The 71,386-nt window shown below is 45.7% G+C and overlaps 1 protein-coding gene across 6 annotated transcripts; it reads left to right on the forward strand.

Annotated features, from left to right (window-relative positions):
* Window positions 1-16,440: 16,440 nt before the first annotated feature.
* On the forward strand, window positions 16,441-47,831 carry CTCFL (CCCTC-binding factor like). 6 transcript variants are annotated; one of them, XM_050806947.1, is made up of 11 exons: window positions 16,441-16,631; window positions 16,685-16,753; window positions 18,055-18,608; window positions 19,000-19,222; window positions 26,078-26,248; window positions 26,565-26,698; window positions 29,599-29,719; window positions 30,682-30,831; window positions 32,692-32,852; window positions 36,652-36,834; window positions 37,610-38,695. In XM_050806947.1, exons 3-11 carry the CDS (start codon window positions 18,066-18,068, stop codon window positions 37,655-37,657), a joined length of 1,734 nt encoding a protein of 577 aa, XP_050662904.1. In that variant the 5' UTR covers window positions 16,441-16,631; window positions 16,685-16,753; window positions 18,055-18,065; the 3' UTR covers window positions 37,658-38,695. The 6 variants fall into 6 exon arrangements, with proteins under 6 accessions (XP_050662904.1, XP_050662905.1, XP_050662902.1 ...); XM_050806948.1 differs by having other exon boundaries at window positions 37,661-38,695; XM_050806945.1 differs by lacking the exons at window positions 16,441-16,631; window positions 16,685-16,753; window positions 37,610-38,695 and adding exons at window positions 17,006-17,181; window positions 41,446-41,611; window positions 46,293-47,831.
* The last annotated feature ends 23,555 nt before the right edge of the window (window positions 47,832-71,386 follow it).

Consider the following 71,386-nt stretch of genomic DNA (forward strand, 5'->3'; position numbering starts at 1 on the left):
AAGTTTGACATTTCTGCAGACAGCAACTGAAAGGAAAACTTTCACTTACAGATTAAAGTTCCTGTGAAAAAATGTCCCAGTGATATCTTTAGGCATTATTATCTAGAATAGGCGTCAATAGCTATTACATCTTTAACGTTTGTACTGACAATTCAGACTCAGAAGTGTTCCATCAAATGAAGATGAACATTTTGATATTGCTAAGAATGCAGACGTCCTTGAAGCGTGTTCCTTTCATCAGTTCTGCTAGCTTAACTTCCGCAGCTGGCCCTGTTTGAACTCCATTCTCAAGCAGCCAAACTCTTCCCAGCACTGTCCCCACATTAGCAAAAGAAGCAGAAAGTTAATTGGTTTTTAAGCTGCTTGTCTCCCTGCATTCATCACCAAGGCACAGGACCAGCTCCTGCTGTAGCGAGAACTCATTTCTGCCCAGGCAAAGACTCGGCAGTCTTTTGTCTCAGTTTATTTGACAACTGCTAGTAATTAGAAAATTACCTCTAAATTCATCTTTCAAAAACAACTAAAGTCCAGTCTAATTGCCGAAGGGTAGCTTAGTCTATAACTCCCTGACAGACTGCTGGAAAGAGGCCAGGTTTCGGAAAGTCTTAGGAAGAAAGCAGGCCTAGGGTGGCAAAGTCAGCTATAGATAAAAGGTGCGTTGGTACACATTAACCACGGAGCCCAGAGCCCTCCGCCTCATGCCTGTGCCATGGAGTCCATTTGCAAGAGCCGAACGCTCGCATGGGGCTGATGACTGAGGAGACTGAGGTTAGGGAGTTACGTGTGCTGTGTCTGTGGTTGTCAAGGTCAGAAACACCAGCAGTGCCCTGCCTCTGGTTCACAGCAGGAACTCAAGACTCAAACGTGTGGGTGGCATTTGGACTTTCTACGTCCATGCAGCAGATGAGTGCCAGACACTGCTCAAAGCTCTGTAGGAAAATGGAGAGCAAGACAGACAGGGCCCTGCTTTCCCGGGGTCTGCATGCTAAGGGAAACAAACAACCAACAGCCAAACACATCAACAAGAAAGCAGATAGGAAAGATCCAGAACATGGGATTGTGATAGAAATCGTGTCTGGTGAAGGGGAATATTTTAGAAAGCAGTTACTTTGGAGAAAGTGCAGTTTGGATAAGAAGGAACGGGCCACGTTTACATCTCAGGGAAGATCTCCTCCTCAAGTGGGCCTGAGCTGGGTGTTCACAAGGAAAGCTGAGGCTGGGGAGGCTGCAGCTCAGGGAGCGGTGTCACAGGAAGGGAAGGAGGCACCAGGCCAAAGGAGCCACTGGCAAGCTGGTGCACACGACCGACGTGGTGAGCCGAGGTAAAATGATGCTACCTGAGAAGAAGAAGCCAGCACCTCATCCTCCTTCTAGATCAAATTTTCAAGGTCACCAAACCAAAGGCTAATTCCCTCATGCTTCAGCCCAGACTATTTAAAACAATAAAGACTAAACAAGTCCCAAGTGGGCATCTCCATTAAGAATAACCTGATAAGAAAAATGTTTCAGTCATAACAATGTTTGTGTCATTCAGGCCTCGAGCTGGGGATCAATTCATTCATGTTTCTGATCTTACAGCTGTAAGAAAATAATTACAGCCTCCTGACACAGACGGCGGCCGGCCTGCCCTGTGCTGTCACTGCCGCTCACCGAGTAAAGCACATGCCAGCACCACCCTCAGTACAAGGACACCTTGATCAACTTCTCTTCTGCCCCGACATGAAGATACCACAGACATTCCAGCTGCAAAGATCACAACGATAATGATGAAGTCAAAAGCACCATCCTAGGTACTCTGGAGACAAGATAAGAAAGAACAAGAAAAGAATGTTCTGAAATATAAATGGTTTCAGCCAGGCACAGTGGCTCACGCCTGTAATCCCAGCACTTTGGGAGGCCAAGGCAGGCGGATCCCTTGAGGTCAGGAGTGTGAGACCAGCCTGGCCAACATGGTGAAACCCTGTCTCTACTAAAAATACAAAAATTAGCCGGGCGTGGTGGTGTGCACCTGTAATCCCAGCTACTCAGGAGGCTGAGCCAGGAGAATCGCTTGAACTGGGGATGTGGAGGTTGCAGTGAGCCGAGCTTGTGCCACTGCACTCCAGCCTGGGTGACAGAGTAAGACTCCATCTCAAAAAATAAAAAATAAAAAAAATACATAAATGGTTTATGGCTTCATGTCACTCCCTCATTTAAACCCTCCAAAGACTTCCTGGGGAACATAAATAGAGTCAAACTCCTTACCGGGGTCTGTCTACATAGCTCCACAGGAGCTGGCCTCTGTCTCTTCCCCAGCCTCATCAGGGCTCTGAACACAGGGAGAAGAGAGGAGAAGGTGCTCAGAAGCAGCCAGTGGGACCCAGGGAGACACAGGGGAAGGGAGACTTGAAGGCGTCATGAAGGATGCTTGGATTAGACTCAGATAAAGAGAGGGGCAAGTGAGAAAACAGCTTGGGGAGGAAATGTGTGTCAGTGTGTGTGTGTGTCTCAGTGTGTGTGTTTCTCCTGTGAATGTGTGTGTGTTAGGGGCGGATGTCTATAACAAGGTGTGTTTGAAGGAGGTGAGATAAAATTTCCTATGGGAATTAGGTTCTGAACACAGTCAAAATTACATATGGTCTACATTCTACATGAAAATTCCTCAGAAAGGTGCAATAACCTCTCAGTTTCAACACAAGTTCAGCACAGCCAGCTGCTCCTCTGTGTTGGAAACACACACTATTTCTCTGACTGGCACCACTGAAGTAATCGTCATGTCCCTGGGAGCTCTGGCAAGACCGTCGTAGTGCCCCCACACCCTGCTTTTGTACGTACCTGTGGTGACAGCTCCGTGTGTGTTCAGGCTCCCCAAGCTCCAGTGTGGAGCCCAGAGTATCCTTCTCTGTCTAAGGGCCTTCCTCAGAGTGGGCATCCCTTTTAATCCATGTGCAAACACAGGAAGTGGGGGGACACCCCAAGAGCACCCCTTGACTGCAAGCATGAGAAGGAGTGGTGAACACTCCTTGCCCACAGGCCTTCTGGCAGACAATCTGGGAAACATTCTGGAAGCTTTTCTGGCATTGAAGCATCCATGGACTACAGCAGTGGCCTAATAATTTGCCCTTATGCTGGCTTTCCCTTCTTCCCCGTGCCATTTCTCTGCTCCCTCACTTCCTTCCAGAATCCTCTCCAAGTAAACTACCTGCACCCTAGCCCTGGACTCTTAGCGTTGCTTCTGGGGGAGCTCAAACTAGTACAGGGCTAAGACTTGAGGACAGTGCTGAACCCCTCAGACTGACCCACCCCAAAAAGAACATGGATCTGAAACTGACTGAGAGTGAGCTGCTGGTTCATGTCTTTGACTCCACACTCACTTGGGGGAGTGAGCATAGTTGGTGGGGCTGAATTCTCCAGCTTGGGGCCAGAAGGGTCAGAAATGCCTGGCAAAGAAAACTGAGCTCTGCTATAGGCATACTGGTTTGGAGAGAGGAAGCCAAAAGAAAAGAGGATTGGGTATGGGATTGAAATAGAGCATGGGATCTGAAGTCAGTTTTGGGTTCAAGTCCTGGTTACGCCACCCACCTCCCTGCTTTGAGACCTTAGACAAACTATCCATGCCTTAGACAATCTATCCATTCCTTTCTAGGAGGAAAATCAAGGCAGTGTATTCCAACATGACTTTGGTAAGCCTTACAGCATTATGCAAATATTCATTATTATCATTTCCACAGCTCTCATTTCAGAAAAGCAATGACTTAATAGGTTAGTAAGTGCTTACAAGTACTTTCAGGATGATTTCTTCCTTCTGTGTTTTCTTGTTCTGTGACTTAAAAAAATGAAAGCAAGAAAGAGAGAGAGAGAGATAGGAAGAAAGAAATAAAAAGAAAGAGAAGGAAAGAAAGAAACGAAGAAAGAAAGAGAGAGAGAGAAAGGAAGGAAGGAAGGAAGGAAGGAAGGAAGGAAGGAAGGAAGGAAGGAAGGAAGGGAAGGAAGGGAAGGAAGGGAAGGAAGGGAAGGAAGGGAAGGAAGGGAAGGAAGGGAAGGAAGGGAAGGAAAGGAAGGAAAGGAAGGAAAGGAAGGAAATCAGTGAAGAAATATCCAGGATAAAGGTCACCAGCTGGCAGTGACCAAAACTAGTTCACACATATATTTTGTCTGGTTGATGAGAGAATTTGAAATTTCTATTAATTAATTGCCACTGTTTGAAAATCAGAATGTACCTGGGACAGAGGACACCTGTCCCTCTCCAGTTGCCAAAGTCATTGACTTGCCTGGTTCCTGAAGGCAAATCACTCTGCAACTTTTGTCCTAGGTTTTAAAATATATCATTTATTCATAATGTAGAAACCTGTGATGTCTCATTTATGCAATCAGTGTCACTGCACTGAGTAGAATTTGGGGCTAATGAAAAAGATGAACCCCCCGCCCATGCTCACCACCTCCTTGATGCCTTCTTCTCCCTATCCATGGATACCCCTTATGCTCAAGGACCCAGACTCAGCATGGCTCCTGTACACCATCCTGCCCCTCACCAGAGACCGTCTACCAATGCAGAAAGGGGTTGGGCACCACTGTTTTTGTGAAATGAAAGGACTTTGGAGTATGAGCTATTCAGTATTAAAATCAATAAATGTCCTTTTCAGTATTATCAGCATAGTTTCAGCATTACAGTACAGCAACCCAGATGGCCCTTCATATCCAGATAAGATAGGCATGAACCTCCCATACAAGCCTTGTGGAAAATGCTAATGTCCTTCCCAAGACTTCTGCCAGTTCCCAAAGGGTTAAATTCTTACAGTCATCTTGGTGGGGTGAAGGAAGAGGGTGGATGTGGCTATAAATGGGTAGCTTAAGGGATCCATGTGGTAATTGGCTATTTTGCATCCTGATTATGGTGGTTTCACATGTGATAGACACACACACACACACACACACACGGGCAGGGAAAATTGGTGAAAGTCTAAACAAACTCTGGATTGTGCCAATGTCAGTTTCCTGGCTTTGATATTGTACAATAACACATAAGAAGTGCCCATTAGGAGAAATTGAGGGAAGGATACATGGAATTTCCCTGCATACTTTTTGGTTTTGTTTCGTTTTGTTTTGTTTTTTGTTTTTGCAATATCCTGTGAATCTATAATTATTTTCAAAACAAAACACAACACAAAAGCTTGTGTTTTTTTGAAAAAACACAAGCAAAATCCCAGTTGTAGACATTGTGCCCAAGCTCCCCACTCTGGGTTGATTCTGTGTGCTGATCAGTTTCCCCTTCCCACAATGCTGTCCTGCCCTGCATGCGCTCCATGAACAGGGAACTGTAAGAATCAAAGAAAGAGGAAAGAAACACGAAAGGTAGCTTGACTGTCAAGACAGGATTATTTTAGAGAAAACAAACCTGAGAGGGGCGTCTGGCCACGTTAGGTCAGAGGCACACTTTCTTACAGACTAAGAGTTTTTAAGGATTTAGGGTGGGAGAGTTTATCAGAGGCTTGGACTGCTTCTGTGTCTCTTTGTCGTGCTTATCTGGGAGGGAGAGTTGTGTGTCTGTTCCTATACATCTTTCTGTAGCTGCAGGCACAACCCCCCGAGTCTGCTTTTACATTCCCTATCTTAGTGCACCTGAAGGGAAAGGAATGTGCTTATTAAGGCCACCCCCCACTGTTTTACTGGGGCCCATGGTATGAGGGTAAAGTTTGGCAGTTATCCAAGAGAGTTTCCCCCACCTCCCTTCTGGGCCCGAGCTGTCTTACCCGTGTTTTAATGTCTACTCTTTCTGGCTACTTGTAGTTAGAAGAGAAGTGATTTCCTTGAAATACATGAGGCTAGAAAGGGAGTTGGAACTTAAAGTGGTGGTGTTTGTCTGAGATGACGGTGCTCCTGCTCTGTCAGGAACCAGCCTCTTTGCTACACCACACCACAAACACACACACAAGAAACCACTCCCCAAGGCTTTTGAGAGTGCCGCAGAGCATGCTGACAGCTTGAAGAAGACACGCACAACCAGTCCTTTAGTAAGATACATCTTTAAATGATATTTTGGCCATTTTGCACGATGGTTTGGTCATCCTCTTTCCCCATTTCCTCTCTGCTCTTTTCATGTCCCACCTCTTTGAAATCATACACACAAACAACAAAAAGCAAAAATGAGGAGTTCTCCTTTCCTAACGCGGAGTCCTTTGGCTTTCTTCCTTCATGTCTTGATCAGGGTCTTTCCTTCCACCCTCAAGTAAACTGTCAAGGTGATTTCCTGAATCAGGACAGTTCTGCTGTCAAGAGAAGAATGGGGCAAGCTGCAGCAAACAACGTCCTCTCCCCTGGTCCCTGGCTCCGAGAGCGTGCCTCTCCCCTCGTCCCCGGCTCTGAGAGTGTGTTTCTGGCTGGAGCCGCACCCTTTGGGAGTCCTGCTTTATCTGCCTTCTCCAGCCTCCCTCTGACCCACGGTGGGCTGCTTGTTCACTGCCAACATGCTCTGTCCTTCTTTCCTTCCTTCCCTTTGCAGATACTTGGTCAGCCTCTCCCCAGGGCAGCCCTGAAGACCCAGAATTGAGGAGGAGCCCCTCAGCATATGGAAGACAAAGCAGTCTCTTCCCATGAGTTCTCTTATTGACCTAAATGTAGCCCTTGTTCCAAATGAAAATTGTCCCTTCCCTGTCTAGGTCAATGATTCTGAATTTTAATTCTGGAGAAAATATATTTTGGAACCTGTATCAAGAAGAAGCCAGAGGTAATTTGAGCAGGAAAGGTAAACCATGAATATATTTTCAGCTTCAGTTTGGGGATTCTGTTTTATATTGTTTTATTACAGTAAGCAGCCTTTACAATTTCTACAAATAGAGCTGTTAAAGAAGTGCTAAGGTGCATGTTATGTTAAACTTAAATATAGACAACTAATCTTAGAGATAAACCAAACCCACTGCAAATTTATTTTGAATACACAGCTCTTAGAACCAGGTAAACTTATTGCACAATTATACTTTCATGTTCATTCGTTCAACAGACATCTGTTGATTGACTGGCGTGTGCTGTGCACTGATCTGGTATTGAGGAGAGAATCACAGCAGAAAGAACCCTCGCCTTGTCCTAGGGCAGGCACGTTGTACATTTTAATTACATTTACCCATAGCAGACCACAAGCACCCAATTTTTTTGGAGGAGATATCAGCAACTTTTTTTTTTTTTTGAGACAAGGTCTTACTCTTTCACCCAGGTTGGAATGCAGTGATGTCATCACAGTTCACTGCAGCCTCTGCCTCCCGGGCTCAAGCCATTCTCCCACATCAGCCTCCCGAGTAACTGGAACACAGGCATGTGTCACTACACCCAGATAATTTTTGCTTTTTTTTTTTTTTTTGGTAGAGATGGAGTTTTGCTATGTTGCCCAGGATGGTCAACTCATGGGCTCAAGTGATCTGCCCACCTCAGCCTCCCAAAGTGCTGGGATTACAAAAGTGAGCCACTGTGCCTGGCCCCAGCAACTTTTAATCCTGGGGAAAATAAAGGAGACAAGGAAAACTGGGGTTGCAATTTTTTAATTTTTTTTTTATTTTTTGAGACAAGGTCTCATTCTTTTGCCCGGACCAGAGTTCAGTGACACAATCATAGCTCACTGCAGTCTCGACTTCTTGGGCTCAAGCAATCCTCCTGTGGTTGTAGTTTTTAATAGGGAGGACTGGGAAGACCTCGGAGACAGAGCAGTTGAACAAAGACTTGCAGAAAGTGAAAAAACAAATATTGCTACTGGGGGGAAGAGCATTCCCACAGAAGGAACAACAAATGCAAAGTCCCTGGGGTGACAGCAAGCGTGGGGTGTCTGAGCAACAGCAAGAGGCCACGAAGTGGGAGCAGGTGGAAGACAGGGTAACCCACTGTGATGTCTGAGAGAAGGGCACCGTGGAAGGGTCCTGCCTGGGCGTAGTGGCGTTGGGCGTGGTGGCGTTTGGAGTGGTGGGGTTTGGAGTGATGGCGTGATAGATGGATCGGGGGGGGGCCTGGAGGTAAGGAGAGGTGGCCAGATTCTATAGACACTTTTGAGGTAGATGCATTTGCTGATGGAATAGATTCAGCTGTGAGAGAAAGAGGAACCTCTAAGGTGTTCAGCCAGTGCGTCTAGAAGGATTCCCATTAGCTGCGATGGGAAGACTAGGTAAAACAGCATTCCAGTGGAAGGAGCAAGTGTTCTGCTTTGGACAAGCTACATTTGCCCATTAGACACTTCGACAGGGATGATGGGGGCCAGATGGGTCCCAGGGTCTGGAGTCAGGGAAGCAGTCCCCATTGGAGAGGGGAAGCCACCATGCATACACAGTTCACTGAAAACGTTGAAACTGGATGAGATCCCCAAGGGAGAGTGCAGGGAGACAAAAGATTCATGGGCTGTGCCTGGGTTCCCCCATCTCTTCTTGAGAAGCCAGGAGGAGAAACCAAAAGCAGCACCTAGATGTGGTAGCTGTGAGGAGGGAGAAGCAGAAGTGTGGGGCATGTTGGATGCAGGAAACTCCTGCACCAGTTTCCCCCAGCTGCTCTAATAAATGACCACAGACTGAGTGGCTTAAAGTCCTGGAGGTCAGGAGTCTAAAATGGGTCAGCAGAGTGGTGTCCCTTTTGAAGGCTCTAGGGGAAACGCTCTTTCTTTGCCTTTTCCAGCTTCTAGAGGCCACCACCATCCCTTGGCTTGTGGCCCCTTCCTCCATCTCAAAGCCAGCAGCCTCTGATCTTCCAATCTCTGTCTCTCTGCTTCCTTTTCACATCTCCTTCTGACTTGGATTCTCCTGCCACCCTTTCATCAACCCTTGGAATGACATTAGGCCTACCTGAAGAATCCAGGATAATCTTTCCACCTTAAGATTCTTACCTTTCTCTTTGCACTATTAATGTATATTTTTTAAAGCAATTATGCAAAAGAGAAAAAGTCGTCCTTCACATCAGCCCCTTCACCATCCGCCACCCAAATGACCATTTGTGGGTTAAAATGCGCTTTCCAGATTCTTCTCCCTCAAGATGCTTGCTTTCAGACCTCATTTAATGTGGGCAGGAAGGAGACCTCCAGTTGAGTATACTAAGCACATGACATGAGTTACTTCTCAAATATTCCAGAAAGTCCTATGGGGGGGCAGTATCATAATCCTCTTTTCACGGATAAAGAAATAGAAAGGTTAAGAAGCTTGCTGAAGGCCAGGCAAGGTGACTCACACCTGCAATCCAAGGAGGGAAGGTAGGAAGGTTATAAAGCTTTTATTTGCTTATTTACCAATGCTTCTTCATGAATAAGTAGGAGAAGGAAGAGGTTTTAATGATAAAGTTCTGGAAGGTTCCAGAACACCTGGCACACTTGTACATAACTGTCGAATTCCCATTCTTTACTCTACCCCTTCCTCTTTACAAACATTACAAACAATCTTAAAAATTCTCTCTTGGGCCTCATGTGTCCCAAAACTGCTCACATCTGTGGCCAATTCCATGAGCAAAGCTGAACTGCTTGTTCAATAAGGGTACACCCTCTCTGTGTTCATATCAAAGTTCAAAGTATAGTGCTCTGTATATAAACAACATTTGCCCAACAGGTTAACTGACATGTTCTGAAATGGACACTCCTTTGCCATTCATTGGTTGAAATCAGGTGAAAGAGAGCTAAACTTGTTTATGTACTTTTGTGGTACAAATTATCTTTATAACACTTACAGGAGCCAGACACCACGTAAGCGTGGATGAAATAATAGTTTACATTTGAGCTGCTGGTCAGGCTTCAGAGTGAGTGATAAATAAATACAGAAGAATCAACTGTGCAGAAGAAAAACTTGTTGTCTACCCTCTAGTTCTGCCATTTGACAAGGTAGCAACCCACTTCCAGCTGTTTTTCCTGAGAATTGAGCTGTTTATACTAACACATGCAGTTGAGGCAGTACTAATATATCTTAACACTAAAACCTATTTCCTGGCCTGTTATGTGTTAAATTCTCTTTGCCTTAATGCAGGTCCATAGTATATCTAGGGGAACCGACACACAAAGTGTCAAAGCTGGAAATTTTGGGCACCAGATTACATTTCAGAAAAGACTTCTGGGCCGGGTGCGGTGGCTCATGCCTGTAATTCCAGCACTTTGGGAGGCTGAGGTGGGTGGATCACTTGAGGTCAGGAGTTCAAGACCAGCCTGGCCAAAATGATGAGACCCCCCACGTCTCTACTAAAAATACAAAAATTACCTGGGCATAGTAGCATGCACCTGTAATCCCAGCTACTTGGGAAGCTGAGGCAGGAGAATCACTTGAAACCAGGAGGTGGAGGTTGCAGTAAGCCAAGATCATGCCACTGCACTCCAGCCTGGGCAACAGAGCAAGACTCCATTTCAAAAAAAAAAAAAAGAAAGAAAAGAAAAGAAAAAGAAAAAGAAAAGAAAAGCCTTCTGAGCACTCCGTTTCTCCACAATATAGATATCACAGTTCATTATAAATACCTATGGCATGAATACACAACCGTCGAATGGAGTAAAAAGTTCTTGAAAGGTTTCTTAAAATGAAGAGGCTAGAGACATCATTAAATTGTCCAGGCAAATATCACTGCAGAACAACAAGAGAAAACTCATCATGACATTTACTTGTGTAAGGCGGTGGGATATAAAACCCAGATTCACCCTTCATGTATGCCAGAGAGGCTGTAAAAAAGAGTGGGCAAAGGCCAGTGGACTCCAATACTCAGTTATTCCACAAATTGTTGTCAAGGATCCTGTCCCAGGCACTTTGGATTCAACAGTTAATAAAACTCACAAAGATCCCTACCCATGTTGAGCTTTCTTACCATATATATCACGTAGTACATATATGGGCAACATATGTAGAAACGTGTATTTAATAAATAAGTATATATAATATACATTTAAAAATGTATATATACATATATATAATTTCCCATGTGGAAATTAACAAGAAGCATAATAAATAGCAAATTATAAAGTATTTAAGACAAAGATCTCTGAATCACTGTTTCCACCACTTGAGCAAGCTTTTATTTTTTACTTTTTTTGTTTGTTTTTGTTTTTGTTTTTGTAGAGACAGGGTCTCGCTATGTTGCCCAGGCTGGTCTCAAACTCTTGTCCTCGAGTGATCCTCTGGTCTCAGCCTCTCACAGCACTGGGATTGCAGGTGTGAGCCACCATGCCCGGCCTTAAGCAAGTTTCTTAACCTTTCTATTTCTTTCTCTGTGAAAAGGGTATTATGATGCTGCCCCCTCACAGGGCTTTCTGGAAGATCTGAGAGAGAACTCATGTCACATGCTTGGCATAGTCAGCTGGAGGCCCCCTTCCTACCCAGACTTTAGGGCCATTCCAGCCTTCACTCACCATTTCATTATCGAGCTCTTTTATCCCTTGGGTACTTCAAATACTTATGTGCCTACCAAGTGCCTCATAAAGATTTTACAGTCAACTTAGGGGAGCCAGGGAACAACTAAGTAATAAACCTCATGACACTTACTTTGAAACCAGTGAACATGGAATTTTTTAAAGACAATGACAGTACTCAATGGCCTGTCTCGTCCACTGCTGCCTCAGAGAATTTTTTTCAAAATATTTTTACATTTCTGATTTGTCCATCTCTATTTGAAACTATGGCAGTTCCAAATAATGCTCTAGAGCTCATCTGTCTCCAGGCCCACCCAGTCAGGCACACGCACCGGGGATAATTCTTAGCCCAAAGGGCTGTCTAAGGGGAACATGTTCCAACATTTGCTTTCAGCAGCCACGCAGTAGCACAGCCTCCCATACTCGGTCCCATTTGCGTGGTGTGAGCCTGCATTGGTGCGACCCTGCACGGGCGTGAGCCTGCACTGGTGTAAGTCTATCCTGGTGTGTGCCTGCACTGGTGTGAGCCTATCCTGGTGTGACCCTATCCTGGTGTGTGCCTGCACTGGTGTGAGCCTGCACTGGTGTGAGCCTCTCCTGGTGTGACCCTATCCTGGTGTGAGCCTGCACTGGTGTGAGCCTCTCCTGGTGTGTGCCTGCACTGGTGTGAGCTTATCCTGGTGTGTGCCTGTACCGGTGTGAGCCTATCCTGGTGTGTGCCTGCACTGGTGTGAGCCTGTCCTGGTGTGTGCCTGTCCTGGTGTGCACCTGCATTGGTGTGAGCCTGTCCTGGTGTGTGCCTGCACTGATGTGAGCCTGCATTGGTGTGACCTTGCACTGGTGTGTGCCTGAATTGGTGTGAGCCTGCACTGATGTGAGCCTGTCCTGGTGTGTACCTGCACTGGTGTGCTACAGCTGCTCTAACAAAACACCACAGACTAAATGGCTAAGAAAACAGATGTTTATTTCTCATAGTTCTGGAGGCTGGAAGTACAAGAGCAAGGTGCTGGCAAGTTTAGTTCTCCCGAGGCCCCGTTCTTGACTTGCATAAAGTCATCTTCTTGCTGCTCTCACGCAGCCTTTCCTGTGTGTGTGCACTTCCCTCGTGTCTTTTCTTATAAGGACCTCAGCTAGGTAGCACTGGGGCCCCATCCTCTCGCCATCATTTCAATAATCACCGCTTTGGAGGCCCTAATACAGTTAGGTGGCTTAGTTCTCCCCCACCCCTACGGCCCCCAAAGGCCTTTGTTCAAACTCAATTACCTCTTTAAAGCTCCTACCTCTAAATATTGTGACATTTTGTACCCCCAGGCACTGGGGGTTGGGACTTCATATGAATTTGGGGGGACACAGTAATGTGTGTATAGCCCCTACCTGTGCCACATACTTTGCAAGGCCTTCCTTTCCTTTGAGCACATTGCCTGATAAACTGATAGTGTGGACCCGCCACAAAGCAATACCACCTGCAAAATACATGCGCCACAGCCAGCTGGCAGCTGGGAGAGCAAAGCTCACCTGTCCACTACATGGAAATCCCCAAACATCAGGCACAAAAGGCATAATAAATAGCATTATCACCTGGAGGAGGCAAGTGACCGAGCTCCACAGCAGGCACTGGGGGAAACCATGGCTGGCCTGTCACCACACCTGGGCATCTGTAAGAGACCGAATGGCATTTGCTATGAGAGGGCCTGGGTCTCAGCAGGTTTTAGATGCAAGGAACAAGACACACTCTGTCCCCTTACATCCACTTCCGGCACAGCCCCTGGGGATAAGGAGGAGATGGGTCTGGATGGAACAGAGACAGAACTCTGTAGATGAAAAGGCTGGACAGGTGCACGGCTTTGGTTAAAGGGGGAACTGAAGCCCATCTGAGGAACTGAGACTTGACAAGGAAGGTGTGGGCCCAGGAGTCCACTGTTCTTTTCACGTGAGACTAAATGCAAACACCTTGCCTTGCAGTCTATCTCGATCCCCTAAAAAACAGAGATAGAAGTTTTACCCGGTCGAAACTGCTCCACACACTCAGGGTACAAATAGGATTCTACCTCCTACTTTTCTAAACAGTTTCCTGGGCCACACAGGCCTATGAGCAGGAAATCCAGCAGGTCTGGCTTGGAGTGCCTCCCCGCAAATATTATACAAGAATGCAGGGAAGGAGCAAAGTTTAGCAGCTGCAGACCTGTCTCCCCTGCCTGCTTGGCCCTCTCTCCTCCTCTTCATCCCTCCCCTTCCATCTAAGTCCCTTTGTCCCCTTCAAATCTAACTCAGTTTCCCCTTTCTCTATCCCACCTCCCACTGGCTTTATAGCTCCTTTTAAAAAACGACTTTTAAATTTGTATTTGAAATTTTCTAAACATGATTCTATAATACAAACTCTGAAAAACTTCCTAGCAGCATGAGTGTCACAGCCATCATGCAAAATTACCCAAGAAGGCACTAAATAGGTGCTGATTGCTTAAGCAGAAAAACTAATTGAAATGATTTAAAATAAGTCATTATAGCACACTATTTTCCCAGTGACCTTCAAATATTTATTTTCTTTGTATAGTACATATACTGTGACAGAAACCCCAGACACCATGCAGAAACTAGGGAGCCAAGAAAGTCACTGGCAAATGTATTACCACTGGTACATGGGTGTCTTTCAAAGCTGAATTTAATTCTATCTTTTATACTATTGAAAATAAAAATAATATTTGATTATATATTATTTGCGAATGACAAAGAGGGAGCTGTGGAAAGCGGGCAAACATATAGAAAGCACTTTGATGGATACAGAAAGTTCTCTGGCTATGGATGGGAGGGAAATCCATCCCTGGGATTGGAGGATATGTTTAAACAAAAGAAGGCCAAGAGAAAGTCATTTCTTCATCCAGGTCAATTTTCGTCACTCCAGGAGTTTTGGGGACCAATCTCCAATCTCCTGTTTGCCACACTTTCTCCTTTGAGCTGTTGGTTTTGGATTTGCTTTTTGCAGCATACAAATATTTATTCACAATCTGCAAACAAAATGCCATTAAGATTTTGAAACAAAAGTGAAAACAAGTAAGAACAGTTTCCTGGAACGTTGTAAGCTGTGCCTTAAAAGAAATCAGTGAGGTACAAATTATTTCATTTACTCGTTGGCTCCAAATTTGCATTTTTCAAATCTGGTTGCAGGTGTCAACTCAACTTCTTCTGGAGACCATCGATATGATGAATTTCCATTAAAAGTAATTGATTGAAGTGAAAACACACATAAAAAATGAACCACTTTAGAGTGAACAGTTCAGTGGGCTTCAGCCCGTTCAGTGTTGCCGCCCCTCCACATCCCCCACCCTCCCACCTGCCCTAAGTGAGCTCCTGGGAAGTATGTGTGAATTCCGAAGCACCCCTGCTCCATCTGCTGCCTCCTCTCCCTTTCCAGCCCCCACATTCCTGCCCTTTCTCTGCTCAACCCCGTCTTCTCCCTCGGATGGTCGTCCTCCTCCACACCTGCCTACGTTCTCCCTTTTTTGCCCTCGTCGTCCCCTCTCTTCCTCGTTCCTCGAGCTCCCTCTGCTCCCTCGAGGGTACTCAGGATTCGGCAACTCTGCACACCTCCGTGCCCCGGAGCCCTCGGAGTTCCTCCCCTTTCCCACCACGAAGCCTCTTTTTTTCCATTTATTTCCATCCCCATTTCCCGACCCCCACCTCTGGGGTCCCTGTCAATCTCCATCATCCCTGATGCCCTATCTCCCCCTCCTTCCACGTCTCCTTTCCTGCACATTCCTAGCCCCCACCTAGCCCCTGCTCAGGTCTCCGGGGCTCATAGAAGGCCCTCCTCATCCTCCACTCCTGCCCTGTCCAGCCCACCCCAACCCATCTCTTGGAATCCTTGTAAGGTCTCTCCCGGCCCAGTCTCCTCTACGTCCATTTCCCACCCAAGTCTCTAGGCACCCCCTTCCCCCTCCTCTCCCACTTCCCCTCCTTATCCTCCCCCAACTCCAGATCTGCCAGCGCCCCCTGCAGGGCCCTCCTGCCCTCCTTATCCATTCCCTACCCCCGCCCCGCCCAGGTCTCCCAGCGCCCCCTGCGGGCCCTCCTCCTCTCCGTATCCACGCCCCCCAGGTTCCCCAGCACCCCCTCCAGACCCTCCTCCCTCCTTCTCCATTCCCCCCCACCCCCGCCCAAGTCTCCCAGCGCCCCCTGCAGGCCCTCCTCCCTCCTTATCCATTCCTCTCCAGGTCTCCCAGCGCCCCTTGCAGGCCCCACTCCACTCCTTATCCATTCCCCCCCATCGTCTCCCAGCGCTCCCCAGCAGGCCCCCCGCCCGCGACGGGACTTCCAGGGCCCCCTGCAGACCCTCCTCCCCTGGTCCCCTCCTATTCATCCCTCAGGTCTCCCAAGAACCCCTGCAGGCCCTCCTCCCCTTATTATCCATTTCCCCCTCCTCAGGTCTCCCAGCCCCGCTGCAGGCCCTCCTCCCCTCCTTATCCATTCCTCCACAAGGTCCCCCAGCGCCCCCTGCAGGACTCTCCTCCCCTCCTCATTCCACCCCTCCCCCCAGTATCTCAGGGCCTCCTGCAGGCCTTCCTCCCCTCCTTATCCATTCCCCTCCCCCAGGTCTCCCAGCGCCCCCTGCAGGCCCTCCTCCCCTCCTTATCCTTTCCTCCCCCACCCCCCGCAGGGCTCCCAGGGCCCCCTGCAGACCCTCCTCTTCTCTTTATCCATTACCCCCTCCTCAGGTCTCCCAGCGCCCCCTGCAGGGCTCTCCTCCCCTCTTCATTCCACCCCTCCCCCCAGTATCTCAGTGCCTCCTGCAGGCCTTCCTCCCCTCCTTATCCATTCCCCTCCCCCAGGTCTCCCAGCGCCCCCTGCAAACCCTCCTCCCCTGGTCCCCTCCTATTCATCCCCCAGGTCTCCCAAGAACCCCCGCGGGCCCTCCTCCTTATCCATTACCACCTCCTCAGGTCTCTCAGCACCCCCTGCAGGCCTCTCCTCCCCTCCTCATTTCCACCCCTCCCCCCAGTATCCCAGTGCCTCCTGCTGGCCCTCCTCCCCTCCTTATCCATTCCCCCACAAGGTCTCCCAGCGCCCCCTGCAGGGCTCTCCTCCCCTCCTCATTCCACCCCTCCCCCCAGTATCTCAGTGCCTCCTACTGGCCCTCCTCCCTTCCTTATCCATTACCCCCCAACCAGGTCTCCCAGCCCCACTGCAGGGCTCTCCTCCCCTCCTCATTCTACCCCTCCCCCCGATCTCACCCCGGATCTTAGTGCCTCCTGCTGGCCCTCCTCCCCTCCTTATCCATTCCTCGTCAGGTCTCCCAGGCCCCCTGCAGGCCCTCGTGCCCTCCTTAGCTCCCTACCTGGTCTCCCAGCACCCCCTGCGGGGCCCTCGTGCCCTCCTTAGTTCCCCCCCCAGGTCTCCCAGCACCCCCTGCGGGGCCCTCCTCCCTTCCGCATCCACCTCAACCCCGAGGTATTTCCGTGCCCCCTGCAGGACGCTCCTCCTTAGGCGCCCCCCTCCCAGGTCTTCCAGCACCGCAGGCTCTCCTCCCCTTCTTATCCACCGCCCACCAAGGTCTCCCAGTTCCCCATGTGGGACCCTCCTCCCCTCCTCATCCACCCCCCCAGGTCCATCGGTGCCCCCTGCGGGGTCCTCCCCCTCCCTACTCCCCTCCCCCTCGCAGCTCCGCCTCCCCCCAAAGTACACCACCCCTCCCCCAACCCCGCCTGGCTCCACCCCCTTCGCGCCCCCTCTTTTCCGCTCCGCGCCTGCGCACTGCCACCCTCCACTCTCGCGCCAGCCCTGCGGCGGCGGGCTGTGGGCTGCAGCACGCGGTGCACGAGGCAGAGCCCACAAGCCACAGACTGAGTGGGCCGGGCACTCCGGCCACGCCTTCCGCGGTGAGGGGCCAGTCCTGGGTAGGGTCAAGCCCACCTGTTCTCCTCCAAGAGCATGGGCTGTTCTGGGTGTGGGCGGAGGGAGGGGCTGGACGGAAAGGCCCAAGGGCGGGCGGCAGACGCTGAGGGGCTACCCGGGAGGGTCGGGGCGGGGCGTGTTGGGCAGGGTAAAGCAGGGGCACTGCCAGGCCTCCAAAGGAGTGTGCTTGGCCTCGTCGAGACCTGCTTGGCCAAGTCTGGGTGGGCTCGAGGCCACTAGGCCCAAAGCCCGCCTTCCTCTGAGGGTGCTGTGTCTAGAACCATGCACGAGGGGAATGCCTGCTCGGGGCCCGAACCTCGCTAGGCCCAGCCCGAACCTCGCTAGGCCCAGGAGGTGCACTGGCCCAGGGCCTGCTCGGGCCCAAACCTGGCTAGGCCCAGGTTGTGCACTGGCCCAGTTCCTGCTTGGACCTGAAAGTTGCTAGGCCCAGGATGTGCACTGGCCGAGAGCCTGCTGGGCCCAAACCTTGCTAGGCCCAGGATGTTCACTGACCAGACCTGCTCAGGCCTAACCTTGCTAGGCGCAGGATATGCTATGCACTGGTCCAGAGCCTGCTCAGGTGGGACCTTGCGAGGCACAGGATGTGTGCTGGCCCCAAACCTGTTCGTTTCTAGAGTTTTGTACAAAATCCTGCTTTAGCCTAAATCCTGCTTAGCCTCGACCCCCTCCTAGACCCAGGCCAGATCAGCATTGTTCTGACCCTACTAGGTCCAAAGCCTTTTGAGGCCAGACCTTGTTTCAACTCCAAAGCTTGCTAGGCTCCAGCACCCCCCATCCCTCCTCATATCCTCCCCCCACACTTCTTCCCCTATGAAAATCGCTTATTTCTCAAACAGGCCAAATCATCATGGCAGCTACTGAGATCTCTGTCCTTTCTGAGCAATTCACCAAAATCAAAGAACTCGAGTTGATGCCAGAAAAAGGCCTGAAGGAGGAGGAAAAAGACGGAGTGTGCAAAGAGAAAGACCATGGGAGCCCTAGGGAGTTGGAGGCCGCGTGTACCTCTGGGGCCCTCCAGGACAGCGTCCTGGAGGAAGAAGTGGAGCTGGTGCCGGCCACCTTGGAGGAGAGTGAGAAGCACATGTTGACCCTGCAGACGGTGCACTTCACTTCTGAAGCTGTGGAGTTGCAGGATATGAGCTTGCTGAGCATACAGCAGCAAGAAGGGGTGCAGGTGATGGTGCAACAGGCTGGCCCTGGGTTGCTGTGGCTTGAGGAAGGCCCCCGGCAGAGCCTGCAGCAGTATGTGGCCATTAGTATCCAGCAAGAGCTGTACTCCCTGCAAGAGATGGAGGTGTTGCAGTTCCACGCTCTAGAGGAGAATGTGATGGTGGCCAGTGAAGACAGTAAGTTAGCGGTGAGCCTGGCTGAAAGTGCTGGACTGATTAAGGTAAAGCTGGTTTTAATAAACAACGCCTTACATGAAAAAGAACAAATTGAAGTCGGCTTTTATGCAATATTATGTCTGGACAAGGTATTTTGCAGTTGCAAATTAAAGGCAGTAAAAATACGTCCCAGGAAAATCCTGAGAGTTCTTAGGTTCTTTTTTTAAAAAGTTTTAAAAGTTGTGCTAATTGGAATACTGTAAGGTGCATTAGGTTTTAAAAAAAAAGGTGTTAAGTTTCACTGCCGTAACCCTGATGCTAAATAATTAACATTGTGATGCATAATCTTCAACTTTTGCTTTTCTTTTTGTATTCTGTGGTTCATCCAGGCAAAAATCTAATTATATTGAAATTAATAGTATCATATTTGTTTGAATATTTATTGTTGTTTATTAGCTCCAGGAAGGGCAGGAGAAGAACCAGTTATTGACTGAAAGATTGGCTGAAAGAACAAAGGAACAGCTCTTTTTTGTGGAAACAATGTCAGGAGATGAAAGAAGTGACGAAATTGTTCTCACAATTTCAAATTTAAATGTGGAAGAACAAGAAGATCAACCTACAACTGATCAAGCAGATGTTGAAAAGGCCAAATCTACAAAAAATCAAAGAAAGACAAAGGGTAGGCCAGTTCATCTCATAGAATACACTCCATAAAACTGGGCCGCTGTTTTTCTTTATGGGAAGGTGATGGTAATTGAAGTTTTAAGTGGTCGACTTTTAGTTACTTTCAAATTGTCAGGAAATGGGAGAAATTTTAAACTAATATTCTGAATTGTGAATCAAATCCAGAAGGGTTTTGCACTTTGCACACAAACGTTTTGAAAGCACAGTAAAAATGTTCCCACAAAACCTTGTGCACGTAAGCAAAGAAGGCCAAGCCCTGGTCTCTGCTGTCTAGTTTGCAGCCCCAGAGGGATATGGGGGACAAGTCATTACAGGACAGGTGGTGAGGCCTCGTGTGCTTCAGGGGCAAGAGAAGGAGCAATTCCTCCTTCAGGAAGCAGTGGAGGGTGCCTTCTAAGGGAGGTGATATTTAGGTGAGTCCAGGACAAAGAAGCCATTAAGATGGGGATCAGGATTCCAGGCACTAGGAAGTGGTCTGGGTGTGTAGGTCTGGAAGTATCTACTTTGTATGTGAGGGTGGAGAGCTCTACTGTGTCTATAGAGCTGGGTGGGTGGGAGGTAGGTGCTCAGAGAGGTGGATGGGTTCAGATTAGGAAGACCCTGAAGCAATATTAAAGCCTTATTAAACTGAGATTGCATTCCAGCAGCCCACAGGATGGATGAGTTTGTCCTATGAAAATGATTTGTTTGGCTTTTTTTTTTTTTTTTGAGACGGAGTCTCGCTCTGTCACCCAGGCTGGAGTCCAGTGGCACGATCTCGGCTCACTGCAAACTCCGCCTCCCGGGTTCACGCCATTCTCCTGCCTCAGCCTCCCGAGTAGCTGGGACTATAGGCTCCCACTACCAGGCCCAGCTAATTTTTTTTGAAGTTTTAGTAGAGACGGGGTTTCACCGTATTAGCCAGGATGGTCTCGATCTGCTGACCTTGTGATCCGCCCACCTTGGCCTCCCAAAGTGCTGGGATTACAGGCATGAGCCACTGCGCCCAGCCTTATTTTTTTTAATATTAGTTTCTCACTAATATATTTAAATCAACATATTTCACCCCCAAAATTGCAATTTCTAGCTCTTTTAAATTATATCTGGCAACATTTGGCACAGTTTCCTTCCTCCTGGCAACAGGTGCCTGGGATTGGAAGGTGACTCAGTTTAGAAAAGGAGAATGCCGCCCAAACACACTGCTACCACCACCCCATTCTTACATGTGGTCAGGACCTTTCACTCAGGTTTCTGGCCTCTGCCTTCCATAGGTGGTTGAGTTTGCAGCCTTTTGATATATGGTAGTTTCTCATGTGTTTAAATCAAGAGTTTTACACTCTTAAGTTTTACAATTTTTAGCTCATTTTTAGGTTTTTGATGTATTTACAAATTTGTAGAACCATCACCACTGTCTGAATTCCAGAATATTTGGATCACTCCAATAAGAGGCCTGTACCCATTAGGCAGTCACTTCCTACTCCATTCCTGGCTACCACTAATCTGCTTTTTGTTTCCATAGATTTTCCTGTTCTGCACATTTTCCGGAAGCTGAATCATATATGTATACCATGTGCCTTTCATGTCTAGACTCTTGAGCTTAGCATAATGTTTGGAGGGTTTGTTGGTATTGTAGCATGTGTCAGCGCTTCATTCGTTTTTAATGGCTAATAATCCCTGTATGGGTACAGCACATTTTATTTATCCATTCCTTCATTGATACACACCGCAATTGTGTCCACCTTTCAGCAAGTGTGAATGGTGCTGTTTTGACCATCTGTGTACAAATTTTTTGTTTGAGCACCAGTTTCCAATCCTTTTGAGTATATACTTAGGAGTGGAATTGCTGGATGATGTGGTTACTCTGTGTTTAACTTTTTGAGGAGCTGCCACACTGTTTTCCATAGCAGCCGCACCAGTTTGAATTTGCACCAGCAGTGTGTGTAGCTTCCAGTTTCTCCACATCCTCACCAACTTACTTTCCATTTGTTGTTATCGTTTAATTATAGCCATCCTAGCAGGTGTGAAGAGGTATCTCGTAATTTTGGTTTCCATTTCTCTAATGACTAAGGGTGTTGAGTATCTCTTCATGTGATCATTGGCCTCTTACGTATTTTCTTTGGAAAAAATGGCTATTCAAATCTTTGGCTCATTTTTAACTGGCACTGTATCGGCTTCCCAGGGATGCCATGACAAAGCACCACCAACTGAGTGGCTTCAAACCACAGAAACATACCTCTCACAGTTCTGGAAGCTACGAGTGTGAAATCGAGGTGTTGGCAAAGCCATGCTCTCTTGGAAGGCTGTCGGGGAGAATATATTTCATGCCTTTCTCTTAGCTTCTGGTTGCCAGCATCATGCCATTCATTGGCTTGCAGATGCATTACTCCAGTCTCTGCCTCTGTTATCACATCGAATTATTTCTGTGTGTCCCTGTGTGTATCTCTTTTCCTCTTCTTATAAGTACGCCAGTCACATTGGCTTATGACCCACCTTCATCCAGGATGACCTCAGCTTAACTTGATTACATCTGCAAAGACCCTTTTTGTTCATAAGATCACATTCACAGGTATCTGGCCTGAGGACTTCACGTATTTTTGCAGGGGTCACAACTCAACTTGTAAACCTTCTATTCCAAGTTTGTTGAGTATTTTATCAAGAAAACGGTGTTGGATTATATGAAATGATTTTTCTGCATTTGTTGAGATGATCATGTGTTGTTCTTTTTTTCTTCATTCTGTTAATATGGTATATTACACTGATTGATTCACATATGTTGAACCACCCTTTTATTCCTGCAGAAAATCTCAACTTGGTTATGGTATATAATCCTTTTAATATGCTGCTTGATTTGGTTTGCTAGTGTTCTGCTAAAGATTTTTGCATCTGTATTCACTAGGAATATTGGTCTGTAGTCTTCTTTTGATGTCTTTGTCTGGCTTTAGTATGTAAGTAATACTGGCCTCGTGTAATTCATTGGGAAGAAGTGTTTCCTCCCTTTTTTGAAGATTTAGAGGATTGGCATTAATATTTAAGCATTTGGTAGACTTAATCGGTGAAGCGATTTGGTCCTGGAGTTTTCTTTCTTGGAAGTTTGTTGATTAGTGACTCACTGTCTTTACTGATACAGGTCTATTCCAATTTTCTGTTTCTTCTTATATCATTTTTAGTAGTTTGTGTGTTTCTAGGAATTTTCTATTTCATCTGTATTATTTAATTTGTTGGCATATAATTGTTCATAGTATTCCATTATAAACATTTTTATTTCTGTAAGATTGGTAAGAATGTTCCCACTTTTCTTCCTGATTTTAGCAATTTGAGTATTCTCTTTTTTACCCCCTCAGTCACAAGTCTAGATAAAGGTTTGTCAGTGTCGATCTTTTTGAAGAACCAACTTTTGGTGGTTTTGTTGGTTTTCTCTAATTTTTTTCTCTCTAATCTTAATATTTTCTTTTTCTACTAGCTTTGCATTTAGATTTATCTTCTTTTTCTAGTTCCTCAAAGTGTAAAGTTAGGTTATTTGAAATATTTCTTCTTTTTTAATGTAAGTGTTTATAGCTAAAAATTTTCCTCTGAGCACTGCCTTGGGTACATTCTATAACTCTTGGTATCTCATGTTTTCACTTTCGTTCATCTCAAAGAACTTAATAATTTTCTTGTTATTTCTACTTTGACCCATTTGTCATTTGGGAGTGTGTTTTTGACTTCCATGTTTATGTGAATCTTCTGAATTTCCCTTGGTATTCATTTCTAATTTCATTTTATTATGGTCAGAAAACACAGAACATATTTTGATTTTTTTGGTTGGTTGGTTTGTTTGTTTTAGAGACAGGTTCTTGCTCTGTTGCCCAGGCTGGAGTGCAGTGTTACAAGCATAGCTCACTGTAACCTTGAATCCCTACTTCAGCGTCGCAAGTAGCTAGGACAAGAGGCACACACTACCATACCCAGCTAATTTTTAAAAAATTGTAGAGATGGAGTCTCATTATGTTGCCTGGGCTAGTCTTGAACTTTTGGCCTCAAGCGGTCCTCCCATCTGAGCCTCCCAAAGTGCTGGATTACAGGCGTGAGCCACCATGCCTGGCTCAGTTTGTCTTTTTAAATTTATTAAGATATGTGTGTCTCAATATGTTTGTAACTTCACTTGTGGTCTATCCTAGAGAATCTTCCCTATGCACCTCAGAACAATGTCTATTCCAGTGTTGCTGGGTGGGATGTTCTGTAGATGTCTGTTTTGTCTATTTGGTTTATAGTGTGACTTAAGCCTCTGTTTCCTGACTGACCTTGTCTAGTTCTGTCCATTGTTTAAAGTGAGGTGTTGAGGTCTGCAACTATTATTGAATTACCTGTTCCTACCTTCAATTTTGTTCCATTTGCTTCAAGTATTTTGGGACTGTTATTAGGTGCATCTATTTTTGGCGGGGGGTGGGGGGAGTTTGTTGGCTTGTTTTGAGATGGAGTCTCACTTTGTCGCCAGGCTGGAGTGCAGTGGCACAGTCTTGGCTCACTGCAACCTCTGTCTCCTGGGTTCTGGCAATTCTGCCTCAGCCTCCTGAGTAGCTGGGATTATAGATATGCACAACTACACCCAGCTAATTTTTGTATTTTTAGTAGAGATGAGGTTTCACCATGTTGTCCAGGCTGGTCTTGAACTCTTGACCTCAAATGATCTGCCTGCCTCAGCCTCCCAAGTGCTGGGATTACAGGTTTGAGTCACATATGCGCCTGGCCACATATATGTTTATAATTGTTGTATCTTTATGATAGATTGACCCGTTCATTATTATATAACGTCCTTTTGTCTTTTACAACAATTTTGTCTTAATATAGTCTGATATTTGTATAGCCATTCTAGTACTCTTTTGGTTTGTATGGAATATCTTTCTCTATCTTTTTACTTTCAGCCTATTTGTCTTTGAATCTAAAATGAGTCTTTTGTAGAAGACAAATAATTGCATATTGTTTAGTGTCCTTTCTGCCAGTCCTTACCTTTGCATTGGAGAGTTTAATCTCTTTACTGATAAAAAAGGACTTCCTTATTTCTGTATTTGTTTTTTAAATGTCACATCTTTTATTCTTCAGTTCTTTCATTACTGCTTTCTTTTGTGTTGAATAGCCACTGCCAAGTGTATCATTTTAATTATTTTATTATTTATTTTACTATATATTTTTGAGTTATTTTCTTTAGTTGTCCTTGGTGTTACATTTAACATCTCAATTCATAATAATCTGGTTTAGATTAATGGCAATTTAATTTCAATAGTATGTAAAAAAACTGTGCTTATATAATTCCATTCCCAACTCCACTTTCTGTTGTTATTGCCACAGAGCGTATCTTTATAAATTATATGCCATCAACATAGATTTATAATTATTGCTTTATTCTGTCTTTGAGTCAGATAGGAAAAAAGAGAATTACAAGTAAAAAAAAATGCATGAATATTGTCTTTTATATTTGCATATGTTGTTACTTTTATCATTGTCTTTATATTTTCATATGGATTTGAGTTATTGTTTGGTGTCCTTTCATTTCAGACTGTTGGAGTCTCTCTAGCATTTTTCAGAGGATAGATCTGCCAATGACAGACTTGCTCAGTTTCTGTTTTTCTGGGAATATCTTAATTTCTCCTTCATTTTGAAGGGTGGTTTTGTCAGACATAGAATTCTTGTTTGATGTTTTTTTTCTTACGGCACATTGAATGTCATTCCACTGCTTTCTGGCCTCCATGGTTTCTGATGATAAATCAGCCATTAATCTTATTGACAATCCCATGTATGTGACAAGGCGTGTCTGTCTTTCTTGCTGCTTTCAAGATTCATTTTTTGTCTTTCAGCAGTCTGATTATGATGTGTCTTGATGTGAATCTCTTTGACTTTATCCTACTTGAAATTTATTAAGCTTTTGGATGTGTAGATTTTTTGTCAAATTTGGGGAGTTTTTGGCAATCATTTCTTCTCTTCTCCTGTGTCACCTTGGGTCTCCCATTGTGCATATATCAGTGTGCTTGATCATGTCCCACAGATCTCTTAGGCTGTTTTCATTTTTCTTTGTTCATTTTTTTCTTTCTTTCCCTCAAACTGAACAATCTCAGTTAACCTGTCTTCAGGTTCACTGAGTCTTCCTTCTTTTTGCTCAGCTCTGCTGTTGAGTCCCTCTGTTGAATTTTTCATTTCACTTATTGTATTTTTCAATTCCAGAAGTTCTCATTTTTTTAAAATAAATTTTATCTATTGGTATTCTCAATATGATGAAGCATCATTTTCATGCTTCTTTTTGTTTTTTGAGACAGGGTCTCACTCTGTCACTTAACTGACTAAATGTTTAATTACATTTAATTTTAATTAAAGTCCAAATTTAAGAGTCACACATGACTCATGGCTATGGTTTTGGATGGCACCATTCTAGATGGTTTTTCTCGCAGTGCCCTGGCTGGAGAGAAGGATCCAGGGATGGGACGGGTTGTCTTCAGTTCACCCTACAGAAAATGCAGGGCCACATTTTTATAGGTGAATCTCTTCTTGGGCGCCCCACTTTAGGTAGGTGGTGTGCCTTTTCTCGTGTCTCCTTGGGTCTACAAGACATTCTGAAATGTTCAGGCATGTCCTCCCTAGCATTTTTTTTCTCAGAAAGAAGAATGAGCAGTACCTAGTCCACTCTGCGCCCAGAAACCAGACATTGGTGCATCTTGAAACAGCGAAAATGCATTATCCAGGAACATGGCGTCCTGAATTGCTTCCATCAGCTTATGAATATAAATAGCATGTTCTATTGTTCAGTTCCCATATTAGTTGAAAAGATGATGTGCTGATTTACTTTCAAGTGTTTAAATGGAATTTGAACTTCTAACATACATAAACTATTTCCTGCCTATAGGAGCAAAACGAACCTTCCACTGTGATGTCTGCATGTTCACCTCTTCTAGAATGTCGAGTTTTAATCGTCATATGAAAACTCACACCAATGAGAAGCCTCACCTGTGTCACCTGTGCCTGAAAACCTTCCGTACAGTCACTCTGCTGCGGAACCATGTTAACACCCACACAGGTAAAACTGCCGGGAGGGCTCTTTCTGTGGAATAATGTGTGTTAAGGCTTATGTTAAGAATGTGAATCCACCGATTTCTACAGTAGAATCGTGTAACATTTTATACTGTAGTTTTGTCTTTTTTTTTCTTGAATTTCCATCAAAAATACTGTCACAAAGGTTTTTCTCACATGCATCTGTGGTATTTGTAGTTTAGAGAGCCGCTTCTTAATTTTTAAAGCATTTTTGAGACTGAGTGTAATTAAAAAGCTATGAATTCCTTGGAACTTTTGTGGTTAAGTCTTGTTTTAAAAGTATGAACTATGTGATCCTACAGGAACCAGGCCCTATAAGTGTAATGACTGCAACATGGCGTTTGTTACCAGTGGAGAACTCGTCCGACACAGGCGCTATAAACATACTCATGAGAAGCCCTTTAAATGTTCCATGTGCAAGTATGCCAGTGTGGAGGTAAAGCCACTCTTGGACTTGAAGCTTCATGGCATCTTAGTAGAGGCTGCTGTACAAGTTATGCCAAGTGTAACTAACAGTAGAATCTGTTACAAACAGGCTTTTTATTATTCGTATAAAATTTATGCAGAAAATAATATGCATTCTCTTTTATGAAGTTAAAATAGAAAATTGGATTTCTATGTTTCTTTGATTAATAATTAGTGAAAATAATATGTAAAGGTGTACAAATTACAAATAAACTCCTTGTGGTCAAGAAATAAGTCCCAGATTTGTTTAAAAGTTCTGCATTTTATCTAGTACTCAGGGCCACAGAATCAAAATGTATTTGCTTTAATGTAGAATGCAGATCCAATCTGAATATTGGCTGAAATTTTTTAGCTTGATTGGATACAAAGCAGCTTGCTTGAAGATTTAAGCAGAGCCATTTCTGTTCTGAATTAGAGACTGCCCTTTTCAAACTTCAGGTGTGCCGTAGTCATTTTAATTAATTTGCTTTATTTGTATCTTCTAATGGGTTTAGTGGTACTCACGTGAAACAGGCAGAGTGCTGCTTTTACTAGGCAATGCCAGTTTCCACCAGTTAATTTTCAGGGTCCCACAGTGCGTTGGGAAACAGACTGAGGCCCGGTTTTGAGCCTGATCGGGACTGGGTCAACAGTACACTCAAATGGAACTAAGTTAAAGGGAACAGCTGAAGATTAAATGTAGTAACAGTGCAGCCGGGTTTCACAAATTAGGAAATTTCATGGTTAGGGTCAGAATTTGATTCCAGGAACTTTTTTCTGCTGTTACAATTTTTTAAAAAAATTATTTCTCATCTGAGTTAAAGGTTGTGATTGTAGTATGAGAATGCAAAATGGAGGGTTCAGGGAACAGAGTCACCTGGGGATCCTAAGCCTGGAGTGGACTTTTTGTTGGTGCCCTGCCAGTGCTCAATACAAACTTCCCAGGTCCACGAGACCCTCCCCCAGCGCCAGCGGTCTGCATGCGGCCTGTGGGAGGTGGCCTCAGCACAGGGGTCTCTACTGCTGCCATAGCCCCCCATTTTTGCAGTCTCCTCAAGTCTTCCCATGCTTGTTTGTTCCCTCATCCCATCCCGTGACAAAAATGCCAGCAGGAATGGATCAGAGCTGTGGTGCAGATGTGCCCCTTTTTTTAAAAAAGCTTTTTAATTGGCCAGGTGTGGTGGCTCACGCCTGTAATCTCAGCACTTTGGGAGGCAGAGGCGAGCAGATTGCTTGAGGTCAGGAGTTCAAAACCAGCCTGGCCAACATGGTGAAATCCTGTCTCTACTAAAAATACAAAAAATTAGCCAGGTGTGGTGGCACATGCTTGTAGTCCTAGCTACTCAGGAGGCTGAGGCAGGAAAATGACTTGAACCTGGGAGGCAGAGGTTGCAGTAAGCCAAGATCACACATTCTAGTCTGTATGAGAGTGAGACACCATCTCAAAAAAAAAAAAAAAAAAAAAAAAAAGCTTTTGAACTTTTTGAACTCCCTCGTCCTCCTATCCTACCTTTAAGAGTCATCCATAGTCTTTTTTAATGGCCTTCTTTGCTCATTCACACCACTTATCTTCCTCAAAACTTTCATGCTATACAGTTTTTAAACTCTTTTTGTTTTGCTTTCTAATATACTTGAAGGCATTCACTTTTCTTCTGAAAATCTAAGTGAAATTTTTTGGCTTGGCTATTGTCTTCCATCCTAAGCTGCCTTTTGTTCTTGAGTGTTCCTTAGGCTTCTGTGTGCTCACCACTTACTGGGGAGACAGATGGAGTGTGGCATCCCTGGGTCACCAGCAGGACTGATGCAGCCTCCTGATGTCTGTCGTCCGCCTATAGCTGATGGCCCCATTTCCTGCTAGCAGTAGATAAGGGCCTGTGATACACAAATACAGAATAAGAATAGTTCTAGAAGGCAATAAACCAGTCAGGCAGTGAATGCTCAAATGGGAGGTATTATGTTGTTTGCTATTTAACTGATTGCCTGGGATACATAATTATTCAAATTAGAATTTAATTTCTTCTACTTAAAATTTAATTCTTTATAGGACCCCTCTGTCACACAGCCCCAATGCTGAATAGCCAGGGATGCCTTCCTCCACTCACACTGTTACGCTGGGGCCAGCCAGGGTGGAGTCTGCAGGACTTGTGACCATGAGGCGACACATACAGGTGTTCCTCCATTAAAGAGCTAGGGTTTCGTTTTTATTTTTATTTTTATTTTTGTGAGACGTGGTCTCACTCTGTTACGCTAATTGGAGTGCAGTGGCGTGATCTTGGCTCATTGCAACCTCAGCCTCTCAAGTAGCTGGGACCACAGGCGTGTGCCACCATGCCCAGCTCATTTTTAATTTTTGGTAGAGAACAGGTTTTGCCATGTTGCCCAGGCTGGTCTCAAACTCCTGAGCTCAGGTGACCCACCCCTCTCAGCCTCCCAAAGTGCTGGGATTAGAGGTGTAAGCCACCACACCTGACAAGAGCTAGAGTTTGAAGATTTTCACTTTATGCAAGGAAAACAAAATGTTTGCCTTTGTGCGTTTACAGTGTAATCTAAATTTTGTAACTATTGGGCATGTATTGCCTTAGAAATGAAAATACAATCCTGTGTGGCATTCAGCAGGTAGGGTTAAAGTGAAGGTGAATGCGAAAGCCTTCAGAACTGCTGCCCATTACCCTACAGGAGCTTATACGCACACACATCAAATGAAATAAAATCACCCATAACAGATGATCAAAAGTAATGACTTTTTCATGTTTTTTGCAGTGAGTGAAATATGCTCTGGTGCTCTGATGTTAAAATCTGATTAATTTAAATCTCTTTTATAATGCTGATTAATGGAAGACTCTGCTACTTTTGAGTTTCTATTTCTATGAACATCATTTATGTATTTATTAGGCAAGTAAATTGAAGCGCCATGTCCGATCCCACACTGGGGAGCGCCCCTTTCAGTGTTGCCAGTGCAGCTACGCCAGCAGAGACACCTACAAGCTGAAACGCCACATGAGAACGCACTCAGGTAAGGGCTCTGGTGCTGAAGGCTTGATACCTACAGTGTTAGCTCTTAAAGCAAGCTTTAAAAAATTACTTTTTATGGGCACAATTAAAGTTCAAAGGTCAAAGTGGATTTTTGTGTGCCTTTGTGATACGAGGATCTTGATCTGTACCTTTACCTTTATTTAGCAGTAAGAGAGTCTACATAGACATTGTGCCACAACCCCACTGTGTGGAGTAAAACACAAAGTATTCGCTTCCGTAGATTTTTCAGGTATTTAAAACTCAACTCCTGGCCAGGCACAGTGGCTCGAACCTGTAATCCCAGCACTTTGGGAGGCTGAGGCAGGAGGATCCCTTGAGTCCAGGAGTTTGAGACCAGCCTGGGCATCCTAGGGAGACCCTGTCTCTACAAGTAATTTAAAACTTAGCCGGGCCTGGTGGCGCACACCTGTGGTCCCAGCTACTTGGGAGGCTGAAGCAGGAGAATCACTTGAACTCAGGAGGTTGAGGCTGCAGTGAGCAAGCATTGCACCACCACACTCCAGCCTGGGTGACAGAGTGAGAACCTGTTTCAAAAAACAAGTAAATAAAAATAAATAAAAGTCAACTCCTTAATTCATTCTTCAACTTTAAGGCAAAACATAAAGTGTGCTGGTTTTGTAACAGAGGCACTTGCTGTCTTACTATGTAAAGAATACATTATGTGTACTTTTTGGTTCTTCACAGCCCCATGGATGTGAACCACATAGAACTCTTGCGTAGCCACCAGATGCGAGGAAGTCGTGTGTCTGGTCCATCATGGACACAGCCGTACTTGACATAAGCTGTCTGGGCTTGATTTGGGAGTCTCATACTAATTGGGGGTTGTCCGGTGAGAAGGGGGTTGATAAAGGAGGCTTAAGGCAAAAGAAACACTTTCAGCACAGGTAGCCTTTGGCAAGGATCAGGCCTGGAGGGGGAATCACTTTGTTGTCTGCATCTCAGGTGAGAAGCCTTACGAGTGCCACATCTGCCACACCCGCTTCACCCAGAGCGGGACCATGAAAATACATATTCTGCAGAAGCACGGCGAAAACGTCCCCAAACACCAGTGTCCCCATTGTGCCACCATCATTGCACGGAAAAGTGACCTACGTGAGTGTCTGGTTTAGTGATGTTTCTTTTACTACAGCATTTGCTGGCTCTTTGGAGCGAGGCCCTATGTACCTGCAATGTACTGGCCCTGATACTGGGAGGCGGCAGGAACTTGGCCCTGGGACACATTTTCTTCAGAGGTCCTGTCGCACCATCTGGTGGCTGGATCTCATAAGTGCATTTTATAGCATGATTTTAGAATCCCGGCCCAGGCCTGTTCCGTATGCACGTGATAAGACCTTTCACGGATGGGTATTATTTCTTTCCACATTGGGCCTATTTTTCAGATGAGGAGGACACTAGGGCTCAGAGACATACAGTAACCTGCCCAGGAGTCACATGACCAAGGGTGCTAGGAGGCGGCTGGATTCTGGGTTCCTGTTTATCAGTGCTCTCTCTGTGACACCCAGCAAGCTTTTCTTAAACCCTGGCTGTGGGCCTAAAAAGTTTTGGGAGCACAAGGTACAAAAGACACAGTTTTTCCCTTAAGACAGTCACTTTGGGAAAGGAGGTGGGCCTGTAACGCGTAATCTGCATCTACCATGGGGAGCCTTTTAACTGTCACACCCCCCAGAGTGGGAGTGGAAATCCAGAGGCTCTGAACAGCAGGCTAGGAGCTGGGATTTGATACTGCCTGTGGGGAAGCCAGCCACTGTTGAGCAATGGGAGGGAGAGTGTGGGTAAGTGTGAGCCAATGAGTCTCTTCTTTTCTTCAGGATTCCTGGGCCTCCCTTTTTCCATGATCTTATTTCTCTTTCCAAAATATATGACACAAAACATATGACACAAAATATGTTAGCAAAAGAAAAAATTGACCCTTTTGCCCAAAGAAATTCTGGAGATGAGATGAACTTTTTTGAAAACCTTTCTGAAAGGTGAAAGGTGTTCCACAAAGTCTTAACTTTTATTTTTCATCTGGACCATTCTGTCATTGTTGCCACAGTTACCAGCACATCACAAAACAGCCCAGTGGGGCTTGCTGGGGCACAAGTCTAGCCAGTTGCTAGACTTTTTTGACACCATGACAAAATAACACGGTTTATATCTATCTCATGCCAGTGGGTGATACATTCTGCATAGCCCTGTAAGATGCTTTATAAACACACTAATTCTTCTTTCCCATGACTATATGAGAAATCAAGCTCTCTAAATGTCTGAGTCACTGTGGGTAAGGTGGAATAGCTCCATCACAGAGCTGTCAGTTGTCATTTGGTTTCTTACACAAGTATCACAAGACCATCATGCATTAGGCATAGATGAGCAAACCCATAGATGAGCAAACCCAGCCAGACCTCACCATGTGTCTCGGGTTAATTTCAACATGGGAAATAACAGGGCACTGACTTCTAACAACATGTGGATTTTTTAAGGTAAAATAAAGATGTTATATCTTTTTATATAAAACCACCTTAACATCATCCTAACATTGACCTACCCCATCATAAGGTAGTGCTCAAAGCGCTTTGTTAAATAAACATTTTAGGTTCAGTATGACATACCTTACATAACATTTAACTCCACATTGAAAGAATATTAAAATGGTATTTCAGCATTCTGTTCGTTTAGAGCAGTGGTTCTCAACTGGGAATGATTTTACCCCGCAGAGGACAGGTGGTGATACCTAGAGGTATTTTGGCTTTCACGACCGGGGAGAAAGAGGTGCTGCTGGCGTCTGGTAGACAGACACCAGGAGTGCTGCTTAACCTCCTCCAATGCACAGGATAACCCACCCCGCCCTGCCCAGGAAGGAACTAGCATGCTCCAGCGCCAAGGCTGAGAAACCCTGGTTTAGAGGAGAGGGGAAGCAGGTTAACAGAAAACAACACTCTTGAAGTCTATAATGTTCTGTAACCATTTTAGGTGTGCATATGCGCAACTTGCATGCTTACAGCGCTGCAGAGCTGAAATGCCGCTACTGTTCTGCTGTCTTCCATGAACGCTATGCCCTCATTCAGCACCAGAAAACTCATAAAAATGAGAAGAGGTTCAAGTGCGAACACTGCAGTTATGCCTGCAAGCAGGTATTGTACTTTACTTAATTTGGAGAGGCAGTGGTGCATGGAAGAATGGAGGGCTGGGGTAGGATTCTTTACCACCTTGAAAATACTGAGAAAAGTCACGCTTTTAATAGAGTATCCTATTCAAAATAACCAGAAAGCAACAGTGAACCGGTCGTGGAAAACAACAGTTCTTAAAGTATGTTCATGTACTCCCAGAGCTCCCTGTGACCAACTAGGGTCCCATAAGAGCCAAGCCCTTGTTATGATAATGGAAAGGTGTCATTTTGAGACACTGACATTTGCACTTTTGGTGCCAAAACAAAGGTGGTCCTTAGCCCAGATCAAGGCAGTGACACACAGTGAAACTGGTCACGGTGATGGTCTTCACCTTCATACACTGGCAGCAAAAATAAAGGGCAGTTTTACATGACAGTGTCCTTGAAGAGGCAGTAAAAGTTGTTAACTTTATTCAGTCTTGACCCGGAATACTTTCTTTGTAATAATCTTTGTGATGAGATTAGAAGCTGGCATATGCACCTCCGCTGTCTTCCACAGTCTGGAGGAAAAGCATCTGGGGGCTTGAGTTTCCAGCTCAACTAGCCCCTTTTTCAGTGAATGTCATTTTCACTAAGGAACAAGATAAACTCTATTTACTCAGTCATTGGGCATTGGTGGACATTTTTTTCTAAATGAACAACGTAGGCCAGGTGTGGTGACTCACACCTGTAATCCCAGCACTTTGGGAGGCTGAGGCGTGCGGATCACTTGAGGTCAGGAGTTTGAGACCAGCCTGGCCAATATGGTGAAACCCCATCTCTACTAAAAAACACAAAAATTAGCTGGGCGTGGTGGTGCACACCTGAAGTCCCAGCTACTCAGGAGGCTGAGATAGGAGAATCACTTGAACCTGGGATGCGGAGGTTGCAGTGAGCTGAGATCATGCCACTGCACTCCAGCCTGGGAGACAGAGTGAGACTCCATCTCAAAAAAAAAAAAAAAAATAGATTGGAGTGATTTTTTAAAGCAATTTTTATATTGTATCATGAAATGTGTTAGCATTTAGAAGATCTGCAGAGCTCAGTAAACTAGTATTTTCCAAATGACCAATCCATGATGTTACAGACTCACACACAGGTAAAAGATCCATTCAAAGGAAAAGACCAAGAGGTTTTAAAGTTACAGAGAACAAGTTCCTTGGCAGGGTTTCAGATTCCACATTGCAACCCATGGGTAAGAAATTACCATGACCAGACACACAGGCTCACACCTATAGTCCCAGCACTTTGGGAGGCCGAGATGGACAGAACTCTTGAGCTCAGGAGTTCAAGACCAATCTGGGCAACATAATGAGACCCTGTCTCTACAAAAAAATACAAAAATTAGCTGGGTGTGGTGTGCACATCTATCCCAGCTACTCAGGAGGCTGAGGTTGGAGGATCACTTAAGCCCAGGAGGTTGAGGCTGCAGTAAGCTGTGTTCTTACGACTGCACTCCAGCCCAGGCAACTGAGTGAGACCCTAAAAAAAGAAATTGCTACTAACTGAATTTTAGTGTAATAGAGAAGAATGGCCACAATTACTTGGAAGAGCTGGTGAAATGTTGATCTCTTTTCAAACTACATGTCTATGAGACCAAATTTTCTTTATCATTTAACATACTCCAGTGGACTGACGGAAGAGCAGAGATAGGAATCCATCTGAATGCCTTTTTTTTTTTTTTTTTTTTTGAGACGGAGGGAGTCTCGCTCTGTCGCCCAGGCTAGAGTGCAGTGGCGCGATCCCTGCAAACTCCGCCTCCCGGGTTCATACCATTCTCTGCCTCAGCCTCCTCCCGAGTAGCTGGGACTATAGGCGCCCGTCACCACACCTGGCTTATTTTTTGTATTTTTAGTAGAGACGGGGTTTCACCGTGTTAGCCAGGTTGGTCTCGATCTCCTGACCTCATGATCCGCCTGTCTCAGCCTCCCAAAGTGCTGGGATTACAGGCATGAGCCACCGCACCCAGCCCTGAATGCTTTTAATAGAGTTGCCAGACTTAGCAAATAAAAATACAGCACACCTAGTGACATTTGAATTTCAGACAAACAACGAATAGTTTTATATACAAGTAGTTGCAGCCTGTATTTTAACTGGCAACCTTATCTATTGAGACAGACATTAGGTTATTTTTGTTTTGAAAAATAGATAATTTTACAGAAATAATATGTAGTTGGTTTGTTATTATTAAATGAGTTAATAAATGTTTTTTTTTAATACTTAAGAATTCCTCAGTTTTGCTTTCTAAGAAAGTAAATACTAATACATGCCATCTGTATAAATAAAAGCTCTTCAGAGGCCACAGTAATCTTTTAAAGTTTGAAGGGCCCTCAGACTAGAAGTTTGAAAACAAACCACTGCTTTGAAGCATTGCATGCTATTGGTTACCAAAGGTGAAAATCAGTGCTTCCTGTGTTTCGAAGTGTGGGCTATAAGCTGTAAATGCCTTAGATAAAGGAAAAAGTTTTTCTGGTAAATTTTGAACAAAGAATATTCTGTGGCCCCAGGCTCATGTTTCTTCAAATGAACTAGGAGGGCTTCCTGAAAGATGGATGAGACTTGGAAAGGATGAGGGGGTCCTGGAGCAGGCATACAGCAGGTATGTGGGAGCAGAGAGCAGCCAGGCAGGCCGTGGCCATGGGCAGAGGCTCGGAGCACTGCTGGATGCTCCTGGCTGCCGCAGTCCTTGAGAGCCTGGCTCCCAGCAGGGAGAGCCACAGATGCTGTCCCGAAGGAGGGTGATGAGGTGAAAGCTGTGCGTGGAAGAGGGTATTCAGTGAATTGGATGAGAGAAAGATTAGAAGAAAGACCATCAGTTAGGCCACTGACAGTAATGCAGAAATGGCCGAATATATGTTTAATCCAAATTATCATCACATTTTAAATAAAACAAAATGTATGCGTTTGTTTGACTTCATACATATTTTTGTCCCGATTTCCCAAATTATTTTCTCCTGTCTAAGATAAAATCTGTATTTAGGCCAGGTACAATGGCTCACACCTATAATCCCAGCACTTTGGGAGGCTAAGGCAGGAGAATTGCTTGAGGCTAGGCATCTGAGACCAGCCTGGGCAACCTTGTGAGACCCTGTCTCTACAAAAAATACAAACTGAGCTGAGCATAGTGGCACACACCCACAGTCCCACCTACTCAGGAGGCTGAGGCAGGAGGATCACTTGGGCCCAGGAGTTTGAGATTGCATTGAGCTATGATTGTTCCACTGTACTCCAGCCTGGGTGACAGAGCGAGACCCTGTCTCAAAAAAAAAAAAAAAAAAAAAAAATCGGTATTAAGATCTGTTACAATACTATTGGGAAGTAAATGGAAAAATGTTTAGATACTTAACATACTTGCAACCCCAAAGTCCCGTTGAATTTAGACTCTGACATTTGATTTTTAAGTTTGCAGGTTCTATTTGCCCTTTGTAAACTCAGGTAATTGCAAATAGTTGTATAGAAGGAGGACTCCCAGTAATGAGGGGACAAAGGACCATCCTTTCACGCCCTGCGGTGTGTACTCCCACATCCCAACAGGACTGGAGAGCCAGCAAGGACTCCACTGCAAGACCTTTGTCATTTGCTGCTGCTGTATACGAGTTTGTTTCCTAGACGGCCACTTACTGAGAGTGAATGATGCCTTGTTCAGAATGTGTTTGCAGTAATTCTGCTTAATAGTGGACTCATCTTTGGGGAGGGAAATAAAAGGTATTGTACGATGAACAATGTCTAATATAGAAAAAAACCCTTTGAACTAGACAAGCTGCTTTCTTCCCCTTCCCTCTTAGGAACGTCATATGACTGCTCACATTCGCACCCACACTGGAGAGAAACCGTTCACCTGCCTTTCCTGCAATAAGTGTTTCCGACAGAAGCAACTTCTAAACGTTCACTTCAGGAAATACCACGATGCAAATTTCATCCCGACTGTTTACAAATGCTCCAAGTGTGGCAAAGGCTTTTCCCGCTGGGTAAGCTTACTTAAGTCACAGTAAATCCCCCATGGAAAGATCCCTCTATCTCAGGAGGACAGTGTCACACCAGGAGAGTTTAAACCCGATTATAGAAACCTGCCAGGACTTCAGGAGCATCTGTCATGCCTTAGGAAAGTGCTTATTAGTTTTTTAAAATCAAAAATTCTTGAAGAATCCTATGAAAGTGTGGTCTCCTCATCCCTTAAAAAAAAAAAAAAAAAAGGACAATCCAACACACAAAATCTTACAAATAGTTTTAGAGAGTTATTAGACTCCCCAAAAAACCCCAGCTTTTAGTGTAATATTTTCAGATTGTTCCAGTGAACTAGATTTAGGCTACTTGACAGAGAGAATGCAATTTTCACACAGATGTCCCTAGAATAACGTTATTGGTGTCTATAATCCCAGCTACTTGGGAGGCCAAGGCGAGAGGATCACTTGAGGCCAGGAGTTTGACATCAGCCTGGACAACATAGGGAAATCCCCACCCCTCCAAAAAAAATTAGCTGGGTGTGGTGGCGCACCCCTGTCGGCCTAGCTGCTCAGGAGGCTGAGACAGGAGGATCACTTGAGCCCAGGAGTTGGAGGCTGCAGTGAGTCACGATCACACCACTGCACTCTGGCCTTGAAGACAGAGTGAGACCCTGTCTCTAAGATAATTTTTTTAATAATAATTTAAAAAAGGAATAGTGCTATTGGTGCTGGGGTAAGGAATACAATTATGGTTTTATTCTTTTAGGTGTTGTATTAGTTATTTATTTCTGCATGACAGATTACCTCAAAATGGAGTGACTTAAAACCACAAACATTTATCACCTGACAGATTCTGTGGGTTGGCTGAACTGGGTGGTCCTGGCTCAGGGTCACTCCTGAGGCTGCAGTCAGGATGTCCTCCAGGGCTACATCATCCGAAGGCTGGACTGGGGCCAGAGGATCCGCTTCCAGGACAGCTCTGCCACACAACTGCTGGCACCGGCCTCAATCCCTTGCCACAGCCCTCTCTGCAGGGCTGCTTGAGTGTCCTCCTGACTCAGAGCAAGTGAGAGAGTGCAAGGAGGAAGCCACAGGGCCTTTTGCAATCTAGTCTTAAAAGCAGCACAGCAGCCAGGTGTGAGGGCTCACACCTGTAATCCCAGTACTTTGGGAGTCCAAGGCAGGCGGGTAATTTGAGGCCCGGAGTTCGAGACCAGTCTGGCCAACATGGTGAAACCCTGTCTCTAAAAAGAAAAAAAAAAAAACAAACAAACTAGGCGTGGTGGTGCATGCTTGTAATCCCAGCTACTTGGGAGGCTAGGATGGGAGGATCACTTGAACCCAGGAGACGGAGGTTGCAGTGAGCTGAGATGGCGCCACTGGCCTCCAGCCTGGGTGACAGAGCAAGACTCTGTCTCAAAAAAAAAAAGTAGCACATTACTTCTAGTCACAAGAAATGAACCATGAAGTCCCCCTACACTCAAGGAGGGGAAGTGAAGTTTCTTTTGAAAGGAACAGCATCAAAGAATTTCAAAACGTTTAAAAACCACTGCACATGGCTAGCTAGAGCCCTGGACCATGTCGGCTTCAGCCTAACTTTATAAAAAGTTTTATAAAAGTTGAATTTCCTGAAGTTGACCATTTTTAAAAATCTTTCCTCTTAAAACAGTAGTGTAGTTGTGTTTTTCTGAGTAGCACAGTGGGGTAGTTCCGGAATGTCAACCCTATTAGTTTAAAATTTCAAATGAAAGCTGTGGCAGTGCTCCCAAAACACCATTGCTCATGCTAAAATTGTAAAGAGTTAAAATTAACGAGTAGAATTCTAAAGAGAAGAAACTGCCCTTTGGTGCAAGAAATAAAAATGTAGAGAAAAGAACAAGTCTGCCTCATGCGGTCCCCTCAGAACATAAAATTTTTGAAACTTCTGTTCAAGAAAGCATATTTGGACTTGTGTCTAGAATATAAGAACTCTTAAAACTCAGTAAATAGACTGTATTTACTTATTACAGTAAAAAACAGGTAAAGTATCTAGGCCAGGCATGGTGGCTCACGCCTATAATCCCAGCACTTTGGGAGGCCAAGGCAGGTGGATCACAAGGTCAGGAGTTCGAAACCAGCATGGCCAACATGGTGAAACCCCATCTCTACTAACAATACAAAAATCAGCCGGGTGTGGTGGCACATGCCTGTAATCCTAGCTACTTAGGAGGCTGAGGCAGGAGAATTGCTTGAACCCAGGAGGCGGAGGTTGCAGTGAGCTGAGATCGTGCCACTGCACTCCAGCCTGGGCGACAGAGCGAGACTGTCTTGGGAAAAAAAACAAAACAGCTAAAGTATCTAAATAGACCTTTCTCCAAAGAAAACATACAGGTGGCCAGTAAGCACAGCGTCATTAATCACCAGGGCAATGCAAATCAGTTTCTGCCACAACTTCTTAAGTCTGCCCTTGTATCACAGAAGCAGCTGTGGATGCAGTGTGTAAGTGAATAGACGTGGCTGTGTTCCAGTAAAACTTGCTTTCACAAACAGTTGGCAGCCAGATTTGACCCACTGGTTGTCGTTTGCCAACCCCAGTGTCTACGCATAAAATGGAAGAAGTTTAAACAAGCTGTTACATCACCCCCATTTAGGTGTAAATTCTTCCTCCTTCCATCATAAACGCAGACAGTCCCGTTAAGCACAGTGGGAAAGTCAAAATGGGAATCAGGCAGGATGCTTCATATAATTTGCAAATTTAAACACCTGTTACCAGTTTTTTACTTTTGCCTGGGACCTTTTCAAAAAGTGAAAATTTTCTCACTTAAGATTATCCTAAGTGTTCGTTGGATGAGAATATGTCACGAATAGGCTTGACTAGGGGAAGTCTGACTTTTATTCCTGAATGTTGTATACAGTTTCATAACTGCCACCCATGACCTCTGCTCAGTAGCTTCAGGAGAGAGGAACAGAAACGTAAAATCTTTATGGTGTGTAGTTGATGGTTATAAAATTGACTGATGTATTGAATTTTTGGTTCAATATCGATCATCACTTCAGAGAGTAGAAACATTCTAGAGAAATAAATTTTGTCTTCTCATTGATTTCTGTTATTAAAGAAATACTCAAAGCAAGCTAGCTTTTGGCTAGACCTAAACACAACAGAAAGGGTCACCTTTAAAAAGTCATCATTTTTGCACAAGATTATCAAAGATCCATGTTACCCACAGTTTTCCCAAAGCCTGTCTCTTTAACTGTGTGTTTCAGTGCATTTGGGGAAGCTGACTCTTGTAGAACCAAACTGGGGTCTGCTTGCCTGGTGCAGTAAGACCAGATATCCACACCGCAGTTTGCAGCAGGAGAAAGGAAGGTATTTATTTGCAGGGTGCCAAGCAAGCAGAAGCTACAGACAAAATCATAAATCAGTGCATGGAGGATACCTTGTCCTAAAAGGGCAGGATATCTTGCAGCAGGGGCTTACAGGTTGTAGGTAGATTCAGAGACTCTGGTTTGCAGTTGGTTAAGGAAGAGAAGTTTTGTTTAAAATTTTCGGAAAAGAATGTTAGCTCTGGTTCATGGGACATGACCTCCTCCAGGCCTCTCAGGAGGAAATTAAGAACAAAATTAGAACAAATTTAGCAGTGGTCAGATTTCAGCCCCCAGTTCCCCCTTGTCTTAGGTCTCCCTGCCGGTGGGCCTGTTTGGTAAAGAGCCAGGTTTCTAAAAAACAACTCAGGGACGGATGTTAATATGTTATCTTGGCCGGGTGCAGTGGCTCACACCTGTAATCCCAGCCCTTTGGGAAGCCAAGGCAGGTGGATCACTTGAGGTCAGGAGTTTGAGTCCTGCCTGGCCAGGATGATGAAACCCTGTCTCTACTAAAAATACAAAAATTAGCTGGGCATGGTGGCGCTCGCCTGTAGTCCCAGCTACTCGGGAGGCTGAGGCAGGAGAATTGCTTGAACCTGGAAGGTAGAGGTTGCTGTGAGCTGAGACCGTGCCACTGTACTTCAGCCTGGGTGGCAGAGCAAGACTCAATCTCAAAAAAATAAAAATAAATAAAAAAAATCTCAGGTTTCTGTAAGGGAACCAAACATCCTGAGTCTAGCTTCCTTGGCTATTGTTTTAGGTTCCTATTACCTTTTCTTTTCTTTTTTTTCTTTTTTTTTTTTTTTTTTTTTTTTGAGATAGGTTCTCATTCTGTGACTCAGGCTGAAGTGCAGTGGTGCAGTCACAGCTCACTGCAGCCTCGACCTCCTGGGCTAAAGCGATCCTCCCACCTCAGCCTCATGAGTAGCCGGGATCTCAGGGCACATGCCACCACAGCTGGCTAACTTTTTATGTTTTATCTTTTGTAGAGCTGGGGTCTCACTGTTGTTGCCCAGGCTGGTCTCGAACTCCTGGGCTCAAGCTACCCTCCCCTTTGGCCTCCTGAAGTACTGGGATTACATATGTGGGTCACAAAGTCTGTCCTTCTTTTACCTTCTTGCTTATCAAGTTGCTCGTTTACTTCTTAGGGCTAGTGAGGTGCATGGAATTTCCTTCGAAAGAACTCAGGATTTTCCTTTATTTCCATGCTTGGAGGTCCCCACAGGCCCCCAAGAGGGGTCCCTGCCCTATTTCACTTGCCTTGTGTGTTCCGTGTCAATTCTCCGACAGAGTAACATGCATAGACATTCAGAGAAGTGTGGCTCAGGGGAAGCAAAGTTGGCTGCTTCAGGAAAAGGAAAAAGAACAAGAAAGAGGAAGCAGACCATCCTGAGGGAAGCCACGAAGGGTCAGAAGGAAGCTGCGAAGGGATGGAAGGAAGCCGCGAATGGAGACGGTACTGATTTTACACAGATTTGTTTTTACTGCGTCAGTGGTTTTCTGGTTGTAACTATCCTGGGTGCCGAGTGTTGCTGTCCAGGGGATGTGTCCAGAGCCCCTATTTGTCCACCAGTCGGTCCTGCGAGGTGGCTTGTGCGAGATCTCTCAGAATGGCAGTGAGCGTAGCGTGAGAAAGTCAGTGTGAGAGCCTCATGCAGGTCCACATGCGACCCCCACCCCCAGGACCCTTCTTCCATCACCCTGGACTGTCACCTGCAGCTACGGGGACTGTCCTGGGCTGTTGCAATAGATGACCACAAGCTGGGTGACTTGGGACAATAGAAATTGATTTTCAAATAGCTCTAGAGGCCAGAAATCCTCAATCCAAGTGTGGGCAGGGCCGCCCTCCCTCTGGGGACCTAGGGGAGGATCCCTCCTGGCCTCTTGCAGCTCTGGTGGCTCCAGCGTTCCTCGCTTTGTGGCCACGTCCCCCAGTCTCTGCCTCTGTCTTTTCATAGCTCTGTCCTCTCTTCTGTGTCTGGGCCTTCTCTTCTGCCTCTTACAAAGACATTTTTCATTTAGGATTCAGGATTTCTTTTGAAAAAAGGAGGTCAGGTATGGGGCTTAGGATGTGGATATATCCTTTTAGGGGCCACTGTCCAGCCCCCACAGCCATCACAGTCTTCGTCCTCTGGCCTCTGGGAGCTGAAGTGAGTTCTCAGGTTGGCCAAAGCTGGGCCCTGTCCTGTGTGTCCTGTGAATGGCTCTGCTGTCAGAGGGACCGACCTGACACCTGCACAGGCAAACACCCGCTCTGTTTACTATCTCCGTTCCTTTCCTGTGAGAACCTTAGAACCATAGATGACTGGAAACTGTCCAACCTTACGGCACAAGCATATGCCCCACATTCTGATTCCAGACTCAGTCCCTGCCTTGCAGATGTTCCCACAGATGATGGTTGCCCTCCACCTGCCTTCCCTCAAGAGTTACCAGATCAGATAGAAGATGCCCAGCTCAATCTGAATTTCAGATGCACAGTGAATCATTGTTTAAACGTGTCCCATCACTATTGGGGATATACTTATACTAAAAAAAAATGTTCGACATGTATCTGAAACTCAAGTAGAAGCGGGCACCCTGCAGTCCTTCCCGCTCCCTCTGTGCGGAGTTGGTTCTGGGTCCCTGGTTCCAGTCGCTCTGTCCACAGGCCGCACTCCCCCGCTCTTTCTCTGTGTCTCACCATCTGGCAAAGCCCTAAGCCTGGGTGCGCCCCAGGCCTGCCTTTCCCATGCCTGCATCACGCAGCCAGGCCCTGCCTGAGGGGTCCCAGGCAGTGCCCAGTCGCTCAGCTCAGTTGGAACTCTTCAGAATTGTGCACACTGCCCGTCCGCGGAGCACCCTCCTTTATTCTCCAGGCATCAGCAGTTACCACTGAGAGCTCACAGAGTGCCTTCTTATCCTGACCACAGCCCTCTGCAGGGGACACTGTCATCCGTCTGGCAGGGAGAGAGCTGCAGCGCAGGGTGGGGACGAGCCTGCCCGGGTGCCCAGAGCCCTCATTCTGAACCTCAATACCAACAACTTTTCCACTGATTTCCAATGAGCACCTTCATCCCAAACTCCCAGCCCCTGCCTCCCTCCCTCTGGGTGGAGGCCTCGCTGACTCTGCACCAGCAGATGGGCTCTGCTGCCCGCTGCCCTGGCATTCCTGTGTCATCCCACTCCCAGCTGGAGTTCCCGCCATCCTCTGCCAGCTTCTGGGGCTTCTCCATCCGGCCCCGCAGGGCACAGGGCTGTCCACAGTGCTCATCGGGTCAGATCAGAAGAGAAACCAGTGTCCCACTGATGGGTATCAAGTAGTGAATGCAGCCTGGATTCCATTTGGATTCCTTTATACCAATGATGTTGTAAAATACCATTTTTCATATCTTTTTAATGGAGGAAGGGGCTGGTGGAGGAGCCACCTTTCCCATCTAAGGCCCCATCTGACTCTGAGTCTGGAACCCACCCCTCCGATCAGCTTTATGTCCCCCAACCACCCTCGTCAGCCAGCTCACCCCTCCTGGCCTGCTCTTTCCTATCAGCCTTGAACATGCTCCGTGTCTTCAGAAAAATAAAAGCACTTCGTGCGAGCACCCCCCTGGTCCTGTGCTGCCCCTCCCGTGCACTTCACGCTTATTTGGTTCTTTAATAAGTGTCAGACTCCCACATGCAGCGCACTGCAGGCTCCCCCAGGGTGGGCATGGCCCATCGGTCTGTCCCCAGCTCCTGGCACTAGGCCTGACCTTAGTGGTGCTCGTTAAGGCACTACTTGTTGAATAAACCAGTGAATAATAAGCACAGTCCTTTATTGGAGAAGACAGACTGGTGAAATTTGACCCACAATTCGTCAGCCCGCATTGCAGAAACCCAAGGCCAGGCTACTGGCCGCCTGAGCTCTAAGTTTAAGTCAGATCCTAAAAGGTGCATGGAGAAATGTGACTTACCCACTAATTCGGCACCTAAAGAGCCCTTCTGCAGTTCTCCCCATCTTGACACCTAAAGACACCTAAATGTAGTGGGGTTTTCTTGTTGTCAGTAATTTTCTCTTAAATGAAACCTCTGGAAGGCCAAATGGTTTGAGGTGAATTTTGAACGTGTCACCCTCAGTTGGTGACATTTTTGCTGTGGAGAAGAGTTGAGAAGGCTCTTACAGCTTAAAAACTGATGATAGGAATTGGACATATACAAACTTTTTTCATATTTTTGATGGTCAGCGGTCATATCCAAAGCAAGTGTGAATTAAGGCAAATAACCTGGTAAAAAGCATGACTTAATTTGCATTTCAGGGTCTTTGTAGCCTGTGTTATCCAGATAATTGTCTCGCTTCTGTGTCTGCTCTGCTGGAACACCAGCATGCAGCGCCTCTCCAGTTCATTGGTAGATCTCGACGGGTGACTCTGATGGTGCCAGTTTTTGGTTTTGTTTTTAAGACAGAGTTTCACTTTGTAGCCCAGGTGTGATCTCGGCTCACCGCAACCTCTGCCTCTTGGGTTCAAGTGATTCTCATGCCTCAGTCTCCCAAGGAGCTGGGATTACAGGTGCCTGCCACCACGCCTGGCTAATTGTTCTATTATTTTTAGTAGAGACAAGGTTTCACCATGTCTCAAACTCCTGACTTCAAGTAATCTGCCCACCTTGGCCTCCCAAAGTGCTGGCATTAACAGGCATGAGCCACCACACCTGGCCTGATGGCCCCAGTTTTGTGGCTCTCAGTGTTTCTTTTCATATCTAAGAACTGGGTCTTCTTGTCCCCCTCCATCTACCCCCAAAAAAAGTACTTCAAGGAAGCATGGACAAAAATGTCCTCAGACAACTTAGAACTAACGTGAGGCAATCACGTTCTTCAGTGTGGCACTCTGTGGATGTTTGGGGAAGTAATTTGGAAAATGAGTAGAGAGCAGGGCTCCCCAAGCCCCAGCCCATGGACCCGTGGGCTGTTGGGAACTGGGCCTCACAGCAGGAGGTGAGCAGGGGGTGAGGGAGCGAAGCTTCATCTGTATTTACAGCTGCTCCCCATCGCACACATCACCTCCCGAGCTCCGCCTCCTGTCAGATCAGTGGCAGCGTTGGGTTCTCATATTAGTGCGAATCCTGTTGTGAACTACACATGCAAGGGATTTAGGCTGCACACTCATGAGAATCTAATGCCCGACGATCTCTCACTGTCTCCCATCCCCCCCAGATGGGACTGTCTAGTTGCAGGAAAACAAGCTCAGGGCTCCCACTGATTCTACATTATGGTGAGTTGTGTAATTATTTCATTATATATCACAATGTAATAATAAAAATAAAGTACATAATAAATGTAATGCACTTGAACCATCCCCAAACCAACCCCGTCCCCCCAACCAGTCCATGGAAAAATTGTCTTCCACAAAACTGGTCCCTGGTACTGAGAAGGTTGGGGACAGTAGAGGGTTGGATATGGGTTGGTTCACAGTGGACTGTTTTAAAGCCACTAAGTTGTGCAGACTGGCTCCTGAGCTGCTGGAGGGGAAGCAGGTTGTGGATACACACCTGGCATTGGCTCCAGCATCCCTAGCAGGACGCGCAACCCAGAATCAGTACTCAGTATATGTCGATTGGCCAAAGGGACAAATCTCCTGCAGGCAGCTGGCTTTCTTCATGTAGGCAGCGTCATGCCACGGGTACTGAGACAAGACTTAGGTGAGCAACTGAGCCACGATATAAATCTCTAAGATCCGCCTCGATATAAAGCTTGTAAGATCCAAGTTCACCTACAGCAGCTGATGCCAGCTGGGAGTGACTGTGACCTCCCCCTTGTCACCTTTAGGGGACACTGGCAATGTCTGGAGACATTTTTATGGTTTTTGCAGCTGGAGAGGAGGGTGATACTGGCATCTAGTGGTAGAGGCCAGGATCGCTGCTAACATCCCGCAGTGCCCAGAAGAGCGCCCTGTCCCCAGCAGACAGCTCTCTGACCCCAGACGTCTGTAGTGCTGAGGCTGAGAAGCCCTGACTTAAGGCAGTAGTTGACATCAGAATAGTACCATCTTATCGATTAGATTGTTTTCTAACATGCCCGCTGCTGTGTTCACATTTAAGTGATAGTTTCCAAAATATATTTGCACAGTTTATAAATTCCAATTCCTTGACTTTCTGATAAATTTGCTCATCCTGGACTTTTTTTCAAGAAGCTGCTGCCGAGGAGGCTTCCGCCCCGAAGCGAGAACAGTTCCCAGGAGAGATGCTTCCTGGCGCCTGCGGAGAAACCATGGCCAGAGTCAAAGAGGACGTGGATGAAGGCGTGACCTGTGAAATGCTCCTCAACATGATGGATAAGTGAGAGGGATTCAGGTTGCATGTTCACTGCCCATAATTCCTAAAGCAAGTTAGAAGTTTTTAGCATTTAAGGCGTGAAGTGCTCCTCCACATGATGGATAGGTGAGAGTCAGGTTGCATGTTCTCTGTCTCTAATTCCTAAAGCAAGTTAGAAATTTTTAGCATTTTCTTTGAAGCAATTAAGTTCATGACAATGGATGACACAAGTTTGAGGTAGTGTCTAGAATTGTTCTCCTGTTTTTAGCTGGATATTTCAAAGAAACATTGCAGGTATTTTATAAAAGTTTTAAACCTTGAATGAGAGGGTAACACCTCAAACCTATGAATTCATTCACTTGATATTGGCAAGGTGGCCCACAATGAATGAGTAGTGATTTTTGGATATTTCAAAATAGTCTAGACCAGCTAGTGCTTCCACAGTCAAAGCTGGAAATTTTTATGTTGCATTATATACACCCATGATATTTCTAATAGTATGGTTTTAAACATTAAAGACAAATTTTATATTTTTATACAAATGAATTTTCTACAAAATTTAAAGCTACCATAATGCTTTTAATTAGTTTCTAAATTCAACCAAAAATGTTTTAATCTTATAAAAAGGAAAACTGAGTAGGAAACGAAAAACTAGATTAGACTAGAAAATAAGGAATAAATCTATCTTACTTTGGTATTATAGGAGCAAGGTTCACCTTTAGATTTTTGTATTCTCTTTTAATTATGTTCCTTGGCAGGTATGAAATTGCCCTGGTTACATTCCATTATTGCTTATTAGTATTTCACTCCATAACCCTTTTTTCTGCTAAAACTACTCTTTTTTATATTTTTAAAGTAATTGGCAGAGTGAGAAGAAACATAAAATCAGATAATGCAAATGTGTACCTGTAAGGAATTTGTACTTTTTCATAATGCCCAGTGATTAGTGAGTATTTCTCTCTTGCCAATTGACAAGATTTTTCCACCCTCGAGCAGCGTGAGAGGTGCCTCTTTAACACTTGAAATTCATTTCTATCTTTATGTGGAGCCAGATATTTCTTCGTTCTTAGTCCAGCAGTTTCTTTTGCTGCGAACCTCTCTCTGCCCCTGTGTTTCAGGATCACTGATAGGTCCTAAATTCAAATTCTTAAGGTATGGACCTTTTATTGAAAATACCACAAGTTCAGAAGCACTGTTACACAATGTGAATATGTGGAAATAATTTCCCAGCAGGAAGAGCATTATAGTCTCTTTGTACCAGAAAATTAATTCAATTCAACTCACATGAGATTTAAATTCTGTGGGCTGTAGTATGCCATCATTGTGACTGAATTTTTGCAATGGTTTCTTAATTTTTTTACTGTTATTTAAAGATGTTTTACGTAATTCAATAAAATGAAATGACTTAAAATTGCTATATTTGTTATATGTCAGCATTGGTCCTTAAAAACGTCTTCTTTGTCTGGAGAGAATGTGGAGAAATTGGAACCTTTTTGCACTGTTGGTGGGGATGTGAAATGGTGCAGCCACTGTGGAAAGCAGTATGGCAGTTTCTCAAAAAAAAAAAAAGAAAATAGAATTAGTATCTGACCCACAAGTCCCACTGCCAGATATACCGTGTACCCAGAAGAACTAAAAGCAGGGTCTCAAAGAGGTATTTGCACACCCATGTTCATAGCAGCATTATTCAAAAATAGTCAAAGATGGAAGCTACCCAAGTTCCATGGACAGGTGAATGGATAAATAAAATGTGGTATATACATGCGGTGGAATATTACGCAGCCTCAAAAAGGAAGGAGACCCTCACACATTCTGCAACATGGGGAACCTTGGGGACATTATGCTGAGTGAAATCAGCTAGTCACAAAAGGACAAGTATTATATGATCTCACTTATAGGAGGTATCTAGAGTAGTCAGATTCATAGAGACAGATGGTAAAGTGATGTTTGCCAAGCACTGAGGGGTGAGGGGAGAATGGAGAGTTAATGTTTAATGGACACAGAGTTTATTTGGGATGAAGAAAGAGTTCTGGAGATCAGTCATGGTGATCGCCCCACAACAGTGTGAATCTACCTAATTATTCCACTGAACCATACATTTAAAAATAGTTAAAATGGTAAATTTTATGTTGTATTAGTCCTTTCTCACATTGCTATAAAGATATACCTGAAACTGGGTCATTGATAAAGAAAAGTGTTTTAATTGACTCACAGTTCCACAGGCTGTACAGGAAGCATGATATTGGCATCTTCCCAGCTTCCGAGAGGCCTCAGGAAACTTACAATCAAGGTGGATGGTGAAGGGAGAGTAGGGACGTCACATGGTGAAAGCAGGAGTGAGAGTGGGGAGGTGCTGCACTCTTCCAAGCGACCAGATCCTGTGAGAACTGCCGCTGTCATGAGGACAGCAACAAGGGGATGGTGCTAAATCATTCCTAAGAAATCGCCCCCATGATCCAGTCACCTCCCACCAGGCCCTGCCTCCAACATTGGGGATTACAATTCAACATGAGCTTTGACCAGGGACAAATACCCAAACTATATCGTGTATTTTACTATGACCAAATGTATTTTAATTTCAAAAACAGATAAAATAAACATGTTTGAAAATGCAAGCCAAGTTGGTATCTAAACACTGTTTTACATAAATAAAACTCCTAGGCTGGGTGCAGTGGCTCACTCCTGTAATCCCAGCACTTTGGGAGGCCAAGGCAGGTGGATGACCTGAGGTCAGGAGTTTGAGATCAGCTTGGCCAACATGGTGAAATCCCACCTCTATTAAAAATACAAAAATTAGCCAGGTGTGATGGCAGGCGCCTGTAATCCCAGCTACTTGGGGGGCGGCGGAGGCAGGAGAATCACTTGAACGCAGGAGGCAGAGGTTGCAGTGAGCCGAGATTGTGCCACTGCCTTCCAGCCTGGGCAACAGAGTGAGACTCCGTCTCAAGATCAAAGCTCCTATAAACACACTTTTATAAATAGTTGCAGTGTTTTGTGTGTGTAACACCTGTTGAGATGTAAAACAAAATTTAGATGAGATGATCAGTACCTACTCAGTTACATGCGTGACTCTCACCCACACCTAGCAAGAAGGTGAAACACCTGGTCCTCAAGTGCAGTTAGTGCCTTTGATTCCAAAATAGAAGCAGTGACAATAGTGCCCGCAAGAGGGCAGTCACTTCTGTCTTTTCCAATATTGAGACAGATTCACTATTGGAGACTAAAAGCACACAAAGTTATAGCAAAGTCTTGGCAACGTTATTAATTCTATGATACAGAAAGAGAAAATTTTTTCCTCGCCAAGGAAGAGAAGGGACCTTTGCAAAACCTGGGAGTGAGGACACTAGTTGGATCTGAGTTCGTGAATGCTTGTTGAGTGACATGCTTTTGCTTAAAATAGTTTTGAGATCCAGCAGGAAATAATTCCAAAATGTACACCTCTTGCACAGTTTAACATCTCTGTTTTGCAGGGAGTGGCTATTTAAATTACAACATTGTTTGACAACAGTTTTACTATATAAAGGATGGCTTTTAAACAAACCTAAGACCTGCCTGATGCATGTTAACAGCCTCTGTTGTTTGAGATCAGTCCCTGAAAAGGCTGGATAGACGCGATGAAACTGAAGTCATTTTATTTGATAAAGTTTGACAGCCTACCTTTTGAAAATGGCAAGATATTTTCCAGATATTATTTCCAGTATAAATGTTTAGTTTTTTCTGATAACGATTGAATAGTCCCTATAAATGCATTCTTTATGATTATTAGTCACTAATGGGCATTGTTATTTCTGCTTAAATATGTTCCATTCAAGCCTTGGGACATTTGGCTTATCAAATCAGCTTGCCGCATCTCCTCATGCTTTCGTTGCAGTTTTATTTTTAATTGAAAGTATCACATAAACACAGATTTTAAGTGGCAGCCTAGTTTATGCTATTTTTAGTAACTTTTGAACCATTTCCAAGGCATGGGTGCGATTATGAACCTGGTTCCTTTAAATCATTATCTTTTAAAGTATGCATTTTAAGATGCATATGTTTATTTTTCTGTGCATAGCAGGTAGAGTACTATATGGGATGCTCACTTCGCTTTGTCAGGACAAAAAGTGCCATCAACAGACTTAATTAGGCTGGGCCAGGTGGCTCATGCCTGTAACCCCTGCACTTTGGAGGACCTAGGTGGGAAGGGTTGCTTGAACCCAGGAGTTCAAGACCAGTCTGGGCAACATGGTGAAACCATGTCTTTACAAAAAAAAAAAAATATATATATATATATATATATACACACACACACACACACACACATATACACACATATATACACACACACACACATATACACACACACAAATTAGCTGGATGCAGTGGTATGCACCTACAGTCCTAGCTACTCAGGAGGCTGAGATGGGAGGATCACTTGATCCTGGGAGGTTGAGGCTGCAGTGCCTGAGGCTGCTTGCACCACTGTACTCCAGCGTGAGTGACACACCAAGACCCTGTTTCAAACAAAAAAACTCTTAATTGCACCACAGTGGATGAAAGCTGGCTGCAGAGTTCATATAGAAAGGCTGTGAATAGCTCCTCTCAGGAGCAACTGTGAGCCTGAACACACGCTTCTATCGTGCCCTTTAATAAAGTATGACCGTGTGTACGTGAGTCCAATGGTTGCTGACTAAAAGACTCGTTCTGGTCATTGCTATACTCATAACCTAAGGCCTGAACTATCGGAAGCAGTAAAATGGCAGAAAATAACATACTAGACAATGAATTACTTTTTTTTTTTTTTTTTTTTTTTTTTGAGACAGGGTCTTGCTTTGTTACCCAGGCTGGAGTGCAGTGGTGCAATCTTGGCTCACTGCAACCTCTGCCTCCTGGGCTCAAGCAATCCTCCCACCTCAGCCTCCTGAGTAGCTGGGACTACAGGTGCACGCCGCCACACCTGGTTAATTTTTGTAATTTTTGTAGAGAAGGGGTCTCACCACGTTACTCAGGCTGGTCTCAAACTCCTGGGCTCAAGCAGTTGGCCCGCCTCAGCATCCCAAAGTGCTGGGATTACAGGTGTGAGACACCATGCCTGGCAACAATGAATTACTGTAAATCAGCCCCCATGGGTCACTAGATGCCATAGAAAAAGGTGTGTTTTCTCTTGCTTTTCCAGGGTAGCCCCTTCACCTAATGGCTGTGTGACAACTTAAACACATACTTGTGTATGGAAAGAAGCCCATCCAGCGTTTTCACAGCGTGAGAACCGCTTACCTCCCAACGGGGAGAGCAGCGTGCTTGCGGCGCTAAAATTATCTGTGAATACGACAGAATTTTAAGAGGGAGCCAAGGATTTTCCTATTAGATAAAAAAACAATCATTGTGTCAGTTAAATAATTTTTCTTAAGCAGAAAACAAAACGCTTGTTACACAGGCATGCCCAGATTTACTGATCATATAGAAGCAGTTAGATCCAGCTGCCCTGGAGTTCAAAAATTGATTTAGAATGGATACAGGAGCAAATATGCCTGTTCTGTCTCTGCAGCCGAGCGTCGGTAAGTAGTCTGCAGCCTCCTGCTTGCAACCCCTGACAAGAAGCTGATATTTGAAAGTCTTCTTCCGAGGAGGCGGAAGGAGTCAGAGTTTCATCAACGGATGTACCCGATTGAGCCACCAGTTCCCTGGCACACTCACTCCCAGGACAAACACCGGAGGCCTCAGGGTCAGCCCCATGTGACTTCGAGCTCAGCAGCCTCCCCGAAACATGGCCATGATTGCTGACCTCACTCTGTTTTAACTTTGGGTGCCTGCAATTTTAGAATGTGATCCCAAGAATGTTGATACACAATATCCTATATATAGCCCCATGTTACAGTTGTTACTAACATCCGATTGCCTCAGAGACACTGGAAGTAAAATGCAAGTAATTTTTTTTTTTTTTTTTTTGAGACGGAGTCTCGCTCTGTCACCCAGGCTGGAGTGCAGTGGCCGGATCTCAGCTCACTGCAAGCTCCGCCTCCTGGGTTTACGCCATTCTCCTGCCTCAGCCTCCCGAGTAGCTGGGACTACAGGCGCCCGCCACCTCGCCCGGCTAGTTTTTTGTATTTTTTAGTATAGACGGGGTTTCACCGTGTTAGCCAGGATGGTCTCGATCTCCTGACCTCGTGATCCGCCCGTCTCGGCCTCCCAAAGTGCTGGGATTACAGGCTTGAGCCACCGAGCCCGGCTTTTTTTTTTTTTTTTTTTTTTTTTTTGAGACAAAGTCTCACTCTGTCGCCCAGGCTGGAGTGCAGTGGCCGGATCTCAGCTCACTGCAAGCTTCGCCTCCCGGGTTCACGCCATTCTCCTGCCTCAGCCTCCCGAGTGGCTGGGACTACAGGTGCGTGCCACCACGTCTGACTAATTTTTTCTATTTTTAGTAGAGATGGGGTTTCACCATGTTAGCCAGGATGGTCTCAATCTCCTGACCTTGTGATCCACTCGTCTCGGCCTCCCAAAGTGTTGGGATTATAGGCGTGAGCCACCGCGCCCGGCCAAAATGCAAGTAATTTTTAAGGAAAGGATGAGAAGCATAGAAGGGTGTAGCGGTGCTTTTGCTGAGAGGCGCATGGTGTGGGAGTGGTGAGATGCCTTCCAGGATAGAATGCAGTTGCTGCAGCTGCTGTCGGGCAGCTGTGGACGGAGGGAGAGCCTGGCTTTTGACTGGAACGCGTGGGGATCCACCTCCGTGCGCCTATGGGTGGCAGCCAGTCCCTGTGGGGTGCTTCCCGCTAGAGGCAGCCTGGGCAGAGTCCCTGGATCCCCTCACTTGGAGGTGTGCTGCTCACTGGGTCACCAGTGGCTCCATCTGCCTGGGCCCACGTGCTCCTTCCTCCTGCCGCGTGGCCCTGCTCAAGTCTTGCCATGTGACACCCCTGGCCTTCCTCTGATCCCACCATCTGGAGGTGCAAGCCCAGCTCCCCCACCTGACATTCAAGGCCCTCAACCGCAGTAGCTCATAAATCTCTTTGGGCCTAGGTATCATTGGGAGCTTGTAAAATGTACAGATTGAGGAACACTCCCTCACCTACCCTTAGACGCCCAGAAACAGGATCTCCGGAGTGGCACAGGAGCATCGGCCCCAGAGGCCACTGCTCTCCAGTCTGCGTTTCTTTCCTGCTTTCACAGATGTTTGAAACACCGGAGATTCTCTCAGTAGCCAGGCCCTTAGCATTTCATTCTGGGTGGTTCAACCCCAAAGAGCAATTCAGCATCTCTCTGCTGGCCTGTCACCCGGTCTTTGTTCCAGAGCCTCTGGAAGTGGCGCATGACTCGTGCTGTGGAATTTGCCAGGCCTCCTCCACGGAGTGAGCAGCATGATTGCATGCCCAGGTGACATGGGAGGGGAGCCAACAAGACCCCAGTTTTGCAGTGGCCAGGGAAGGCCCGGGGGACGGGAGGGAGGCAGCAAGAAGACTCGGGGTCTGACTACACAGAGTTTCCTCTTCCACCTGGAGGCAGATGCGGTCACATGCAGCGTGGGCAGGATTCATCAACTGTGGGATTCCTCTGTCTGACTCTGCGAGTTTGTCTGGAGCTTGTTTGGTCTTACATCTGGATGATATTCCACCCTTCCTGATACGGACCCATTTCCAAATAAGCGCGGCTGGTGCTTTTTAAAAATTATCCTTACCATGTATTACAGTGAGTGGGATGACTTCAGATGTTTGGATGGATGGATGCAGACAGGTAGATAACTCCTGATAGATATATATATTTTTAATTCCACAAAGAATCAGAAATCAGTCATGAGAAGGTGAGGCCTCCACTTGGGCAAATGGAAGTGAGTTTCCTTACACAGCTTTTGAGCTCAGTGAAGTGCAAAGCGGAATTCTTAGTGGAATTTTCCAACAATGCATTGTTTTACATATTTTTAGGTCTTTAAATTAAAAAACTTTTTGGGGGTATAACTTACATACAGTAAAATTCCCACTTTTAAGATCTATGAGTTTTGACAAATAAATGGTCGTGTAATCACCGCTTCAGTCAAGACACAGGGCAGCTCCATCACCCTAGGAATCCCACTGTGCTCCCAAAATTAGAACAGGGACCCCCTTTTTTAGGGGCCTGTGGACCCCACACATAAAAAGCCCTGAGTTCCTTCAAAAAGAAATCCAGACATCTAGCCCCTAAAGTAAAGAACTTACTAAAACAAAATAGTAACCTAAGACGACAGCGAAAAAAGTTAAAGTCCCCAAAATGTTTACCTTCCCTGTAAAACCCAGACAACACCTTAATGTATGTTACCGAGTTGTCATTCAAAAACTCAGAACCCCTCTAAGATCTCCCATCAGACAGATCCAGACACATAAACCTCAAATTTAAGAAAAGTAAAATCCAAACTTTAGTTCTAAGTTTTTTCTTGAGAGGCTTCAGAAAGTCACTCCCCTAGTCAGTGAACATTTTTCTACTGACCCCAGATTGTTAAACAAAACTCTTCCTTAACCAATTGCAGATCAGAAAATCTTTGAATCTATCTACAACCTGTAAGCCCGCACTTGAAGACATCCTGCCCTTTTTAAGTCTAAACCAACATAGAACCTTCATATATTAATTTATAATGTTGCCTGTAACTGTTACTTTCCAATAACTTACCCCCACCTTTAAAAATCCTAACCTGCAAGTCATTGGGGAGATCAGAATTAAAATATTCAGCTGCCTAGTTCTCCATACTCGACACCCTCCAATAAAAACCTTTCTTCCTATCACTGGAAACCTTGGTGTAAATACCCAGTTTGACGATGGCAGACAGACCCCAGTTTGGTTCTATTATACTCCTTCGTAGTCAAGCACTACCCCTACTCCCAGCCCCCAGCACCAGATTTTGTTTCAATTGTCCTTAGATAGTTTTGTCTTTTCCAGAATGTCACATAGCTGGAATCCTACACTATATATTTGAGTGTGGCTTCTTTCTTTCAACAAATGACTTCGAGATTCTTCCTGCTGTTTCGTGGCTCACTGTTCCTTTCTTTTGTTTGTTGAGCGATATTCCATTGTCTGATCGCGCCACAATTGCTTCATCATTCACGAATTCAAGGACATTGGCTTTCTTTCCAATTTGAGAGGTTTATGAATTAAGCCATTATAAATATTTGCATACAGGTTTTGTGTAAACAGATGTTTTTCTTTCCCTTGGGCAAATACCTAGGGTGAGATTTCTAAGTCACGAGGTAGATGTATGTTTATAAGAAACTGCCAAACCGTCTTCGGACGTGAATGCACCACTCTGCACTCCCACCAGCAAGGTCCGAGCATGCCCATTGCCCCATCAGAAATATTGGCCACCGCTTGGCATTGTCAGGCTTTTTTTTTTTTTTTTTGACAGAGTCTCATTCTGTCACCCAGGCTGGAGTGCAGTGGTGTGATCTCTGCTGGCTGCAACTTCTGCCTCCCGGGCTCAAGCAATTCTCCTGCTTCAGCCTCCCGAGTAGCTGGGACTGTGTGCCACCATGCCCAGCCAATTTTTGTATTTTTAGTAGAGACAGGGTTTCACCATTTTGGCCAGGCTGGTCTGGAACTCCTGATCTCAAGTAATCCACCCGCCTTGGCCTCCCAAAGTTCTGGGATTACAGGCATGAGCCATCACACCCAGTCACGCTTTTGTTTTCATTTTTATTTTTATTTTATTTATTATTATTATATAATAATATTAATATTGTATAATTATATAATAATATTATTATCTTATATTATATTATCATATAATAGAATATTATATATTATTATATATTATTATTAATATATAATAGAATATTATATATTATTATATATTAATATTATTATATAATAGAATATTATATATTATTATATATTAATATTATAATATAATAGAATATTATATATTATTATATATTAATATTATTATGTAATAGAATATTATATATTATATATTAATATTATTATATAATAGAATATTATATATTATTATATATTAATATTATTATATAATAGAATATTATATATTATTATATTATATATTATATTAATAAAATAATATTAATATATAATTATATATAATATTATATATATAATATTATATGGAGTGCAGTGGCCGCAATCTCAGCTCCCTGCAAGTTCTGCCTCCAGGGTTCACACCATTCTCCTGCCTCAGCCACCAGAGCAGCTGGGACCCCAGGCACCCGCCACCACGCCCAGCTAATTTTTTTTGTTGTTGTATTTTCAGTAGAGTCGGGGTTTCACCGTGTTAGCCAGGATGTCTCGATCTCCTGTCCTCGTGATCCGCCCGCCTCAGCCTCCCAAAGTGCTGGGATTACAGGCGTGAGCCACAGCACCCAGCCTTGTTTTTGTTTTTAATTTTAACCTTTCTACTACGCATACAGTGACATCTCACTGCAGTTTTAATTTGCATTTCACTAATAGCCAAAGATTTGGAAAATCTTTTCACATGCTTATTTGCCGGTGAGGTGACTGTTCATAGCTTTTGACATTTTATACTCTGGGTTGAAAGTTATTTATGTATTCTGGACACAAGTTCTTTATCAGACATATGTTTTGTAAATACTTTCTCCCAGTCTGTGTCTTGTTTTTCATTCACTTAACAGTGTCTTTCAAACAGCAAATTTTTTTTTCAATTTTGATGACGTCTAATTTATCTGTTCTTCTTTGATGAATCATTCTTTTGGTGTCATATCTAAGAAATCTTTTCCATAACTCAAGGTCACGAAGGTCTTTTCCTAGGTTTACTTCTAGAAGTTTTATAATGTTATGTTTTACATTTGAGTCTGTGATCCATTTTGAGCCAAATATCACTTATGACCCAAAGTGTGGATCAACGTTCGCTTTTCCACACATGGCTGATGTATTGTTTTAGCACCATTTATTTTAAAAACTATCCCTTGTCCCTTGACTTCTCTTTGTAGCTGTGTTAAAATGTATTGACAGGCATGGTGGCTCACGCCTGTAATCCCAGCACTTTGGGAGGCCGAGGCGGGCAGATCGCCTGAGCTCAGGAGTTTGAGACCACCCTGGGCAACATGGTGAAACCCCATCTCTACTAAAATACAAAAAATTAGCTGGGTGTGGTGGCGCACACCTGTAGTCCCTGCTACTCGAGAGACTGAGGCACGAGAATGTCTTGAGCCCTGGAGGCAGAGGTTGTCATGAGCCAAGATCATGCCACTGCACTCCAGCTTGGGCTACAGTGAGACTTCATCTCAAAAAAAAAAAAAAGGATTGGCCACATGTGTGGGTGTTTTAGCTCCACCCTTTCCCAAGCTAGCCCTTCATCGGAACCAGGTTATCTTGATGATGACAGCATATAGTCAGCCTCAAACTCAGACAATGCAAGTCCTCCAGCATTGTTCTTCTTTTCTAAAGTTGTTTTTGGTGATTCTGAATCCTTTGCCTCTCCGTCTAAATTTTCAAATCCACTTGTCAATCTATGCAAAAAGAAAATGTTGCTGAGATCTTTGAGGGAATGAATTTATAGATCAATTTGGGAAGAGTTTTACACTTTAACAGTACTGAGTCTCCCGATCCGTGAACACAGGAGTGTATCCCTCCAATCATTTAGGCCTTCTTTGATTTCTTTCATCGTTGTTTTGTATCTATCGTAGACATCTTGCACAGATGTTGAATCTGTATCAAAGTTTCTCATGGATTTTCCTTCGGGGAGAGTGCTATTATAAATTGTACTGTTTTTGCAATTTCAATTTCTAGTTTTTTGGCGCTAGTATGAAGAAATACAGTTAATTTTTGTTCATTGACCTTGTAACCCGCAGCCTGGCTAAACTCACGTGTGAGTTGAAATTGTTTATTTGTAGATTCCTTGGGGTTTTCTATATAGATAATCATGCCATCTGCAAATGGAGACTATTTTATTTTCCCGTTTCCAAACTGTGTGTGTCTGTTTTAATTTCTTGCCACATGGCACTTACTAGGACCTCGGACATGACGTGAATAGGAGTGCTGCGAGCTGACATCTTTGCCTTGTTTCCAGTTTAGAGGAAGATCATTGAGTTTTTTGTCATTTAGTATGATGCTAGCTGTTTTTGTAGGTACTCTTTTTTACATTTTATTTCAATAGTTTTTGGGGAACAGGTGATTGCTGGTTCCATGGATCAGTTCTTTGGTGGTGATTTCTGAGATTCTGGTGCACCCATCACCTAAGCAGTGTACACTGTACCCAATATGGAGTCCTTTATCCCTCACCCCTCTTCCACCCTTCCCCCTGGCCGAGTCCCCAAGGACCATTGTATCATTCTTATGCCTTTGCATCCTCACAGCTTAGCTCCCACTTATAAGTGAGAACATATGGTATTTGGTTTTCCATTCCTGAGTTACTTCACTTAGAATAACGGTCTCCAACTCCCTCCATGTCCAATATATATATACCACATTTTCTTTATTCACTTATTGGTTGATGGGCATTTAGGCCAGTTCTATATTTTTGTAGTTGCAAATTGTGCTGCTATAAACATGCACGTGCTGTGCAAGTGTCGTTTTTCATATAATGACTTCTTTTCCTCTGGGTGGATACCTAGTAATGGAACAGCTGGATCAAATGGTAGTTCTACTTTTAGTTCTTTAAGGATTCTCCATACTGGTTATACTAGTTTACATTCCCACCAGCAGTAAGTGTTCCCTTTTTATCACATCCACACCAACATCTATTTTTTTATTTTTTAATTATGGCCATTCTTGCAGGAGTAAGGTGGTATCTCATTGAGGTTTTAATTTGTATTTCTCTGATAATTAGTGACATTGAGCATTTTGTCATTTGTTTTTGGCCATTTGTATATTTTTTTTTTTTTTTGAGAATTGTCTATTCATGTTCTTTACCCACTTTTTGATGGGATCATTTGTTTTCTTCTTGCTGGTTTGTTTGAGTTCCTTGTAGATTCTGGATCTTAGTCCTTTGTCACATGCATAGTTTACAAATATTCTGTCGCACTCTGTGGGTTGCCTGTTTATTCTGATTATTTATTTTTCTGTGCAGAAACATCTTAGTTTAATTAAGTCCCATCTATTTATTTTTTTGTTTTTGTTGCATTTGCTTTTGGGTTCTTGGTTATGAACTCTTTGCCCAACCCAATGTCTAGAATAGTTTTTCCGATATTATCTTCTCGAATTGTTATGGTTTCAGGTCCTAGATTTAAGTCTTTGATCCATCTTGAGTTGATTTTGTATAAGGTGAGAGATGAGGGTCCAGTTTCATTCTTCTACACATGGCTTGCCAATTATCCCAGCACCATTTGTTGAATAGGGTGTCTTTCCCCACTTTATGTTTTTGTTTGCTTTGCCGAAGATCAGTTGGCTTTAAGTATTTGACTGTATTTCTGGATTCTCTATTATATTACATTGGTCTACATACCTGTTTTTATACCAGAATCATGCTGTTTTGATAAGGATGGCCTTGTAGTATAGTTTGAAGACTATGTAATATGTGCCTCCAGAGTTGTTCTTTTTGCTTAGTATTGCTTTGGCTACACAGGCTCTTCTTGAATGTAAATGGCCTAAATGTTCCACTTAAAAGATACAGAATGGCAGAATGGCTAAAAATCTACCAACCAAGTATCAGCTGTCTTCAGGAGAGTCACCTAACACATAGGACTTAAGGTAGAGGGGTGGAAAAAGATATTCCATGCAAATGGAAACCAAAAGTAAGCAGGAGTAGCTATTCTTATGTCAGACAAAACAGACTTTAAAGCAACAACAGTGGGGGAAAAAAAACACAAAGAGGGACATTATACAATGGTAAAAGGATGAGTCCAACAGGAAAATATCACAATTCTAAATATATATGCTCCTAACACTGGAGCTCCCAAATTCATGAAACAATTACTACTAGACTTCAGAAATGAGATTGATGGCAACACAATAGTAGTAGGGGACTTCACTGTACTCCACTGACAGCACTAGACATGTCATCAAGAAAGTCAGCAAAGAAACAATGGACTTAAACTATACCCCAGAAAAATGGACTTAACACATAGTTACAGGTAGATAGATACTTAACAGATAGTTACACCAACTGCAGAATAGACGTTCTCTTCACCAGCACATGGAGTATTCTCCAGGACAGACCACGTGATAGGCCACAAAACAAGTCTCAGTAAATTGACAAAAATCAAAATCATCTCGAGTACTCTTGTAGGTACTCTTTATCAGATTGAGGACATGTTTTAAAATTTCTATTTATTCTATTTATTTTCTCTTTACTCTCTCTATATTTATATTTACTTATTTCTATTTTATTTAAATGACTTACGTCTTTATATTTTAAATGGGTGTTTATTATTTATATAGTTTCTTTTTCATCCAGTCCAACCATCTTGTGTTTCCATTGGTATATTTGGACCACTTACATGTAATGTTATTATTTATGTAGTTGTATTATTTTCTCTTTTTCCTTACCTCTTTTTGTACTACTTTTTATGGCCCATCAGAGCCTCGGGCTGTCTGCTGTTCCCCAGGGGTGACCACATGCTGTCCTCTGTGGCTGTGGTGAGAATGGGAGTACAGTGCTTCATACAGCCTGGCACAGCAGGCAGCAGAGGTGGGCCCCTGGCAAGTGCTCTCCTCCAATAACCCGCTAACAGTGGACTTTCAGCTTCTCTGTACTCTGTTGGGGGAAGCAACTCCAAGCCATGATGAACATCAGAGCACACAGCAGGCCCCAGTGAGCAAACTGGACAGGACTGAAGTCAGTGGGGTCTTTTGTTAGGACCCAACAAGCTGGCAAACAGGCTTCCACTGCTCTTGACAGTATCCTTTTTGTAAGTGGAAGGAAGATATACATAAAATTGGCCATCTTAGCCATGATAAGTACTGTTCAGGGGTGTTAGGCACATTCCCCTTGTTGTACTCCCAATCTCCAGAACTCTTTTCATCTTGCCAAACTAAAACTCTGTCCCCATTAAACATTAACTCCCTATCCCCCTCCACCCAGCCCCTGGAGACCTCCATTCTCCTTCCCAACCCTTATGAATTTCACTACTCTATGTGCCTGGGTTATTTCACTGAGGTTCATCCATGCTATAGCCTGGGTCAGAATTTTTTTACCCTTTTAAAGGTGAATAATTTTCCTTTGCATGAGGGGGATCACATGTTGTTTATCTGTTTATCTATTGATGGACACTTGGGTTGGACAGTTCTCATTTTAAAACTTGAAGTTTAATTAAATGAGAATGAATCAACACTGGAGAGAGAAAGCATCTCCTCAGAGGGGAGCGAAAGCCCCCCACTCCTGGTGCACATGCCCCAAGGACCACAGCACTATTGAGAAGTCGCCAGAACGTGACAGAAGACAAACTGAAATCATGCGTCAGGGTGGGGCTCTGTATTTGTACTGATCAGGGGAGGGTCATCCAGGGGCCCAGCTCTGAGAATGTTCCCGACCTGTCTGGAGCCATGCCCCCTCGTGCTCTGCTCCATCCTTCCACAATGCAGCAGCCAGGCAAAACAAAGCTCGTGTTTCACCAGGCCCCATGGTAAATGCTGTTGGAACCCCTCAAAGTTTTCTGAAGACTGGTTTTGTTCTTATTACTTAAGATTCAGGCCAGGCGTAGTGGCTCACGCCTGTAATCCCAGCACTTTGGGAGGCTGAGGCCGGCAGATCACGAGCTCAGGAAATCGAGACCATCCTGGCTAACACGGTGAAACCCCGTCTCTACTAAAAATACAAAAAATTAGCTGGATGTGGTGGCAGGCGCCTGGGGTCCCAGCTACTCGGGAGGCTGAGGCAGGAGAATGGCGTGAACCCAGGAGGCGGAGCTTGCAGTGAGCCGAGATTGCACCACTGCACTCCAGCCTGGGGGACAGAGCAAGACTCCGTCTCAAAAAAAAAAAAAAAGATTCATCTAATCCATCCCAAGACTTGCATTGCTGAAACAGAGTATAGCAGAAACACATGATTCTCACCCATTTAGGGACTGTTCGCACGTCCAGACACATGACAGTCAGTGTATTAGTCAGTTTTCACACTGCTGATAAAGACATACCCGAGACTGGGAAGTAAAAGAGGTTGAATTGGACTTACGGTTCCACATGACTGGGGAGTCCTGGGAATCATGGTGGGAGGTGAAAGGCACTTCTTACATGGCGGTGGCAAGAGAAAATAAGGAAGATGCAAAAGCAGAAGCCCCTGATCAAATCATCAGATCTCATGAGACTTATTCACTACCCTGAGAACAGTATGGGGGAAACTGCCCCCATGATTCAATTATCTCCCACCACATCCCTCCCACAACACGTGAGAATTATGGGAGTACAATTCAAGATGAGATTCAGGTGGGAACACAGAGCTAACGTGTACGAGTTAGTAAATGACAGCAGAGAAGCCCACTTTCCCGTAAGTCAGCGAGCCTGTCTTTATAAATGGCTCAAAGCAAGGGCCAGGTGCGGTGGCTCACGCCTGTAATCCCAGCACGTTGGGAGGCCGAGACGGGCGGATCACGAGGTCAGGAGATCAAGACCTTCCTGCCTAACACAGTGAAACCCCGTCTCTACTAAAAAAATACAAAAAAGCCGGGCAAGGTGGCGGGCGCCTGTAGTCCCAGCTACTCGGGAGGCTGAGGCAGGAGAATGGCGTGAACCCGGGAGGCGGAGCTTGCAGTGAGCTGAGATCCGGCTACTAGGCTCCAGCCTGGGCGAAAGGTGAGACTTTGTCTCAAAATAAATAAATAAATAAATGGTTCGAAGCTTTCCTTGTAACTAAAAAAAGAGGAGAAAAAAGGGTCCTTTTTGTCCCTGACATATGAAAGCCAGCATTTTCTGAGGCAGTTGCCTTCCCTGAGCGGGGCTGAGGGCCGGACCCTGGGCTCCTCCCTTCCTTGACCCTCCCTGCCCGCACCAGGCCTCGCGTTCTCTGGGAAACTGAACTGCACCCTGCTTTCCCGTCAAATCCAACAACTGCCCATCAGCTCAGGATGCCTTGCATAACTATCTGTAGCATTTGCTCCCCAAATTTACTTGAATAATTTTAAAAGAAAACTCTACTGTTACCAAAAATGGAAAATCATTTTCTTAATAAGTAGGAGGGATCCCCCAAAGTGAATGCATTGAACCCTCCTTGTTTTTTTAACTTCTGTTGGAGACTGGAGCACAGGAGGCTGCTGGTGGAGCCTGCCCGAGTGTGAAAGTCAGGCTCACCCCTAAATAAGAAACCTCTTTGTAATCAGAAGGATTGGAAACTAACTGGAAAGGGCAGACCTGCCTCAACTCAGGACTCTGTGTTTTTAAGTACTGTAGCCGTGCACTTCCAAAACTCATCTTGCAAGGCTGCAAGCCACTTAGAAATGAGTGCTCAAAACAGAAGGCTTGAACGTGAGGGATGCAGGCTACAGGGCATTTCTGTCCAGCCACCTGCAGGGCCTTCATTCAGCTGAGTTGTCCGTGAGCACTGCACAAGAAGTGCCAATTGCAAGGCTAGTCCAGGGCTCCGGAGTCAAATTAAAACTGTGTCCCACTTCCTGCCCCACCGCTAGGTGACATTAAGCTCTAGACTTCTAGGACCCCGATTTCCTCAAGCCAATCAATACATGTTCATTGAATGCCCTTCCTAGCTACCAGGGAAACGGGGAAAATGTGATTCTCACTGTAAGGATGCCGAAGACCCTCCTTCCCCTCTCCTTCCCCTCTCCTTCCCCTCTCCTTCCCCTCTCCTTCCCCTCTCCTTCCCCTCTCCTTCCCCTCTCCTTCCCCTCTCCTTCCCCTCTCCTTCCCCCCTCCTTCCCCTCTCCTTCCCCTCTCCTTCCCCTCTCCATCCCCTCTCCATCCCCTCTCCTTCCCCTCTCCATCCTCTCTCCTTCCCGTTTCCTTCCCCTCTCCTTCCCCTCTCCATCCCCTCTCCATCCCCTCTCCTTCTCGTTTCCTTCCCCTCTCCTTCCCCTCTCCATCCCCTCTCCTTCCCTCTCCTTCCCCCTCTCCTTCCCCTCTCCTTCCCCTCTCCTTCCCCTCTCCTTCCCCTCTCCTTCCCCTCTCCTTCCCCTCTCCATCCCCTCTCCTTCCCCTCTCCTTCCCCTCTCCTTCCAGTTTCCTTCCCCTCTCCTTCCCCTCTCCTTCCCCTCTCCTTCCCCTCTCCATCCCCTCTCCATCCCCCTCTCCATCCCCTCTCCTTCCCCTCTCCTTCCCCTCTCCTTCCCCCCCTCTCCTCTCCATCCCCTCTCCTTCCCCTCTCCTTCCCCTCTCCTTCCCCTCTCCTTCCCCTCTCCTTCCCCTCTCCATCCCCTCTCCTCCCTCTCCTTCCCCTCTCCTTCCCCCTCTCCTTCCCCTCTCCTTCCCCTCTCCTTCCCCTCTCCATCCCCTCTCCTTCCCCTCTCCTTGCCCCCTCTCCTTCCCCTCTCCTTCCCCTCTCCTTCCCCTCTCCTTCCCCTCTCCTTCCCCTCTCCTTCCCCTCTCCATCCCCCCCTCTCCTTCCCCTCTCCTCTCCCCTCTCCTTCCCCTCTCCTTCCCCTCTCCTTCCCCTCTCCTTCCCCTCTCCTTCCCCTCTCCTTCCCCTCTCCATCCCCTCTCCATCCCCTCTCCTTCCCCTCTCCATCCCCTCTCCATCCCCTCTCCTTCCCCTCCCTCCTTCCCCTCTCCTTCCCCTCTCCTTCCCCTCTCCTTCCCCTCTCCATCCCCTCTCCTTCCCCTCTCCTTCCCCTCTCCTTCCCCTCTCCATCCCCTCTCCTTCCCCTCTCCATCCCCTCTCCATCCCCTCTCCTTCCCCTCTCCATCCCCTCTCCTTCCCCTCTCCATCCCCACTCCATCCCCTCTCCATCCCCTCCTCCATCCCCTCTCCTTCCCCTCTCCTTCCCCTCTCCTTCCCCTCTCCTTCCCCTCTCCATCCCCTCTCCATCCCCTCTCCTTCCCCTCTCCATCCCCTCTCCATCCCCCCTCTCCTTCCCCTCTCCTTCCCCTCTCCTTCCCCTCTCCTTCCCCTCTCCCCTCTCTCCTTCCCTCTCCTCCTTCCCGTTTCCTTCCCCTCTCCTTCCCCTCTCCTTCCCCTCTCCATCCCCTCTCCATCCCCTCTCCTTCCCCTCTCCATCCCCTCTCCTTCCCCTCTCCTCCCCTCTCCATCCCCTCTCCTTCCCCTCTCCTTCCCCTCTCCTTCCCCTCTCCTTCCCCTCTCCTTCCCCTCTCCATCCCCTCTCCTTCCCCTCTCCTTCCCCTCTCCTTCCCCTCTCCTTCCCCTCTCCATCCCCTCTCCTTCCCCTCTCCATCCCCTCTCCATCCCCTCTCCTTCCCCTCTCCTCCATCCCCTCTCCTTCCCCTCTCCATCCCCTCTCCATCCCCTCTCCATCCCCTCTCCTTCCCCTCTCCTTCCCCTCTCCTTCCCCTCTCCTTCCCCTCTCCATCCCCTCTCCATCCCCTCTCCTTCCCCTCTCCATCCCCTCTCCTTCCCCTCTCCTTCCCCTCTCCTTCCCCTCTCCTTCCCGTTTCCTTCCCCTCTCCTTCCCCTCTCCTTCCCCTCTCCATCCCCTCTCCTTCCCCTCTCCTTCCCCTCTCCTTCCCCCTCTCCATCCCCTCTCCATCCCCTCTCCATCCCCTCTCCATCCCCTCTCCTTCCCCTCTCCTTCCCCTCTCCATCCCCTCTCCTTCCCCTCTCCTTCCCCTCTCCTTCCCCTCTCCTTCCCCTCTCCTTCCCCTCTCCTTCCCCTCTCCTTCCCCTCTTCCTTCCCCTCTCCTTCCCCTCTCCATCCCCTCCTTCCCCTCTCCTTCCCCTCTCCTTCCCCTCTCCTTCCCCTCTCCATCCCCTCTCCTTCCCCTCTCCTTCCCCTCTCCATCCCCTCTCCTTCCCCTCTCCTTCCCCTCTCCTTCCCGTTTCCTTCCGGTTGCTTGGGGTCCTGCAGAGCAGGTGCCCCGCTGCCTGTGTTACAGGGCTTCTCTCAGAGGCCTGCTGGGAAGCAACGGCTTTGGGGGGATGCCTGTTTGTAGCCTTTGCCCATTTCCATGCTGGTGGATTTCCTGCTATCTAGAGGACGCACAGGAATGCACATCTAGACCTAAAGCATTTCCTTCCCCCAAATGCAGCAGAGGTGGCAACCCCAAGAGCCTCGGGAATGGTGAAGTGCAGTATGCTAATTAGGGAGTGATGTGTCCTGAGGAGCTGTTATCTCTGTTTTTAATATAATTCCTTTAATTATACATTTGTATCATTTAATTTTAATATTGGCCATATTTAACAACATATATGCAAATAATCTCGCCATCAGCGTTTGTGGGTTCGTTTTGGTCGGAACCGGGTGGCACACACCGCTGCCTGCTGAGCCTGCAGAGACAGAAAGTTCCACAGTAACTCCCCCGACACAGCCCAGGGCAGGGGCTCAGGCAGCGCCTGCACTCTGTTCTCCCTGCCTGCTCTTGGTTGCGCCCTCTCGTGTCACTCCAGTCTTAGCGAGGCTCTCCTCTCCTGCTGGCACAGAGGTGGACAACAGTCCCAGGGGGTCCCTGGGGATCCTTGGGGATCCCAGCAGAAGGTCTCTGGCCTCTGGATCCCAGAGATGTCCTGAGCCAGGGGCCATACAGTGCTCGGTTTGCTCGGCCCTGGCCACTCCCCTCCCCCGGGTCTGGAGGTGGAGGGCAGCATTGTGTGGACCAGAGCTGGGGACAGGAGTCCCAGGGAACATCCGGTGGCATTAGAGAACAGAGGGCTGTGACTGTCCGGCAGTCAGAAACATGGAGGGTCCGCCACAACCTCAGAAGCTCCTGGTCGAAAACTGTGCAATCCTGTTTCAGCATTCTGTCGGAGGCTTTACAATCTGGAGATATTTTTAAACCTTTTGGTGCTTGGGGTTGTCAGATTTCGGAAGTAATACACACTTGTTTAACAGGGGAAACGGTAATATTCATGAGGGTGAGTTAATCGCCTCCACAGCTCCTTCCTCCCCCACCTGCGGGGGCTCCTTCCACGCCCGGCTGCTGGCTATGCCGACTCAGACACACGTGCACGGTGCAGGGGTTGCTTTGCGTTCGCTGACGTAGACCCAAAACACACACAGGATTCTGCCCCTGGCTTTTTTTCACTGTGCAGTAAAGCTTGGGGTTCCCTACCAGAGAGAGCCCTGAAAACAGGAGGGTTTGCTCTCGCTAAACTGGAGACTGGGAGCTTTTCATTCATTGCTCTTCCTGAAGGCGTAGAAGCGCAAAGATCTCTTGAGATTTCTAAATTTGGTCAGAGTGTACAGGGCCGTGCAGGGTGCCTGTGTGCTAAAAATACCAGCCCGGGTCTGGGGTGAAGGCTGCGTGCTCAGAGAAGGGGCTGTGGGGAAGATGGCTGGAGGCACACCTGGGGTCCCAAACAAGGCTGCCTCAGCCTCCTCCTAGGGCTGGGGCCTCCCCACACTGACATCCAGGCTGCCAGCCATGCATATGGCACAATCATGGCTTAGGGAAGCTGCCCCAAATTGAGTAACCCTTCACCTGAGATCCTACACCCAGGGGTTGAACACCACCTCGGGATTGGGATCCTATCTAGGACTCACCCGCACTGACATTTACTTATTTCCAACTCACTTTTTAAAATCAAATGCAGTTATATTAAAGTAAAATCTCACAGTGCTACAGTACATAGGAAACCTTATCACTTGTCATAAACGATAATGATAGGTAGATATAATATATCTCATATATAAACTGATAATAGGCCAGGCGCAGTGGCTCACACCTATAATCGCAGCACTTTGGGAGGCCGAGGCAGACAGATCACCTGAGGTCAGGAGTTCGAGACCAGCCTGTCCAACATGGTGAAACCCCGTCTCTACTAAAAACACAAAAATTAGCCAGGCATGGTGGCAGGTGCCTGTAATCTCAGTACTCAGGAGGCTGAGGCAGGAGAACTGCCGGAACTCGGGAAGCGAAGGTTGCAGTGAGCTGAGATCACGACATTGCACTCCAGCCCAGGTGACAACAGTGAGACTCTATCTCAAAAAAAAAATTAAAAATTTTTTTTAAAAATTAGTTGGGTGTGGTAGTGCACACCTGTAATTCCAGCTACTTGGGAGGCTGAGGCAGGAGAATCCCTTGAACCCGGGAGGTGGGGTTGCAATGAGCCAAGATCGTACCACAGCACTCCAGCCTGGGTGATACAGCGAGACTCCATCTTAAAAATAAAATAAAAATAAATAAATAAATAAATAAATAAATATTATCATTACTGTTATTAACATTTTTGAGTGTTTGCTCTGGGTAGGCACTGTTCTGATACACTAGCATATTAACTGGTTTAATCCTTGCAACAGTCCCTGGGGGACGTCCAGCATTGCCGCCCCCTCCTAATATCCTCATTTTAGGAAAGTAGTTTAGGGCCTTAAAAAGACACATCGCTACTAAACGAAAGACAGGGATCACTGAAATCGTAGCGAAACACTGCTGGTGGATTTTGAATCTGAATTTACTTCTGCATTTGCTTTATTCATTCATTCACTGATTCCCTCATTCATTTGTTCAGCAAGTGTCTGCTGAGAACCCACTCTGTGCCCCACACTGGGAAGGCGGGTGAGTGGGTCCTGTCCCAGCCCTCCTCAGTACAACAGGCACAGTGTGGTGGGCACTTTGGAGCCACAGGGTGGGTGGGGAACAGGGTCCCAGCCTAGGCAAGGAGGGTGCCGCTGCGTCAAGTTTCTAAACTTTTAAGGATGAAAATAGGTGAAATAAGGGAAGAAAGGAGGAGGACATGGCAATTCAGGTACATTTTTTAAAAATGGGTGAGGCTGGGCATGATGGCTCATGCCTGTAATCCCAGCACTTTGGGAGGCCGAGGCGGGCGGATCACGAGGTCAGGAGATCGAGACCATCCTGGCTAACACAGTGAAACCCCGTTTCTACTAAAAATACAAAAAATAGCCGGGCGTGGTGGCAGGCGCCTGTAGTCCCAGCTACTCGGGAGGCTGAGGGAGGAGAATGGTGTGAATCCAGGAGGCAGAGCTTGCAGTGAGCCGAGATCACGCCACTGCACTCCAACCTGGGCGACAGAGCAAGACTCCGTCTCAGAAACAACGGATGAAGCAAGTTTCATGTCTTCGTTGGATACCCCTATTGTTAACATACCGGAAAAAGAATTTAACCTCATTTTCTTTATCTGTAAAATGGAAACAATGGTACCAGTTTCAAAGGATAACGTCAGATTTTTGTTTTGTTTTGTTTTTTGAAACAGAGTCTCACTCTGTTGCCCAGGCTGGAGTGCAGAGGCATGATCTTGGCTCATTGCAACCTCTGACTCCTGGGTTCCAAGCGATTCTCCTGCCTCAGCCTCCCGAGTAGTGGGGACTACAGGCGTGGGCCACCGTGCCCGGCTAATTTGGATAACATCAGTTTTAAAACATTACAGCTGGGATGCCTGCCACAGAGTAAATGCTCAAAATATGTGACTAATCATAATCATTATTTTTATTACTGTTGTTGGCAAATGATCATGTTTTCCATTTACCATAGCTACGTTATAAAGTTTATTGTTTTCATATATTTGATTTTTTAAAGTGTGTTGGCAGTGGCAGGCTCTCGGCGAGTTTAAGCTCTTATCCGTGTGACCATCTTCACCCTCGTTTGCATGCGTCCTGGAATTTTATGAGCACAGCACACCAAAAAATTTACTTGCAATTTCCCCCATGTCCCTTTTGTCTTCCTGAGGCTTTATTTAGAAAGAAGTGGAAATCCAAGCCCCTTCTTGTAAACTAATAGCAGTTCATTTATTTGATGGGGGATTTAAATTCCTTACCAAATGGTAAAAGCAACCCAATAACTAGCAATATTTCTAAGCAGCACAATTCACAGCGCGGGACTTCCTGCACCTGATTTAGACGGCAGAATATTTGTCTTTCACCACCGAAGTCTCTCTCAGCAAAGCAAGGCAGTTTTGCAAGATCCTCTACCCAGAGCAACCAGACTCAGTTCGAAGAAGTTTAATTTTGCCTCATCTCTGTCCACCTCCAAATGTGTCCAGCACGTGTGGAAGTGTCTGCTCAGGGAAAATTAAAACTCTAGAATGTCGGTTTAAATCCAGTGACAGAAGTTAGAGCTGGACTCTGAGTCAGGCCAGCCTGGCCTATTCCAGCCACCGCCTCCCATTTGTAAGGAACACCAAGCTAGTCACCGCCTCCCAGCTTCATTTCCTCATCCTCTCTCCGTGCCTCAGTTACTCTCTCTGGAAACAGGCTGCCTCTGTGACTCCAGAGATCTTGAAATGAGATCATTCAGGGACACCCGCTTAGTACAGACCCTCATATTTAATTAGTGGTAAGCAAGTGTTTCCTATCATCATTGTTACTATTATTATTATCGTCTGTAGAGTGGGGACAAGCTCACTGTGGCTGCAAGGTGACCTGGGAATTACAGGGAGCAACACTGGGTGGCACCTACCCTTTAAAAGCAGCTCTAGAAATCTGGACCAAGCTGTGAACAGGCATCCAGGGTGCAGCAGGGAGTGAATGAAATGCCAAAGAAGAGATGTCTCAGAAGGGCTGTAAAAGGAAAAGAGAAGGGAGGCTGAGGAGGGTGGAGCACTTGAGGTCAGAAGTTCGGGACCATCCTGGCCAACATGGTGAAACTCTGTCTCTACTAAAACCCCATCTCTACTAAAAATACAAAAATTAGCCGGGTGTGGTGGCGCATGCCTGTAGTCCCAGCTACTTGGGAGGCTGAGGCAGGAGAATCGCTTGAACCCAGGAGGTGGAGGTTGCAGTGAGCCAAGATCATGCCACTGCACTCCAACCTGAGCAACAGAGCGAGACTCTGACTCAAAAAAAAAAAAAGGAAAAGAGAATCCTTAGGAAAGAGAATGGGACTGCAACGGCGGGAGAAAGCAGGGTGCCCCTCCCCACAACACACACGGCCAAGCGGAGCCCACGGCCTATACAACTGAGATGAGAGCTGGGTGGGGCGTTCTGCTGTCGCCTGTCATGGTCATAACAGGAATCGCAGTTACCAGAGCCCCTGTGGGATGTCCCAGGCACCCCTTAAGCCAAGCAGTTTACACCAATTATGTTGGATTGATTTCGTCTGTAATCTTCATACC

Source organism: Macaca thibetana, chromosome 10, assembly GCF_024542745.1.
Source record: "Macaca thibetana thibetana isolate TM-01 chromosome 10, ASM2454274v1, whole genome shotgun sequence".
In the NCBI taxonomy this organism is placed as follows: Eukaryota; Metazoa; Chordata; class Mammalia; order Primates; family Cercopithecidae; genus Macaca; species Macaca thibetana.

Excerpts from the sequence above, each read along its gene's own strand:
- CTCFL (XM_050806945.1), top strand. The coding sequence starts at position 18,066 with ATGGCAGCTACTGAGATCTCTGTCCTTTCTGAGCAATTCACCAAAATC. Across the intron at positions 26,249-26,564 it reads CCATGTTAACACCCACACAG|GAACCAGGCCCTATAAGTGT; the intron begins GTAAAACTGCCG and ends GTGATCCTACAG. Across the intron at positions 30,832-32,691 it reads TGCACGGAAAAGTGACCTAC|GTGTGCATATGCGCAACTTG; the intron begins GTGAGTGTCTGG and ends TAACCATTTTAG.